This window comes from Lycium ferocissimum, chromosome 2, assembly GCF_029784015.1.
Source record: "Lycium ferocissimum isolate CSIRO_LF1 chromosome 2, AGI_CSIRO_Lferr_CH_V1, whole genome shotgun sequence".
Classification (NCBI taxonomy): domain Eukaryota; kingdom Viridiplantae; phylum Streptophyta; class Magnoliopsida; order Solanales; family Solanaceae; genus Lycium; species Lycium ferocissimum.
Genome location: NC_081343.1, coordinates 55,272,673 through 55,331,474, shown reverse-complemented (window position 1 = coordinate 55,331,474; position 58,802 = coordinate 55,272,673). Strand labels below are relative to the sequence as shown.

The following is a 58,802-nucleotide window of genomic DNA, read 5'->3' as shown; positions in this document are numbered from 1 at the left end:
GATCACCTTTAACATCACTGCATGTTAATACTGTTAAGTCTTACTCTGAAGATCAAAAGAAATCAAGAAAACCAGCCAGAAGTAAAACGATCGCGATACCATTATTTAACCTCAAAGTGGATGTTAGTTCTAGGAACGAGGGTTCCTTGAATGATGAGTTTCCATTTTCTGAACTATTGAGAAATTGAGTAATTAGGTCCTATGTTGAACGAAGAGGAAGAAGTGTTGGTTCTTTTAAAAATGGATTTGGGTTAATGGGTTGGATTGTGAATGAATTTGGGTCTAATTACATGTGAACCGACAAAAATAATGTCACATATTTAATTAAAACATTCATATATTCCACATCAACTTCTGTTAAAATGAGGGCCAATTTTAAACTTAAATTATGTTAACGGCATTTTTGACCAAATAGGTGGAAGGAGGGCATTTTTTACCCTTTTCCGATTTACTTTAACAAAAACCAAGGCAAAGAATATCTAGTGTCAGAATAAAGAGTTACAGACTGTTTGTAAACATTAAAAAGACTTAAGTCTTCTGCCGCTACCTAAACTTGTCCGCAAAATTCACTTAGACACCTTAACTTAGGCTTGCTTCGATTGAACACCTACACCCACTAAAATTTGTACCAATTAAACGTTTTTTTGATAATCAACAAAAATATAAAGTGTTGCGTGATGCACTCGCGATGATGTGGCAAAATGACTAATTAAAAGAACGACATGTGGCATTGGGGTCCCAAAATAATTATTAAAATATAATTATAAGTAAAAAAAAAAAATTATACCTAAACCCTAAACATTTTGCCGCCACCGTCGTGCCAATTCATCTTCATTGGCACTTCTTGTTCTTTCAAACCAAAATCTCCTTACATTTTCTTCCTTTTTTTCTTGTTTTTGGATCTGTTTTGGCTTTAGGCATAGATTTGATACTAATTTTTGGCAGAAGAGAAGGAGGGAGGGAGAGAGAGACGGGTATATATGTTGATGGTGGAAACTCCATTTTTTTCGGGCGAACGAGCTAAGGTGGCAGATCTGGAGGAGATGAATGGCTCGAGAAAGAAGGGAAGGAGAAGGGTGAATGGTGGTGGTATCGTCGGTGGAGGAAAATCTGGAGGAAAAATGAGGTGGTGGGGAGAGGTGAATGGCTGGAGAAAGAAGGGGAAAGACAAATATGGTCGGGGTCGGCGGTTGCAATGGCGGAAAGGAGATTACCTAAAGAAGAAGAGATATAAAAAAAATATATACATATATAAAAAAAAATAAAAAAAAGGAAAAATAGGTTAAATAATGACTTTCACGCGCGTGTCTTGTGTGTATTACACACGCTTTGCCATGTCAGCAAAAAGTGTTTAATATGTACAAATTTTAAGAGTGTATGTGTTCAATCGGAATAAGCCTAAGTTAAGGTGTCTTAAGTGAATTATGCGAACAAGTTTAGGTGGCCCCGCGCGCGGATAACTTAAGCCCATTAAAAAAATAGTGCAATTATGAAGTACTCATAAGAGATCATACAAAGAGCAATAGAAAAAAGAGGTTTCACAACCAGGCGGGGCCAGTTAGTATTAATGCTAATCGGCGAACAATTATACTGTTTAGACATGATTAAAATTATTTTGTATGTATATATAATAGATGTTGAACCCCCTTTTATTTCTTTGTGTGTTTACTTCTTCATATTCTGAACGCTCAGGGAATATCTTGGCTCCAACACTATTCACAACCACTAATTAATTAGCAGTAGCACCAAAATCTTGGCATCTGTAGAATTCAAAAATAATGCAGGTGTTTTATGATACTTGTGATTTGTGATATTCATAGAGCACAATATGTTTCATTAGTATGTTCCCATAAGAACATACAACTGACGACCGAATGTAAGGGTTTAGGTTAAAAGAAATGAGTTAGGATTATTAAGGGCGGCTTGGATTAATTTGAGAAATGCATGGGAGAGTTTAATTTTTTAATTAAGTAATACATGTTGTATATCATGATAGGCCACATGGCTATTTTAATTTAATTGGAAAATGTCATCAGGTTTTGGCCGTTAATTTAAGGGGTATTCTTGAGCCATAAACATATGTTGGGATATTTGTGAGTCATTTTTCTACCCTTTTCCGCCGTGTATATTAGTGAATCTTGCAAAGAAATACCAAAATGATAACGTAAAACTATTCTAAAAGAGCTGAGTTCTTAGCCAACCAAGACATAGCAGCAGGCAGCAACTTATACCAAATTGTCAATTCTAAAGGTTGAGTTCAAAAAACCATATCTTGAACAGCACTTCCATTACGACCAATTCTTATTATGATTGCTACTATAGAGTTCTATATAATATATGTTTGATGGAAAGACGAAAAGCATTCTTTCATGTTTAGTCAACAACATGATGTACGAACTAGTAAAATAATCAAAGTTCATCTTCTTCCATCTTGTTTATCTTAAATTTAAACACTACTATAAATGGATAAATGACAGAAATGCGATCACGAAAGTTTGGTAATGATATTGACTACCATATAATTGTTTTATTAATTCAAAATTACTATACAATTGTTTATATGTTTTTCATTTTTTAACTAATCAAAGTAACAGATGCTGTCATTGATGATGCCAGCTTACCTATTCGAGTTTTTAAGTATTCAAAGTATTCGATTTTACACATAATGCTTATATTATCTTCAAAAAAGGATATGCTCATATTTCCTCTAAATATATTGATGTGATTAGGTCTTAAATATATTCTCCATGTTACATTATTTAAATATTACTAGCTTTTTTTGTTAAATGGACAAAATATTATAAATAATAATACATCATAACAAAATACAAGGTCACTATACGGACCGATGAAGTGTTCGGACGAATTCTATCAAAAAAAAAAAGTCGTCAACTACAGAAGGGATTAATTATCAAAAATATTTCCTTAACTAGCATGTCCGCCACCCTATAGCTTTGGCTCTGATCCTTGAAGTTATACGGATAAGAGCTGCTTAACCCTTCGTTACTCCTAGGAGATTTTCAGCCAAAGAATGAACTCCTAAGTGCGTTCTTAATTGCTAATTAAAATGAATGCATTAACTCAACAATTAAAACACCACTAATCGTGCATATTTAGTGATCAAGCAACTTGATATTGTCTAAAATTGAGAGATCATATAGAATTAGTTGTCAAAATTAAAGTAGACGTAATTATTTTGAAGATGAAGACTCATTAACTAATTCTTGTTAGTGCGTGAAGCAGACCTGTAGATATGAACAATCATCTTATATATAATCTTCCATGAATTAATCATGAATTTTTTTGGCTTAATGAGTATTGCGTTTTCCCGTCTCTTCATTGACTTTAGTAACCACTTGATTGAATTTTACGAGACGACAATTTGTCCAAATAGACCTGGACGAGTCGATTTCTAGGTTCTAAATATTAGATGGTTATAAAAATATTATACTACCATATATTAAAGAACCTATTTAGTTAATTAGTTTGTGTGGTATATTCAGTGGTATGCATGGGTATCATTAATATATCATACACTAATTATATACCCTGAACTTAGTAAAAATAAAATCCAAATATAATGTTTTTTTCTTTTTCTTTCTTTTTTTGGTTAAACTACCTCGTCCCAACTTCCCACGTCTGTCAAGCTCTAGGATTATGCTTTATATAAACTTGCAGGTTATACATGACAGAGGGAGAACCAAACCAAACCAAACCTTGTCAAAATAAAAGCAATACGTAACAATTGAAAGTAAATCTTTAGAAATTAGAACTCGAATATTAGTGGTACTTTCTTCTTATCCATAAATAATGGAATCTAGAACATGTTTGCTCGAACTGTTGAAATTAATTGTAAGAAATATTTTTTATTTAAAGTGTTTTGTAAAAGTAACAGTTTATGTTTGGCTGAAGTATTTGAGAAGTAATTGTTAGTAATTTATATTTTTTACCAATATTTTCAAAAGATACTTGTAAATATCAAATTACGAAAGAATATACATCAAAGTTATCACATATTTATCAATTAACAATGTGGCTCACAAAAATCCTACTTCCAACAACGCCAGTAACCTTATATTATTCTTAAATAATTCCCACTTCGATCTTCTCTCACTTACCGTTAGTTTACATAGATAATGTAACAATGAAAATTTAATAGATAACTTTGAAAATTAGAATGTTACTACGGTAAATATGATTTTTAATATGTTCACCTTTTATTTCTAAAAAAATCCAAAAGCACTCATTTTTTAGAGAACCTATTGTTTCAATTTCGGCTTAAATGCTGAAAAATAATTTCTACTACCACTCAAAAATATTTATTTCTTTAATAAAAACTTGATCTAACACCTTCATTCCTGAAAATAAATACGTTTTTTTAAAAATAAACGATTTTTCATAAACTTGCCAAACATGCTATTAATCATATGTTAGGTAATAAATACCCTTCTTTTTTCTAATCTGCCTTTTCCCTTTTTCTTTTCTCCGACTTTTATCTTCTTTTACCCACAATCAGTTGAAATGGTCATATGTACACGTTGGCGTTGCAACAATTCTTAACTGAAGAAAAAAAAATTGTTGGTTTTGGAAAAAAATAACATCTGAGTTGAAACTGAAAAAAATATATTCGAAAGATAATATTGTGTTTCAACATGAACTTAATAATTTGGAAAAAGAATATTGACTACTAGGGAAAATTATTGTTTCACTTAAATACTCCTCAAACAAGTTTTTCAATATTTCAAATATTGAAGTTCAATATTTGCAAATACCAATGGCCAAACTAGTACTCGCAAATACTAAACTTCAATACTTTCAAATATTAAATTCTTTTTATAGCCAATGGGGCCTAAATAGTGGCGGAGCCAGGATTTTAAATAAGGGGGTTTAAACAAATAAAGAAGTTGACAAACGAAGAAGCCAAGGAGGTTCAACATCTACTAGATATACAACTTTTCAACTTGTATATACAGTGTAATTTTTCTTGAAAAATTTCGGATGAACACCCTTGGCCCTTACTAGCTCCGCCCCTGGGCCTAAAACATCGTGTCTTAAAATCATTCAACCCTCAAATGTGTTGTATGTACTCGTATATACATTGTATACTAACAATTTTATTTTACAGCAAATCGATAAGGTATCTGTTTGCTATATTTACTAGTTTCACCGCACCGTATGTGGCGCCAGTATATCAAAGATGGAATTAAGCTGCCAATCGCTTAGCAGCAATAAGTGCAACTTGTTGTAGGAGCAACAATGAATACTTAAGAGATTTATGATTCCCCCTACTTTTGCTATGAACGCATTTGTAAATTATGACTTGAAATAAATGTGTTCAGTAGAACAACCCGAGATGTAGACAACAACGGAATTTAAAAGAATACAAATTGGATACTGTATTATGTGTTATCAAAGACTTAAAATTGTAATGTAATTCTATGACTTTGGTTAGGATGGTAAAGAAGTAATGGAAGATTCCGCGCATGGTCAAGTGTGCAGAAATAGGACTTATCGAGGCCCAAATTAATGGACTTTATCATTAGCTACTGGTCAAGGGTCATTCGCAAATTCTGGGTTCAAACCCCAGCATAGGAAGAAAAAAAAAAAATCGCAAGGCAAGATTCATAGAAACTATGCCTATTCGGGTAAAGTTATGCCTTAAACATAGTTCTGTAGTATGCCTTTTCCGACATAGTTTTATAGGATAACTTAATTTCTACAGAACTATGCCGGAAATTAAGTTATCCTACAAAACTATGCCTTAAGGCGTAACTTTGCCCCGAATAGGCATAGTTTCTATGAAAACCTTGCCTTACAAAATTTTTTTTTTTTTTTTTTTTTTTTACTCTACTGGGTTCGAATCCAAAATCTTGGGTTTCATAGACCAGCGAATTAGGGTACTTTGACCCATAAATTTTCACTAATAAGAAGTAGGGACAAAAATTAAAGACCAACGAATAAGGGTACTTGGAACCTTTGGGCAAGTATGGAGAAAATATTCATTTTTTTTGTGCGTATTTCCCTTCTTTTGGGGTGGTCTTTAATTTTTGCCCCTGGTCTTTAATTTTTTCCCTTCGCTTAAAAAGGTGACCGAAAATATCCTGAGATTTCGGTTTCGAACTCCCGCTCAGTCAAAAAAAATAATCTCGCAAGGAAAGGCTTTGCAAAAAGTCTCTCGCATGCGGCAGACTTTGCCTTAAGATATAACTAAAAGTCTACCGGCTTTGCCTTATAAAAATGAGACTTTAATTTTCTCCGTATTATGCTACATATACTAATTGTCAATATAGCAAACAGATCCCTTATCGATTTGCTGTAAAAAAAAATTGTTAGTATACAATATATATACGAGTATATACAACACATTTGAGGGTTGAAGGATTTAAGACACGATGTTTTAGGCCCCATTGGCTATAAAAAGAATTTAGTATTTGAAAGTATTGAAGTTTAGTATTTGCGAATACTAGTTTGGCCATTGGTATTTGCAAATATTGAACTTCAATATTTGAAATATTGAAAAACTTGTTTGAGGAGTATTTAAGTGAAACAATAATTTTCCCTAGTAGTCAATATTCTTTTTCCAAATTATTAAATTCATGTTGAAACACAATATTATCTTTCGAATATTTTTTTTTCAGTTTCAACTCAGATGTTACTTTTTTCTTCAACCAAGAATTGTTGCAACGCCAACGTGTGCATATGACCTTCTCAACTGATTGTGGGTAAAAGAAGATAAAAGTCGGAGAAAAGAAAAAGGGCAAAGGTGGATTAAAAAAAGACGGGTAGTTGGTTTACTTAGCATGTAATAAGGGTATTCCTTGGTATGTCTTCCTCCCACGTTTCTAGAGCTGTTTAAAAAAATGCTACATTCATTTATTGGTAATGGATGTTGGTTTAACTAGTAAAATATCGGCGCTTCAATTAATATGGTTTTCCTTGTCATTTTGTGTGTGGCATAGTGTTAGTATTTCTTTCTCCAAATACCTTCTCTTTCTTTTATTTTCTTTTTATTTCTTAATTAATTACTTGTATATAGAATCAACGGAAAAGGGTTAGATTTGCCCCTGTACTCTCAGGGAAAAGTTATATTTGCCCTTCGTTATATTTTTTTAATATATTCGCCCTTACCATCCGACTTTGGGCTCATATTTACCCTTACACCATTAATTCCCCTTGTCCCCCATCTTTATTTCCTACGTGGCGCCTACGTAGATATTATTTTCTCCCAATTTAAATCTAGTCAAATTAAACTCGATCCATCCATTAAACCGACTCAATATGCAAAATGAATAGCTTTACAGGATGTCAAAACCTTGATTTTTATAAGGTGGTTGCATCCCCCTCCCTGTTGTGTTTTTATTAAAAATATATATGTTAAATCCTAAATGTCAAAATCTGATTTAGAATGATACACCATAAATATATACAACGGTAAGCACATCCCAATTGATAATCAAAGAGATAATATCATATTCGCATTGATAAACCACTAGATATATACTTTCAATGTTGGTTATGCATAAGTATAAACTAGCTACCCATTGTCAGTTGTTCCTTCTGAAATATACTAAAGGAAATCTCTTCATTAAAATCACCGAACAAAGCGGCAGGGACTACATAAAAAGAATTAATTTCTAATGACAGTGAGTTATGCCCTAAGGTCAGAATATCAAGGAACTATTAGTAAAAATTATTTCGTATAAAGAGTTACTAAATGAAGAAGAAAATGTAAATTAGAAAAAGTGATAGTCAAATTTTGTATAGTGATGGACAGCCCGGTGCACTAAGCTTCTGCTACGTGCGGGGTCCGAAGAAGGACTGGACCATAGGGTCTATCTGTGACCTTTTCTGTGCATTTACGCAAAGTTTTATAGTATCGTTTTGTATTTCATATACTCCAGAGTACAACTTTCTTTTTCACTAATGCACTAAATTAAAAGTCAACATGCAAACAAAGGACTAATTGTGTGTTATCTTAAGTGCATTTCTAATGACAGTGAGTTATGCCCTAAGGTCAGAATATCAAGGAACTATTAGCAAAAATTATTTCTTATAAAGAGTTACGAAATGAAGAAGAAAATGTAAATTAGAAAAAGTGATAGTCAAATTTTGTATAGTGATGGACAGCCCGGTGCACTAAGCTTCTACTATGTGCGAGGTCCGAAGAAGGACCGGGCCATAGGGTCTATACGCAGTCTTACGCTGCATTTCTGCCAGGAGTTGTATAGTATTGTTCTATATTTCATATACTCCAAAGTACAACTTTCTTTTTTGCTAATGCGTGATGTTATCTTAAGTGCAATGATAATGAATTGTGTGATCACTTTTGCTCCTCTCTCAAGCTCCTCTCTCAAAATTAACTTGTAAGTAGGAATTAGTGCTATAGGTTAAACGTCATAACCAAGGCTTTAGAAAATGACATTAAAATAAAAACACACAAAAAGACACCCAAAAGATTCAAAATCTGAAAATTTAACTTATAAGATTTTAACTAAGTTTGTAAATTTGTTTATTCATTAAGGAACTCCAGCAGATTAAATGTTCGTGTGTATTGTTTGTTAGATTAAGAAAATTGATTGTTCATAGCGTCCAATTTAGTTTAGAAGTCTTTAGCGTTTAAATTGTGAAGAGAATAGCGTGTAGAGATAGCATAATTTTTTTTTAATTATTTTTTGAGATTTATATTTATACTTATATTTAGGGGAAATTTCAATAATATACAATCTAACATACAAAATTACATTTGCGTAGTCATATTTTTAATTACACCCGCATAGCCACTTTTTCACGGTATACAACATTATACAATAATATACAACTTTATACACCTGGAGTAGATAATTTATCAACCTTGTATGAGTGTATAATAATGTATAAGAGGTGCTTGTACACACTTTTACACTGGGTATACAAGATTATACAAATTTGTACAAGAGGTGTAAAACACTTTTACACTAGTATACAATATTATACAAACTTATATAAGAGGTGTTTATACACAAGAGGGGTTTATACATAACGTATAAGAGGTGTCTATACACACTTCTACATCGTATAAAAGTGTATAATATTGTATAAGAGGTGTTTATACACATTTTCACCCCCCCCCCCCCCCCACCTTCCTTTTTTTTGGCAACCACTAAGAAACTTAGTGGGATATTTATTAATAATAAACAAAAGCGAAAAACATAAGTTCAAAACAAATAAAGGAACAAAAAAGTTCAACAGTGCCGACACAACCAAGAAATCAGGTGAAAGCCTAAATTAGGAAAGTAAAGACACTAGTGCTCATCGGCTAAAGCGCGTAAAAAATAAAAAGGGGGCTAAACCGGGTAATTATTTTACCCTAATTGTCATACAGTGTTATTTTTCCTTATGTTTACCTTCATGAATTTCTTAATTTAATTTTTTTAATAATGATTATGCCTGAGTCCGTTTGCGCATATCTCGATCTTTAATTTAATTTTATCATACTTGTGACATGATAAGCATTTGCATAGATAACATTTTAAAATAAAGATTGTTATATTAATTATGTAATAATATTCCCCCTCGAACTTTTTGTTTCTGCTTAAATAAGTTTTTATTTACTAGAAGGGTGCAATTCCCCTGTTGTGCCTACTGTTTATTAGACTAAGAATTTTGATCATAGTGTTCAATTCAATTTAAAACTTTTGGCATTTAAATTATGATGAGAATATCCGTATAGAGATAGCATATTTTTCTTAATTTTATTTTTGAGACTTCTGTTTTTCTACTCTCACAAATACCTTAGTAAAAATGGTGCTCGAGTCGGTTTGTGCGAACCTCAACCTTTTGGTTAATTTTATCATGATCACGAAATAATAAGTATTTGCATAAATAACATTTTCAAGTTAGAAGGGCGTGATACCCATATTGAAAATGTTGATTTTACTTTGAATTGTTAACAGTAGACTGTAGAGGCATGATTCACCATCACAATTTCATTTTTGCTCGTAAAGTGAGATTTTGCTATTAGAAGTGCTATTCTTGTTTATTTTGGTAGTAAAATATATGAGATTACTTCTTGAAGATGCATTTTTGTTTGTCCTGCTGATTAAATGTGAAATTTTTGTTTGTTATTATACTATGTACTAAGGGGTTGTTTGGTTGGAAACAAGTTATCGCAGGATTACTAATCCCGTGGATTAGTTATCCCATGATTAATTATTACCCTCCCCCCCCCCCCCCCAAAGGGATAAAATAACACTACAATCCTGGGATTAGTTATACCGTGATTTTATCCCAACCAAACGTGGGATAAAGTCATCTCAAATTTAATCTCGGGATAATTTATCCCTTATCCCTCATACCAAATGAGACCTAAGTGTTAGCTAAACGTTACGTAGCTTGATTAAAAAATTTGCCACATCTATGCATAAAACTATTCATTTCTTGTAAGTTTGAACACCCCAAAATAATTCCTGGCTACGCCACTGACCATGTTAAATCATTTTATATAGCATTACATTCAGTTGCAGAGCCAGAAATTTTATCAAGGATATTCAAAATTTGAAGAAATAAATAACAAATTTTTTCAGTGAGCAAGTTCACTATCATCTTGTTCAACCTAGCGATTTTGCCATGAAAGATCCCAACATCTATTTCTATCAAATACAATTTATCGAGAACCTTCATTTTTGTTCCGATTGTGTTGCTTTTATTAATAAAAATATACGGACTACTGTATAAAGTGAAATATTAGTTGTATGACCAGTGGATCTAGATTTGTAAACATAGATCACACGATCAAAAAGAAAGAAAGAAAAACACTGATTTATCAATTTTGTCTTTGGGTTTGATGTTATGGTTTTTTAATTTAAAAAATGAAATTTGACGGATAATTGTGACCGATTGTTTTACCCTTCAAAGTGCATTTTGTGTTGGTAAAATTATAGATACAATTTATTGTCTATATAACAGCACGTTTTAGAAAAATAATTTATTCATATAAATAACTCTATATTGATTGAAATCATAATATTAAAGAGCTTGACAAATATTTAAGAATATTAGACAAATTAAAACTAATTAACTATTCAAGTTTATTTTAGTAAGATTGTTATCACCCAAAATATTGATTAGCTCTCCAAGTAATTGTAGGATTTTGATATGATGAGAGGATTTTGATATTTGTACTTCATAAAGTGTGTGAAAAATAATTTATTCATATAAATAACTCTATATTGATTGAAATCATAATGTGGTTTAAAAAAATTGTCAAAATTAAAAATTCTAATGCTCTCCAAGAGGAGATATGATAGAGCCTAGTGTTTGAAAAAATTGTCAAAATTAAAGTGCAATGGATCATTGCAGTTTTGAACTCAGATCATTCATGTTTGAACACCCTTGCCATCGCGCCAAACAATTTGCTTGTGAGAAGAGTGTTCAACATTAAGCTTATAACCATATATAATAGAATTTGACCTATCCATACAATGTAATTTTCCAAATGACCACCCTTGGATGGCTCTAGCTCCCCCCGTGTAATTATCCGTATACAACTTGTTTCTCTTCATTTGCGAAAGAAAAAAAATCGTTTCTTCAAAGACTAAGTTGCTGCCAATTCCAAATCAACATTTAAATAAGTTGTTTCACTAAGAGAAAATATTGCAAGTCATAAAATACAATTTCCTGCATTTAGATATTAAATAAAAAAGAATTGAAAATCACTTTGCCAATTGCCATAAAGTATCAAAGGTCCAGATTAATTAGTTTTCTTACCAAAATGTAAAATTTAAATAACGTCTCTTGTTTTAATCATGGTTATTTAGTATACTTCTTTGGTTAAGAAAATCAGTTAACCTAGACCTGAGCCGTGATTGGACTTCCAAAGTCCAAATCGTGGACATGAGCCGTGAGCGAGAAAAATGGAGAGAAGAAAATCGAATTACTTGCCAAATTTAATTTTGGAAGATGAAAATATTTTTACAAAATTATCATTTAATTTGCTATAATATGGAAGTATAATATGCTTTATATGGAAGTATAATGTACGTGCAATCCAGACACATATTGAACTCTGGGCGAAAAATTAGGAGGATTGTGTATGGTGATGATATTGGGCATTATAAATAATTTTTTAAAAAATTGTCACATACCAATATTCCGCCGCAGAGTTCTAGTTACACCTCAACATAATCGTGTAAGCCAATATGTATAATTAATATATCTACTGACAAAGAAAATTTATATTTGTCGAACATGTCAAAGTAGTTGAAAATTCTATATTTGTCTCCGCTACTAAAGTAGTTGCAATGTACAACAAGCATCTTCCTATGACTGTATTCTTCGTTTTCCATTTTTTTACCTAACCCACAATTAGTAGCATGCGCAATTATATATCTTATACATGTATGCACTCATTATATTCCCTTATATCTTATGATCGGACATATTTTAACTAAAGAAATATAATTTGTGGCCCTCCAAATACAACAACAATCATAAACAGCCGAGAGATTATTGTTGTTGATAAAAGCAAAATTTTCATTCATTTTAGATTATATGCCCTTATTTTCCTTTGGAAATATATAATTCAAATCCTTACGATAGATGCTTATAACTTATGTATTATATTCCCCGTTATTTAGTTCTAAAAAACAATTTATACATAGTTAATGAGGACTTTTAAGATAAATACAAACTAAAATGGGAAAGGATGAAGAGTTCCTTGTAATCCTCTGGAATTAGGAATATCTTCTTATCAAACGGTATGCACATATTAAAAAAATATTTTACTTACGTATTTTTATTTAACACAACATTACGCATACATTGTGCCCTTAAGTTTATCGCGATACTAGATTCAACTCGACAATACACATAAATCGTGAAACCCACGGGCGTTGGTTCTCATTCTTTGAAAAGTTTTCAAACTTTTACTTTTAAACAAAAACAAAAAACATATTGAATATTTATTTGGTGTCACAGATAGGACAAAAGTAAAAAAACAGTTTTTAAAAAATTATGCAAATTAACTTCTATGCGTCATCAATGTCTCTAGCGGTAACTCACCGCAAAAGATTATCCGTTTAAAAACAAACAAAAAAAATTTCACTTATCTAAATAAAATTTATTCATAAAAGTAATATAATGAAAATCTTCCTTCAAAATTTGGGTTTTAATGTTGAGGCAAAAGTTTATTCCCTCAAATATATAATAAAATTTGTGTGCCTAGATGTTCATGCAAACAAAAAGAACGCAAACAAGAAAAATTTGAATGCACTCTTCCAATCGTAATCAACAATACAAATTAGTGCTTCTTCACTTTTCTTTTCAAAGACATCAAATTTTCTCCACAAAATATAAGAAAATATAAATGGTGGCCATCGTTCCCAAGTCTCATGCAAAGCCACAGAAGGTGATCAAAATCAAAGCCCCACCATTCATGCTGGTCCTTCAAGCAATAAGGTGGATAGAAGACATATATTTGAAACAACTTTGGTCAAGGTTGCTGCTATTTATATGTAGTATTATACTTCATATATGTTTTCGCGGCTCCTGTGAATGGAAATCATCCATAACTAAATAGTTTTACCATGCAAAACACTATCTATATAAGCGTTCACATCAGGTTCATGCTTGTTACATATTTTATTAAATCTAAGAAATGATCGTCCCACATCGATAAAAACTTTTGAACATTAACCATGTTCATAAGATATTGTCGGATTGAGAACTTTCATTTAATTTGAATTTTAAAGTTAAACAAACATGTTTGTTCATGAAATAAGATAATTATGTTGAATAGATTTCTTTCAACTCTATAAATTTTAGGCTTTCTATGAAAGTCATGACTGAGTTAATTTGACTATTTTGGCTTCGTTGTATCCTCAAAAGCACTTATATATGTTTTTTCACAATAATATACGGCAATTTGAAAGAAAGTTTTTTGACATGGATTGTGAGATAGAATATAAGTTAGATTTTATCTTTCTATTATTTTAATTGCGGAAGTGTCGTCACCCGGTCAATTATTGTGACTTTTGCTTACTGGAAAAGAGATGTTTTTGGAATCATGTTTGTACAACTTTGCTCGGTAGGGAGGCCTGATCATTGGGAACTAAGGAGGAGGAAGTAACGAAGATGATATGCAGATTATTCAGCTTTTTTTTGGTAGCTTCAACGTTGCACATTCACACGTAAGTAGATATGCAGCCTTCTGTGCATTTCACTGTTAATCCAATTTTACTCTGTCCCTTCCGAAGACATTGGTTTAGAAAATATGTCATCTTGAATTTTTTTGGTGTTGTTGGGTGTATTGGATATGATAAAGTCTCTGTCAAAGTGAGTAACCTGGGAAAATGCTTACTCTGATACAATGTAGTAACTGGAGGTGGTACTATATAACTTTTTGGGAAAAAAGAGTTTCTTTTTAAAGTGAACTATCTATACACTGAATAAAGTTTTTAGTAATCTTAGTTCAAAGTCTATTGTGAAATAATTTAAGCTTGGAGAGTCGAATGGATGAATGCTTGAGTATATGTTTTAATTTTAAACTAATAACAATACATGTTTTCTTGTGGTCTAGAGATCTATTTAGTTTTCTGCTCTAAGATTCTCCTTATACTAAGTGTGGTAGATGCAAGGGTGATCTGCTAATAGCTTTACTACAAATTTCCTATTATGTGCAACTTATCTTCCTGTTGTGAGGTGGTTTCTTACTTTCACCATTTCCAGTTCAATTTTTAATTTGGCTGGGGATACCTTGAAATTTTATTAAAATCTTCATCATCTTAAACAAGATCAGTTTACAAGACTAAATGTTGGTTATTTTCTAATTTCAGCCCGTGTTGGTTTGTTATTTGAACGTATTCTCTTATTCAATTTTCTGATTGTTAGTATTGCTATTTCATGGCTGGTGAATTTTATGTGTTCATACGAAGTTGAACATCTTATTTTTGAAAACATTATGCATTCCACTCACTTTCAACTTCCTTAGTCGATGATTGGTGTTTTACCTTTTTTTCCAGGTACTTCAAAATACCTCCCCTTATCTGGTTTTTGCAATAGCAGAGGTTGGCTACTAAGATTAGGGGATTGTAGTTCCTGCTCATATGAAATGATAAATGTAAATGTACTTGAAGATGTTATTTCAATATAGTTATGCTAAACAATGTACTTATCTTATCTTATGATATCCAATTTTCATATATAACAAATCATGGCTTCCTGCTAATGTCCATTGCATCAGTCGATGAATATTGAATTATCCCCTGTAATGTAAAAATCTTACATTTTATGTTGAGAGAATTGTTAGATGTAATTAAACTGTTGTAGTGTAATGGCTTGTGGTATTAGGCGAAAGCGACAAAAATTAAATACCACAAATTTAAGGGTATTTAATTATATTAGTGTTGAGCACGGGCCATGCCCGTCTAGCATATAAATATTTAAAACTTGATCTCTCACAATTCTTTTTCTTTGTTTTATTCAAAAAATAAAAAAACAAAAGAGCATTTAATGACTCAAAAGACTCCAAAGTGAGATCATGAGAGATATAAGTTTCTTTGGCCACACCTGTTGTCACAATCAGGAGATATAAAATTACCTTTAAAATTGAACTTTTAAAATAAAGAATGGAATATGAAGGTACAGTTGAAATTAAACAATATGGAAAGGAATAAGACAAAAAATGACTTCTCAGCGAACCAATACGAGAGGCCAGGTGCTTCTGCGTATGGTGTCGAGCAGGGAATATTTGCCCCCACATCATTAATATTTAACAGTAAATAAATAAATTACTCCTATTAATCACAAACTTTCTACAGTCACCACAAATTTATAGCCATTTGATAAAAAATTTTAAGTTATGACCTTATAATAAATTGTTGTTAAATGAGATGTTCATACGTACAATGAGGTTTATTACACTGGAACATGTCCGTAATTTATAAACTGCTCATCAATTTGAATTCCAAATTTTTACAAGTTTCTCTTCTCTTGGGTCCCACCACAACCCCAACTTCAAAATACACCGCTCAACCACAACAAATCAAGCTTAACACCCCCACGCGCCCACTATTATACTCGTTTGAATTTGAATCAAAATACTTCCCTTTAAATTGTTGACTGAATGTAATTAAATAGTACTAGTACTATTGTTTATTTAATTGTTAAATTTGAATTTGACCATATACATTCATTTAGTTTAGATTATGACACAACATTTAATTTATTTAACTAAACATTTCAAACAATTATATAATAATATCCTAACCTCTTTTATCATATAGACTATTTCAATGAAATTGAACTAAAAAATATAATTGATTTAAAATGCATTCACTTAATTAAAAATAAATATTTTTGAAACTTCAACAAACTCAAGAAGGAAAAACTCAATCTTTTTTTGGATGAAATTTCTTTGAAACAAACTAATTTGGAACATGATTGAATTTCAATCAATAATGATTGTGGTGGAGTGATAAATATCCATTCATCCTTAATTAAAAGATTTCGAGTGCGAGATTTAGAATATGAATTCGCCTTTTTCAGAACACTTTACCATACATTTTCCAGCGCAAATACAAATTTAGTCAGGATCCAATAGAGGTATCGATGCCTCAAAAGAAAAAGTTTGCAAAAGATTATTATTTGAATGTTATAAGTACAATTCAGTATTCAATTTAACATAATAATAATAATAATATGAGATAGCTGAAAAATATTAGTATTGCTCACTACATTCACGCTCCTTCCTCCGAGGGTGGTTCTTTTTCCCATTGAAGCGTAAAACATAAATTAGTCCTCTCCTCTCTCTTCTCTCTGTGTGTTTTTTGAAACGAGAAAGATAAAAGGTATTATTATCGCACTCGATTTTCCCAAACAAACTCGCCGGCACTCGGCACAGACCAAAACGACAATCAAAGAAGCAAAAACGGCCGCTTCCCCTTTTTCCGGGTGCGTTTCCGATCGGTCTTTATATCAACAAATTCATATACATTTTCAAACGTATCTATACAATATATAGGTTATTATTACAATGTCGGAAGATGAGAAGTTGTTGAAAGAGGCAAAGAAATTGCCATGGGATGAGCGATTAACTCACAAAAACTGGAAAGTACGAAATGACGCTAACATTGACCTTGCCGCTGTGTGCGATTCCATTACTGATCCCAAAGACCCTCGCATACGTGAATTTGGTGAGTCTTAGGGTTTTGATTCCGCTAGATCTGGATTACTAACCGTACGATCTCCTTTTTTAGCGATCTGTATGTAATGTGATTGTATTTGTGATAGATTTGAATGTTTTTGGATTTTTTTTTTAGGTCCGTTTTTTAGGAAGGCTGTAGCGGATGCAAATGCGCCAGCACAGGATAAGGCACTTGATGCTTTGATTTGTTATTTGAAAGCTGCTGATGCTGATGCTGGGAGGTAATAAGGGTTTACTTTAATTACTTACTTTTTATTTAGTTTTGTTTAATTTGTTGTTTGTGTTGGTTAATTTTAATTGATGTGTAGATATGCGAAAGAAGTATGTGATGCAATAGTGGCTAAATGCTTAACGGGAAGGCCGAAGACAGTGGAGAAGGCGCAGATGATATTTTTGCTTTGGATAGAGTTGGAAGCTGTTGAGGCATTTTTGGTATGTCTTAAAATTAATTCAACAATGCTATGCATTTTCCAAATGCTTACTGTGTACTTGGTAGAACTTTTAGGCGTAATTGAGTTGAAGTTAGTGGAAGTAAAATAGCAAACAATATGGAAGTAAAGGTTTTGGACTTAAAATATTCTTTCAGATAGCTACTGTTTTTTCTTTAAATTTTTGTTAATGCTTTTGTTTTATATACGATTGGAGCTTATTTGACTTATTAAATTTCGTGCCAGACATTACGTAGCTGGAAATGTTATTGGCAATGTATATGCCTCTTTGTCTGAGAGTTCAGTGGCGTCTTATTTGTACTTTCTGCTATTTATTGTTAGAAAACTAAAATGTGTAGTCATTATGAAGTGTTAAAAGTGGATTGAGCTGCTAAAGGGCTGTTAGTGTTGACTCAAGGTTGTGTGACTGTGGCATATTTGGTGGTTAAAGAATAGAGTTAGAACGCTTCCATGGAAATACTTTATATTTAATGTCTTCCTGAATGCTGTGAACAATATTATTAAGTAAATAGAGGTTATCACGGTGAAATATCCAAGCAATGGAAACAAGAAGCAGGTACACATTCAGGGGTTGGTTGGTAGGATGTATTTGAGAAAATAATACATGTATTAGCTTTAGTATTATTAATTCATTGTTTAGTAGTGTTTTTTTAACCTATGTTACTAATACCTGTATTAGTTATGCACCCTATTCAGTATTATTTTTATATACATAGCAAAGCTTCATCAAAAATACCAGTTCTATTCCTATTCTAATACACCTATTCAGTACTATTCCTATTCTAATACACCATTTTCATTTAATACAGCAAACCAAACAGTCGATAAAAAATAATGCTAGCATATCTAATCCCAACATTACTAATACACCATATTCAATACTATTCTTATATGCCGTACCAAACGACTGCTCAGTTGTTGTTAAGCACTTATTCTTAGGCAGTTGAATAGTTAGTGCGTATGAAAACTTTAGGCAAAACTGAGTATAGTTACTTTATAATTGCTAATTCGTTAGGGGATATTTCCTGAGGTAGTGAATCTAGCTCTGAACACATTGTTTTGTGCCTTTTCTCTTTCAAGACTGGTAATAGGGCTGATGTCAGCTGTTCTTTTAGTATTTTCGTCACCAGGTGACTTCTGAAACCCTCACTGTATAACTAGAAGACTTTCTTGTGGACTTTTCGTTAAAAAAGACGAACTGTTTTTGCTATAGACTGTTGACTCTTATCGTTTTGTATAAAATCCATTTATTTTCTTTCTTTTAGATCATGCGCTTTAGAGTTGCACTTGGAGGGTAAAAAGATGATTGATACTAGGAATTGGAGGCCAAAACTTAACTAGTATGGAGTTATGTGCTTCAAATTTGCCACATATGTTACCCGCAAGGGTGGCTCAGTTGGTTGAGCATGAGGCTTTCATAATGGAGGTCTCAAGTTCGAAACCCCCTGCCTACGACAGCAGGGGATTTGCCTTCTGGGTCGAGCTCGTCGCACCGGGCTTGCCTAGTGCGGGTTACCTCTCTTGTGTGGTTTGCGAGCTATTGCACAGGAGCTGGGTTTACTCCGTGCGCACCCGAGGGGTAACGGCTGCGGGTTCCCATGTCATCAAAAAAATTAAAAAAAATTGCCACATATGTTAGGGACTAAAATCTATGATTCTGTAGGCAGAAAGTCGCGATTGAATTATGAATAAAAGTCATGATATAATTAAGAAGGCATGGTAATTTGAAATAATGAATTTTATATGTATTAAGAGTCTATCCAACTCCTAAACGCTGAGATTCACTGAACCAACTGCTTCTAGTTTGGATCATTTTACGTTTGAAACACGCTTCTCTGAAGTGCATGGCTTCATGAAGCAATAGTGAAGCGCATGGCTTCATGGCTTGGTTTTATCTTCTCTCCACTTGAATAATAGTCGTGTTTTGCGTTCTTTTTGTGCATTTCTTGATTTTTGTTCCAGGCTTCCTCTGCTATACATTTTATTAGTTGCCTTTCTCACAAATACAGTTCATATTTTAGGATGCTATGGAGAAAGCAATTAAAAATAAAGTTGCCAAAGCTGTGGTTCCTGCGATTGATGTCATGTTTCAGGCTTTGAGGTTTGTGAATATCTATCTTAACATGTTAGCTTATTCTTCTTAGTTCGTAATTAGATCATGACACTTTACCAATATGAATAGTGAATTTGGGATAAAGATTATTCCACCAAAAAGAATCTTGAAGATGCTCCCTGAATTGTTTGACCATCAAGATCAGAATGTTCGTGCTTCATCTAAGGGGCTGACACTGGAGCTCTGCCGCTGGATTGGAAAAGATCCTGTGAAATCAATATTGTTTGATAAAATGCGTGATACAATGGTATACTGCTACCTAGGAAACTTCTGGTGCTTTTATGGTGTGGTTTTGGATTATTCTTCACCTTACCTTTTTCTCTTTCTTTTTTCTTCTTAAGAAAAAAGAATTGGAAGCTGAGCTTGTCAATGTTACGGGGACGGCTAAGCCAACACGCAAAATAAGGTATTTTTTCTGATAGGACAAATTTTGTTTGTTTTTCTTTTTTCTCATTCTATAGATGTTTATCCAAATTTTAGCTGGAAAGGTGTGTTATTTATGCTAAAGTCATAGTTATTTGTTTCATTTCTCTGATTGTGTGGTGATGGAGTCTTGACTTGGTCATCTTTTTGAGGACAAAGATCAATCATTGAGGTGACAGGTGCTTGATAAAGAGACAGATTGCACCTCACTATGTCCTTGCAAAGATATTAAGACCTTGAAGGATCTGTTTGCTCAAGTCCCCCGAGTACGTTCTTTTACCCTAGCAGGTGCATTGGAAGAAACACGGTCTAGGAAATCCACCTTGAATCATCTAGGAATGACCTCTTTAGTAGGGCTGCATGGCACAGAAACGAGAAAGAACTGTGTAAGCTTATTAAGAGCACGCAATAGAACTTAACATACACATACTCATTCTAATTGAGGCGCAATTTTTGAAGACAAAGGTAAATTAATTAGGTGACAGACACTCGATAAAGAGGGAGATTGCACCTAACTATAAGATAAAAGACCATGAAGGAGCAGCTCTCTCAAGTCTCCTCGTCGCATTTATAGTAGCAAGTGAATTGGAAGATGCTTTCTAGGAATTCCACCTTGGCTTATCCAGGAATGACGCCTTATGGCGGGGCTGCCTAATGCAACAACTAGAAAGAAAGCCGTGAAAGCTCAATTAAGAGTATGCAAATTGAACTTAAGCTATACGAGCTCTCATTTTATTGTTAAAAAGAATACAGTTATGAAAAAAAATACAGCTACGTAAAAATTAGTTACGGATAAATGCTTGAAATTAGATTACCTGATTCCAACAGTCAATGGGTTGATATCATGATCCTTCTCTGACATTTACTTAGTTCATAACATTGGTGTAGAAATTACCGCATAGCTGATCAAAAGCTTAAATTTGTCAATGTTATAGTTAAGCTTTCTTTTGCTGGTTGTTAGCTGACAAAAAGCTCTATCAAGAGCACAAACAAATAAAACTTAAGTTACATAAGCTCTCATTCTATTGGTTGTCTTTTTCTGAAGACAATATAAATCCATTAGGTGCAGGCACTTCATACAAGACCGATTGCACTTGACTATATGATTTGTAACCATAAAGACCTCGAAGAAGCTACTAGCTCAAGTCTCCGCACCATAGCGGGTGGTTTGGAAGAAAATGTCTAAGAATCCCATCTTGAATTATGTAGCAGTGACCCCCTATAGCAGGCCATGAAAGCTCTAATCAAGAGCACAGAGCTAGATTTTAAGTTGCATAAGCTCCCATTTTATTGTCCCTTAAGATGCATGCATGTAAGAATTAGAGCCTGTTTGGATGGGCTTATGGCTTTTGACTTATAAGCTAAAAACCATAAGTTAGAAATTCTAGCTTATGGCGTTTGGCTTATTTTTTGTCCTTTTGGCTTAAAAACAAGTGCTTAAAAGCACCTTTTTATTTTATCCAAACACTACAAAAGTGCTTAAAAGCTATTTTGGCTTAAAAGCAGCTAAAACAAGCCAATCCAAACAGGCCCTTAGTTAGTAACAAATGCTTCAAAATAGATTCCCAAATTTCAACAGTCAATAGGTGGATATCCATGATGATCCCTCTTCAACATTTTATTATTTTATACTATTAGTATAAAAATGAATACATAGCTGATGGATCCTCAATAGCTAAAATTTGTCAACGCTTTAATTTGATTCTTTTGCTGGTTGTTTGCTGGCAAGTTGGAGCCACATTAGGGGGATTCCTTGTGACCTATTATACTTTGGTGGTTGTTTATTTCAGTGTGATGTTTGTTGTGTTTAGTGGGAGCTTGATGTCTCTGGTGGATTCTCTGATATGTTGGTGTCTGGTTGCAAGTTGTGTTGGAAGTTGACTTCACTAAAGTTTAAATGATTTATTCTTCTTTAAATGAGGCCCGAATAGTAGCTACTACATGCTGCGGAATATTTGAAAAATGTGGTAGGTTATTATCATGGAAGGTTGGGAAGGCATTGCAGATGGAGATAATAGAAATGAGATTCTGAGAAATGGAGAAATGCCTGTGGACTGTGGACTTAGATGAAAGAGACGTGAAGATTTAGGTTGAGGAAATGGAGTCTTTACTATTCATTTCAAAAAAGGTTGAGAAAATGGAGTCTTTGCTATCTTTGAGGATTATTTGGATAACTGCAGATTCCAAATTCCAAATTCCTTCTTAGGGTTCTAAGAAGAGATGATCAGGGTTTCGTTTTCCATGTAGATGTTTTGAGTACAGTGCTTTAGGAATTATATAGATGTGTATATCTTATTCTTTGCTTCACATTTGCTGTCTATGTGATGATGTTATTTAGTACTACTAGAAATTGGTGGTACTGTACTCACAGTGAGTCAGTAACTATCTGTATCCAACTTGTAAGCTTGCTGCTCGCTTGTACAATATTTTCTGTACTTGTGTAGGCTGTGGATTGTGAAAGGACACATGCAGTATTGATAAGTGGAATGTATGATCTTTGTTGACCGAAGAATGTAAACATTTGTGTCAGAACGTATCCAGACTTGACAGTCTCTTGCAAGTTTCTTTGTATTCTTGCTAAACATGTACCTGCTAATAAACATTCTAGTTAAACATGCTTGCTTTTACCGTGTTAGGTTTGATGTTGATTGAATATTTTCTATTCTAAAGATTTGGGCTGCCATGTGGGGGATCACCTAATGATTTTTAGTCAGGACCATTCTTTTCATGCATATTTGTGTCTGCATGCCTGATGAACATCACAATGATTAGCAATATTGTTTGTAAACTTTCGTTTTTTATTTTTTATCAGATCCGAGCAGGACAAAGAGCCAGAGCAGGAAGCAGTTTCAGAGGCAGTTGCCTCTGGCCCTTCAGAAGAATCTGCTGCAGACAGTATGTTACTTAACTGAAGATTCCTTGTCCGTTTGAATCAGTGTTTTCTAGATAAGTCAAAAGTCTTTTAGCACACCAAGATAGTGTCAAATATATGGACAATTTAGATGGGGTTGGGGGGGGGGGGGGGTTGACTGTGGCTGAACCACAATAACATATCAAGTCAGTGCAGCTTTCTACGCAAAGGGGTATTCTCTATTTACACTTGTAAAAAAAGATCTTGTTAATAATCACTCTCAGTATTGTGGAACATTCTCATATTTCTTTCATGACAAAATAAGATAAATTGATTGGTATTCTTCTCTATGCCAATCTTCTGCAATCTCCAACTTGACTTTTGCTTCATCTACTAGCGTTGGCGATTTTTTTTGGTTTGTTGAGAAAAAGACCAATGTATTGTAAACATTGAGAATGAATGGTCATATATGTGACATGACATTAGTTGCATGGATAGTTATGGGGGCCAGTCCTTTTTGTAATTGTCTATCGGAAACAGCCTCCCTACCCTCACAAGGTAGGGTAAGGTCTGTGTACACTCTACCCTCCCCAGACTCCACCTTGTGATTTTATACTGGGTTTGTTGTTGTTTGGGTTCTATGGAGGAAAAGACATTAGAGAACTTTTAATGGGATAGGGAATCAAATTTTTGAGATTTGAAACTTCTCTTTATTTCTTTTGTATTTTTGGTGCAAAATGGAAATCCTACTTGTGTAGACAGTGGGGGGTCTTAGTAGCTCAGTTGTTGGCTGGCTACCTGGACTTTCACCCTGTTGGTGAGGGTTCGATTCCCCACCTTGTAATCATCTCCCCCATTTCTCGTTCCCCTACCCCCTATGTAATTAAAAAAATGTTATTAAAAAGAACTTGTGTATACAGTTGACTAGATTCTTGGGAGGCACCTAATGTATTTCCAAGCATCACCCTTGTAAATATCATACCATCTTCATGATTCAGTGAAATGACTATTCACCAGCACAAGCGCTGTGTAACTTTGCCTTTAAAGCTTAGGCAGATGGAGAAATCACCTAAAAATACTTTATATATGTATATTGTAAAGAAAACCATTAAATCACAACAACATTTGATGATTTTCCCAATAGTCAGGCTGCTCTTCTTTAAAGTAACCCATTTCACTATTTTTTTTTTGGCTTAGTTGCTGTTTTGCTCCTTGATTAAGCACTAGAAGATGCTATTTTTGTCAATGGAAACAAAGTGTATACTACAATTTATTGCAACCAGGGAATTGCAACTAATTGCACCAATTTAATGTTAGAATTATTTATTCTCAATGTCAAAATTTTCTTTGCACTTTGAATTATCCCGCCTGACAACACCCTCTTCTTTCAGTTCCGCAGGAGGTAGATGAGTATGACCTTGTGGATCCTGTTGACATTTTGACCCCTCTGGAGAAGACAGGATTTTGGGATGGAGTGGTCAGTGTTTCCTCTTATTCTTTTAGGCTTCCTGTTCATTTTATTGGATTAAACTGTTAGGATTTTTTAGGTTTGAAGTTCTGTGGCATTCTGTTACAGATTTGACGAATTTATTTTACTAGTGTCACACACATATTCATTCATTGGTTTGTTTTTCAATTGGTTTCTGTAGAAAGCAGCCAAGTGGTCAGAGCGTAAAGAGGCTGTTGCAGAATTAACTAAGCTTGCATCTACAAAGAAAATCGCACCTGGTGATTTCGCAGAAATTTGCAGGACCCTTAAGAAGGTTTCTAATTTTATTGTCCTTGGTTAAAGAAGTTGATATTTTAGCCGTTGCAGAGTTTGTGATTGCTAAAGTCTAGCTGTCAGTGGTTCTTTGTTTTGATTGTTGATCAGTAGTTATTTCTTGTTGATTGGGAAGTACATAATGATAAGTTTGATAGGTTTAAAGAAGAAAAGCATTGCTGAGTGCTACCTTATACTTATGTGGCTCTCTGTTCATTATGATGTCATCATAATCTCAAGAAAAAATCGATTCAAAGAGGATAACAGATAGCATTCACTGGAGGTGAAATCAGCCAGTGGTGCCTGTTGAGTGTCGCACATAGGTGGAAGAAATGGGTTGTTGTCTCCTTATATTGTCTTGCGCCATCCTCACCTCATGAGCTAGCTTTGGGTTGAGTTAGTTCCAAGGTCCATTCTTTAACAGCCTAACCATGAGATGGATCTACTGGGTGGTAATCAAGCTTAGATGGAGGGCCTGTACTTTATTTCTGATGTACATATCTCATCTCTTCGCACATTAAAAGGTTCTAGCTGAGTTTGTATGAGCATGGGCTATGTACATGCCTTATAAATTCATGGATGTCTGCTTTTTGCATCAATGAGGTGAATTGAGGCTTATGCTGGAACTTGGTGAAACAGTGTTTTGTTTGCTAAGTGTCGCTTCACCTACAGTTCTGAGATGTTATTGTTGATTGCGGGTTCACCAACTGTTTCAATTTTTTTTCTTTGGGAACCGATGAAGGGTTTTTCTCTTCTAATTTTATATTCTTACCTTTTAGGTTCGGCGGTACTACTCACTTTGTGTATTTTTGTGTTTGTGGCGTTTTGACCACATCGTTGTAATCTAGCTCAAGTTTCTAGTTCATTTCTGATTTCATAATTTCTTGTTGTAAGAATAGTATGCATGTGGCATTATATTGATGGGTAATTATCTATTTATTTATTTTATATTGCGCATTTGGTCATGCTGTCTTTCACTGCAAATTTACTGTTGTCTTGTGACTTTGCAGCTCATTACAGATGTAAATATTGCCGTTGCAGTTGAAGCCATCCAGGCAATCGGAAATCTTGCAAGGGGACTGAGAACACATTTTTCAGGAAGCTCTCGCTTCTTGTTGCCGGCATTACTGGTAAGCATTTGACTTTAAGACGATTATCTTTCTCTGAAGTTACCAGTTTAAAAAAAAAAAGACGATTATCTGTTAGTTACTTGGCACATGTATATCTCTTTTTGTGTCAGTAGGTTCTTTTATTTGTCTTTGAGAACTTGCTATTTCGTGGACCTTAAGTTAGTTCCCATGTTTGGAAATTGAGTTCTGCGTCCGTCCCTTGCTGGGCTTGCAAATGGAAGACAGGTCTCTGAGGATGGTCAGCCTCCATTCACCACCTTCACCGTTGTTGATCTGGAGGTGTTTGCCGCATTAACGCGCATTAATGCTTAATATTTTGTTTCAAGCTCCTATTATGCGTCTCCTTTATTGGTTTTCTTCTGCTGTAATTTAATTTGAATGCCAAGTGCGGAGGTAGAACAAAAACACTCTACATGGACCTTATTCGAGAAGCCCATAGTTATAGTACATTGCATTTATCAGTAAATCATGTATGTAACCATTCTCTGTAGTATGTTCTTAGAATTTGTTTTTCGTCATTATTATATTTCTCTTTTCCTTGCTCTTTTCTTTATAGGAAAAACTGAAAGAGAAAAAACCAACTTCGATGGATGCACTTACTCAAACACTCCAGGCCATGCACAAATCAGGGTGCTTAAGTCTTGCCGATATTGTTGAAGGCAGGTTCCATTTTCAATTCTAAGTTTTTCAGATACTGCAACTGCTAATATAAATTCAACTTGTCGAAAATTTTAAGCAGTCATGTGTTGCTTCTCAATGTCCATAGTGATGATTTAATCCCTTTATCTATGTGATTCCTAGACATTCTTGCTTAAAAGAATTTTATTGAATTTATACTAGATGACTTCATGTCTTGCATTGTGAAGATGACAAACATCCAAGCATGCATCTGGTTTGTCTTACTGACTTTGTGCGAGATTTACAATAATAGCACCTTTGACACATGTTCAAGTTATTGGTAGCTTATACTTTTGTCCACAATTTGACTGAATAAGATTTGGATACCTGGTGGTTGCTACATGAGCCAAGAAACAACATCAATGATGCAACAGTATAGCTGCATCTATTGTCTAACACTACCCTGATGCTTACAGGAAGCACTTTGGTTACTGCTCACTTCTCTCTCTCTCTCTCTCTCTTTTTTTTTTTTTTTTGAGATGGTAACAGTTAGCCTATATATCCACAGGTTTACTGCATCCAAAAGTGTAGTCCCCTCCAAAAGTGTTACAACTTACATTGCCCTGACTATTACATTATATCATAACCAATCTAAAGCTGTATAAATATCTACTGTCTGATCTATCATTTCCTGCTTACACCAAAAGTAGTAAAATCCTAGGCAATTTGACTTCAATCTCTGCATGCTACTCTGTTTGTCTTCAAAGCATCTCTGATTTCTCTCCTTCCAAACTGTCCACCATATACTTGCTGGGTCAATCTTCCATCTCTCCTCCTCCTTTGCTGCATTTCCATCTCTGTTCCAACATTTCATCACCTCTTTTATGTTACCTGGTTTCACCCATTCAATTTTCCTCATCTTGACAAAGATCTGCCAAAGCTGGTCTGTCCACTTGCAATGTAAAAAAAGATGGTTGACTGTGTCTGCTTGTTCTCCACATAGGTAACACCTAGTAGTTGGAAGCCTCGCTTGTTCAAATTCTCATGAGTCAGAACTGCCTCCTTTGCTAATAGCCATGAGAAATACTTTACCTTGTAAGGTACTTTTGTTCTCCAAATCATCCTCCAAGGCCACCCTTCCACCTGATTATTTGTTGAGTTCAAGTCTCTGTATGCAGATTTGACAGTGAAGCACCCTTTGCTGTCAAGTTTCCATACCAAAGTATCACTCTACTCTGTTAAGTTGTTAAAGTGAACAATTGTGTTGTAGAAGTCTGCTATCCTTGGCATTTCCCAGTCATTCAAGTATCTTCTAAATTGTAAATTCCAACCCTGACCTGTCCACATTACAGCCACTGTAGCCTGTTGAGCTTGGCTTAAGATGTAGAGTTCTGGATATAGGTGCTTCAGAGATTCTTGACCACACCACCTGTCATTCCAAAAGGACACCTTCAGTCCATTCCCAATTTTAAAGTTTGATCCGGTCAAAACCAGTGGCCAGAGATTTCTAATGGATCTCCATATACTGCATCCATATGGAGTATTCACCATCTCTGTCATCCATTTATCTTCCATCCCATGCAATGATCACCTCCTTCCACAGTAAGTTTTCATTTGTTGCATAGCCATTTCATCAATAGGCTCTTGTTCTGCTTTGCCAAATCTCTGATGCCCACCCCTCCTTCTTTCTTACTGATTGTCATTTCTTCCCAGTTGACTAGGTGGAATTTCTTCTTGTCCTCATTTCCTTGCCTGAAAAAGTCCCTTCTCAATCTATCTATCTTTTTGATCACATTCACAGGAACTGGAAACACAGACATCATATAGGATGGCAGTGCATCTAGTACACTGTTCACCATGGTCAGTCTCCCCCTCAAAGAAAGATACTGACTTTTCCAGTTTGTCAGTTTCTTTTTCACACTTCTCAATCACCCCATTCCATATTTCCTTAGATTTGCTTTTTGCCCCCAGGGGCATACCCAAATAAATTGTGGGTAATTCCCTCACTTTTCCTCCCAACTTCCCTGCCAAAACTTCCACCTCTGCTACTTCATTGATTGGATTTATAAAGCTCTTTTAGTTTATTAAATTGCCTTGGGATTTTCCAGAAGGGCTTATAGTAATATGGAGCTATTTGTTTCTTTTTCAGGTTTATTGCTCTTCCCATCCCAGATCACTTGATCACTTTCTTTAAGCAGATACTTTTCTGTGTACATCAATTCAACCAGTAAAAACTACTATTATATATCATTTGAAAGTTTTTAGGGCATCTTCTAACCACACTGTTTTAAATCTTACGCTATTATTTGAAAGGTGTCCTTCCAAAAATTTTACTTTTATATATCTGTATTGGTTGAAATACTTCATGTTTTTGTGATGGAGGTTTCTTACACGTTGTCCTTTGCCTTGTAAATTGATTTCACTGAAGTGAAATATTGTATTAGAAAAAATAGTTAATTTATTTATATTCTTTTGCAGATGTCAAGACTGCCACGAAAAATAAAGTTCCCCTAGTGCGATCTCTGACTTTAAATTGGTTGACGTTTTGTATTGAGACAAGCAACAAGGCTGTTATTCTAAAAGCGCATAAGGAATATGTTCCCATTTGTATGGAGGTTAGTTCGATGGATGTCATGTCCTTTGTTTCTGATAGTGGTCCTTTTTCTTTTGATATTTTATCTTCTGTATAATGAATGCTCAAAATCAACTATTCCTTCCATCCCAATTTATGTGATACTTTTTCCTTTTTATTCTACCCAAAATAGAAGGATACATTTCTATATTTAGAATCAATTTAACTTTAAGCTTTTCATTTTGCCACTTAGTGAGTGTGATGAGTTATAGCCACACCCACACTAATATCTATGGCTTGTTTCAGACCACAAGTTTTAAAAGCTTTAGTCTTTCTTAAACTCCGTGCCCAGTCAAACAACATCACATAAGTTGGGACGCAGCGTATTAAACTTTGTTTTGGGAGTACAATAGTATTTGCTGATATTCTTTTGGTGTTTTTCAAATCGCCTTATTCTAAACCATGGTAGAAAAGATTGTGGTTTGCTGCAAATTTTTATGAAGAGCAAAACATTTAGTGATTTTGATGAAATTTAGCTATACATTGTTTTCCTTGGTACAGAATTCTCTGATTATTATCTTTTTGTAGATAGAATCATAGAATGACCTAGGATGATTTCGGTATGCCATGAAAATTTGAGCGCTTGTTTAGCTCGGTACAATAAACCCAATGTGGTCTAGCTTTTCTTAGGACCCCATGCAGAGCAGGAACTTAGTGTACTGGGTTTCCAGCTTGGTCAAATATGTTATAAACTGCAGTTGAAATGTATGAAATTAAAGTTAATGTGTACAAATGAGCATCTTTAATGCCCAAAATACATGAATTAGTCAATTTCTGCTAATTGCAAAATTTCAGAACAGGTAACCTAGCCATTTAGAGGAAATGGTCAGATTTAGTTCGATAGAGGAATATGTTTCTATTTCTTTCCTCCTTTTTTTTTTTTTTTTTTTTTTTTAAAAAGAAAAAGATGTTTTATTTTCAACTGCAATTTCGCTTGTGGCTTAGTTGAAGTCTATGTTTGGATAGTTACTGTTACAAGGACATTGTTCCTTTCCATTATCTGATAGCATGTGTCTTAGATGGTTTCATCAGGTCTTCCCTATATCCTCTTCCTTTGGTTGGAAGTGTTATTCACTTGGGCTTTTTTAGTTGCTTATTTGAATGGTGGACCTACACATGTTGAACTGCATTAGCTCTTTTTCATCTCCTGATAGCGGCTTACACTCTCTTATATTATTTAGCACTTGCCTATATTTGCTTCTTTTGCATGGAGGCCAAGTTTATGATACTGGTATATTATTATTTCTTACAGAGCTTGAATGATGGAACACCAGATGTTAGAGATGCTGCTTTTTCAGCCTTGGCAGCTGTGGCCAAGGTACTTATGTCTGGGATTTTTCTCTCTAATTGTAGAGCTTCTCACCTAATGTCCAATTGACAACTGTTGCTATATTTTTCCTTCTGCGTCAGTCGGTTGGCATGAGACCTCTGGAAAAGTCGTTGGAGAAATTAGATGATGTTAGACGGAAGAAGTTATCTGAAATGATTGGGGGCTCTGACGGTGGTCCGCCTGCCGCACTCACCTCTGGTTTGAATTTCTTTTGCTTTTACAAGTTTTCCATTGATATGCTGTGTTGTCTATTTATTACTTACATGTTCTGTCTTAACATGCACAATTGTTAAAAACTGCCAGGTGCAGTCTCATCATCAGGAGGAATTGTGTCTTCCACTCAGGTGACTATCTTTTTATATACTGATCAATTCTATCTAAAGTAATGTCGTGTAGGTCTATTTCAGTTAATTTGGACTTTACTATGCTAATGAATATATTTTCCTAAGTTAATTTGACTTCTTGTTTCTAGCTACAGCTTGATGTAACTGCATATGGAACATTCATTGGTACAATAAATTTTTGTTCCTAGCTACTTGGAGCAGTTTAGAACTATTTTTGCTGTAGTCTAGCTGATCCAACACTCCTTTGTTTTAAAAATCTTAGGGTAATCCAATATTTTTAAATGATCTGTCCATGTCAGTCTTAGGTGGATTTTTTTCTGCATGTCTTACAATGGCTGACATTATTTGTTTTGTTTTCTTTTAAAGATTTTAGGGTAATTGAATATTCTTAAATGATCTGACCATGTCAGTGTTAGGTTGATTTTTTATTGATATGTTTTCCCAGTTACTTCTCAGTTCACTTCGAGTCTGTTTCTTTAGTTCTTATCGTATTAAAGTTGCTCATCTGTAATCTCGGACTGTGATAGCTACCACAATGCAAACAATAGCAGCACTCCATTTTGTAATGATGCGTATTATTTTACAAAATATTTCCTTTTGAACCAAAAAGATTTCTTGCTCATCGTTCGTGTAGGGTGGATCACTTGTTAAGAGGTCTGCGGCGAGCATGCTGAGTGGAAAGAAACCTGTCCAAGCCGCTGTAAGTTTTGCATGCTTTTCCTCACTACAGTTATCTTTCTTCTTCCTCATTTGTCCCATATGATTCTCAGCCTCCTAGTAAGAAAGGGACATCTGCAAAATCTGGTACAAGTAAGAAGGGTGATGGAACTATGCAGTTAAAAGCATCTAAGCCTGTTGTAGTTGAAGAAGTTGAGGTGATGACTGTTATTTTCTTTTAACTTTTGTCTTGGCATCCTTTCATCATTCTTGATACTGTAAAAAAGCACACATGATTAATAAGTCAATTTTGATATATGAACAGCCTGCAGAGATGAGTCTTGAAGAGATTGAAAGTAAATTAGGGTCCCTTATACAGACGGAGACGATTACTCAGTTGAAGAGTGCAGAGTGGAAAGAGAGGCTTGAAGGTTCTTTTTTGGTCTTTTCAGATCCTTCTGTGCTTATCTAAATTCTAAGATGAAACCCTGCATGCTTAAGTTAACTCCTTCTCCCAACCCCCCTCCCCCCCCCCCCCCCCCCCCCCAAAAAAAAAAAAAAAAAAAAGATATACAATGGTGAATGGCCTAAATCCTACTTCCTCTTTACCTGAGAGTGATATACTGTATGTGGACTTGAAGCATACAACTAACATAGTATTCAGCTGAGAGTATCTACTATAATTTGTGGTTTTGATTCTCTTTGTTTTGCTATCTGTTTTTGCACTATGAACCTTGATAATGTTGTGGTCACTGCTTGTTTTGTGTCCTCTTGCTGTGTCAATTCTTTGAAACAAGGTGAAGGCCGTGCCACTTTTCTTTATTTAACCCTTACAAAGTTAGTGACATTTGATCCCCTTCCTATAAACCTTCTACCAGAATTTGTACTAAAAAAAGTATGTATGTACCATCCCCATAGCAGTTAGCATGCGTCCACGTAAGATGTGGATCCTCTTCAGTGAACTTTCGATTTGTCGAATGTTGCCGCATCTTAGTTATTTTTAATAGCATTTCTTTTTGTTTATATAACTTGCTAGTTTTCTCGATTAGTCCCTGCGGTTTTTCTTGCTTTTAGACCTGATGTGGAAACATCTTAAGTATGTAATATACTTTTCGATGCATTCCTTACACCTCCGTTCGTTCCTTTTGGTTTGACAGTTGATAATATTTCTCAACTATCTTATGCAGCTATTAATTCATTCAAAGAACAGGTAGAAGCATTACAACAGCTTGACCCTTCAGTCGAGATTTTGGTCCGTCTGCTCTGTGCTCTTCCTGGTTGGAGTGAAAAGAATGTCAAGGTTTTTCTCTTTTACCTGAATTGAACTTAGTGAAGTTGATTGATCTGGAAAGTCACATCCTTTCTTGGTTCTTGACAATGTATATCAAAGTGCAGGTCCAGCAGCAGGTTATTGAAGTAATTACCCACATTGCTTCAACTGCATCAAAATACCCAAAGAAATGTGTTGTCCTTTGCATTCAAGGTCTCTTCATCTTTTTCTTTTTCTTTTGAATGATGAGTTTTTTGTGTTAATATAAAATTACCTTTACCTCAAAAAAAAAAAAAAAAAAAGATATCTACCATGCAGTTTTTTGGCTGATTTTAAGTTGAAATTCATTTGTCAGGTGTAAGTGAAAGAGTTGCTGACATTAAGACTCGTGCTCAGGCCATGAAATGTCTAACTACATTTTGTGAAGCTGTGGGCCCAGGGTTTATTTTTGAGAGAGTAAGGAACATTTGTTCTTGTACTGTTTTTTATTGTTATTTTTATTTTTTTAAAACTTCATGTTATGAAATACTGTTATTTGGATTATGTTGTTGAAGTACGACTTATCTATACTTGTGTGTTACTCAGCTATTTTTGTATCTGCTTTGTTTTAGCTTTATAAAATTATGAAGGAGCACAAGAACCCTAAGGTTCTTAGTGAAGGCATATTGTGGATGGTTACGGCGGTCGATGACTTTGGTGTTTCACTTCTTAAACTGAAGGTATTCTGAGCTTATAAAAATCTGAATCCACTCAACATTGATTCACAATTTTAGGGTGGCTTAATCTAAACGGGCATTATTTCTATAGGATTTAATTGATTTCTGCAAAGATACCGGCTTACAATCCAGTGCCGCTGCCACAAGGAATGCAACCATTAAACTTATTGGTACTTTACACAAGTTTGTCGGTCCAGGTGAGCTGTCTTCTTGGAGTTTTTTTTTTTTTTTTTTGACGAGTTAAAAAGTATCGTTTATTCGTTAAAAAAGATATCCAACTTGTTTATTCTCAACCATGGGAGCGCCAAGGTCCTGTAGCTGTCTTCTTAGAAATTCTTACATGTCGTTTAGATTATTGCTGGGGCTGAAATGTACTTATTGTATTTACAGATATCAAAGGGTTCTTGTCAGATGTAAAACCCGCTCTGATTAGTGCCCTTGATGCAGAATACGAAAAAAATCCATTTGAGGTATAATTGATTTCCTTCAACATTGCTAATCCTTGTTACTTGTGGATTTAACTTCATCTCCATGTATGTAGGGTGCATCTGTAGTCCCAAAAAAAACTGTGAAGTCATCAGATACCCCTTCCTTGTCTAGCGGTGGGCTAGATAGTCTTCCACGCGAAGACATTAGTGGAAAGATAACTCCTGGTTTGCTCAAGGGGTTGGAAAGTTCTGACTGGAAGGTACTCCAAATGTTATTGATGTTATCAGCAATTGGTGTCTTAGTAGTACTGCTGTAATTCTTGTTTCGAATTTCAGGCTCGCTTAGAATCTATTGAAACTGTAAATAAGATTTTGGAAGAAGCTAATAAGCGCATTCAACCTACTGGAACTGGTACGGTGTTCATACTGTGCTGTGGGTAATTATCTTGCAATGGTACTGTGTGCATTGAAATGTCACTTCATTTCCCCCCCTTAACTGTGCAGGAGAGTTGTTTGGTGCTCTTAGGGGTCGTCTATATGACAGCAACAAGAATTTAATCATGGCAACTTTGTCAACTTTTGGTGGTGTCGCTTCTGCTATGGGACCGGCAGTTGAGAAGTCAAGCAAGGTTCAAGTTGTTCAGAACCTAGATTTTGTTGTTTCAGTCCTTTTTCTTGTTTATTGATTATCCAATTATATTTTTCATTGCAGGGTATTCTGCTGGACATATTGAAATGTCTTGGTGACAATAAAAAGCACATGAGAGAGTGCACTTTGAATACATTAGATTCTTGGCTTGCTGCTGTTCATCTTGATAAAATGGTTTCCATCTCTCCAGTTCTGTGCTATGTTTTAGTTTTGGTTTGAACTGTTCACCCCATTGACAACCATGTTATTTTAGGTGCCTTACATTACTACTGCGCTAACTGATGCCAAACTTGGTGCGGAGGGCCGCAAAGACCTCTTCGATTGGTTGTCCAAACAACTAACTGGAATGAAAGAATTTCCTGATGCTGTACATCTTCTAAAGCCTGTAGCCTCTGCTATGACGGTAAATTGATGGCTCTTGCACTAATCGTTTAGTGTCTGTTGTATAATCTTCGCCTCCTTTTACTGGACCTTATTGTCTATATCGTGCACTAAAGCGATTGCATTCTTTATATTAGGACAAATCAGCCGATGTTCGGAAAGCGGCAGAAGCATGCTTTGGAGAACTTGTTAGAGTGTGCGGGCAGGAGACGGTATATGAGCTTTAAATAGTTTTTAGTTCTTTCTTCTTATCAACCAATTAGTTGCTTGACATCTCTTTCATTTCTATTGCGTTACTCTCTGATGTAGGTGAGTAAGAACTTGAAAGATATTCAAGGACCTGCTTTAGCTATTGTTGTTGAACGATTGAGACCATATGGGGTACTTCAAGGTATACTATAAGCTATGTTCTAACTTTTCGTTTTCTTTGTCATTCAATTGTGATCGTATCTCTTGCCAAAATCTATCATTTCATCTTTGGTTTACGTGATTGCAATAATTATCATTGTTTATCAGAAACCTTTGATCTGGGAAGAACAACTTCCACTGGAACAACATCAAAGATGGGGTCAAAGATAGGAAAATCCACTGGTCCTGCGGATCGTACTTCTAGGCATGGAAACAGAGCTGGAGCTTCGGTATGTTTCTATATGGTTGAACAGCTGAAGGCAGGGAACAACTGGAGTAGTGATTTTTTTTCCTTTAATTTGTTTCTCTAGAGAGTTAATCCCGCAAGGAGCTCAAGGCAAGAGACCCTAATGTCTGTTCAGGACATTAGTATCCAGTCACAAGCTTTGATAAATGTCAAGGACTCAAACAAGGTATATCTATATTTCAGGAAATATTATATGTGTGATAGCTATTCCTTTTTGTTCGGTGGTGATATGACCACATACACTTACAGGGTGACAGAGAGAGAATAGTTGTTCGCAGATTTAAGTTTGAAGAGCCACGGTTGGAACAGATACAAGATCTTGAGGTTTCTGGAAGATTCATTTTAGGAAATTATAATAATTCTAGTTCTCATTTGATTGGTGAATCTCATTAATCTTTAATGGCAGACTGACCTGATGAAGTACTTCAGAGAGGATTTGCATCGGAGGCTTCTCAGTACAGACTTCAAGAAACAAGTTGATGGAATAGAGATGCTGCAAAAGGTGCTTTTTTATTATTAAATAGACGTTATTTGGGAATTGGCTATCATCAACCATATTCTTATTTCACATTTCAGGCGCTCCCATCAATTGGGAAGGAACTAATTGAAGTTCTTGATATAGTCCTGAGATGGTTTGTCCTGAGGTTCTGCGAATCAAACACTTCCTGCCTGTTAAAGGTTTCTTTCCTTGTTCTGCTTTAGTCCTTCCCTAATGCTTTCGTGTTTTTTTTGGCTCTGTTGCTTTCTCCCCTGCAGTGATTCCAGTACTTTACCGTTATAATTTTCTCAGGTTCTGGAATTTCTGCCTGAGCTTTTTGAGATGTTAAGGAACGAGGGATACATGATGACTGAAGCTGAAGCTGCCATTTTCCTTCCTTGCTTGGTCGAGAAGGTACTTGTCCAACGATCCCCTTAAAATTGTTGTGATGTTCTTTATGCTTGTTCTTTGAAGCTAATAGGTCTGTATGGGCTCTCTTTTGCTAGCTCCATAATTTTGTACAATTTGTTTGTGATTTCTTGCAGCATTTCCAATTCTGGCTGTTTGTATTATATTTAGTCTTAGTTGTGTGTATATATAAACATATAAGCCTGTAAATTGGGCAAACTGCGCTGTGTTAGATTTTTGGTTTTTATTGTAGTCTGGCATTGTTTAACTCTTATTGATACTATATTCTCATACTCACACACATGGATATTTAGATGTGTTGCTGATGCTTTATACATGTAACATCTCCTTTTTTAATAGACGCACTGCTTCTATTTTGTTCATATTAACACTGACCTGTCTGAAATATCTCCTTTCCATCTTTTCGCAGTCGGGCCATAACATTGAAAAAGTGCGTGAAAAAATGCGAGAGCTAACTAAGCAAATCATCCAATCATATTCTGCTGCGAAGACTTTTCCTTATATTTTGGAAGGCTTACGATCAAGGAGCAATCGAACTCGTATAGAATGTGCTGACCTTGTTGGCTACTTACTGGATAATCATGAAGCTGAGGTAAATATCTTAGTTATTGATCTTCTCATCTCTAGAGGTTGCTTAATCTCTTCTGTCCTTCCTGCTGATAGATTGGTGGACAATTAAAATCCTTGCAAGTTGTTGCAAGTTTAACAGCAGAACGAGATGGTGAAACTAGGAAGGCTGCTTTGAATACTTTGGCTACTGGCTATAAGATTCTTGGTGAGTGTTTGTGTTCTGTGAGGTTCTTTAGTTATGAATACTGGTATAAGGTTGAGTTTATCTGGCTTCGGGTGTTAGATTCCATGAGCCCTTGGTATGCGTGGTTTGCCGTCTGAAATATGCTTTTTCATTGAACTGGATGAATGGCAGAATAGTTTGGATGTAGGTTTAAGGTTCTAATTAAATGTCTTCCAGGTGATGACATTTGGAAATATCTTGGAAAGCTGACAGATGCGCAGAGAAGCATGTTAGATGATAGATTCAAGTGGAAGGTTGCGACGCGTTTCTGCTGTGTTTTTGCTTCATTGTTTTTTGTATCATCTTCCCTTACCATTCTCACAGCATTGCTTACTAATTTCTTCCAGGCAAGAGAGATGGACAAAAGAAGAGAGGGCAAACCTGGGGAAGCTAGGGCTGCTTTAAGGCGTTCAGTGAGGGATAGCGGGTATCTATTTCTTTGCCAGTATTGGGATCTTCTTGTTTATTGATACACTCACCCGTACGTCCAATTTATACAGTTTCAACTAGACAAGAAACATCTTTTGGAGGGTACTTTCGATGTTTAACGTTTTACTAGACAAGAAACATCCTTTGGAGGGTATTGAATAACCTCTTTTCCCAGGATTGCAAATCTAACATTTATGATAATCAACTGTCCAGGACCTGTAGGCTTATAGCACACTTTGACTGTGTAACTTACATTGAGAGTCTTCGTTTAAGTTATTTGTTTTATGTTTTTGTTTCTATGAATAAAATTATTTGTTATAAAATTTCATAGGCAGAATAACCACGTCTATTTGTGCTTTCGTTCTGTGTTTTGAACACAGGTTGAGCTCAAATTTCTTGTTACTTTCTTCTTTGACATTAGAAATTTTGATATTCTGTTCTTTAGGACTGATCTGGCAGAGCCAAGCGGTGAAGTTTCGCGGTCGATAGCTGGCCCAATCTTAAATAGGTGATCAAGAGATCCTTGCATCTTATTTCTCTTACAAATCTGAATTTAGATTTGCTAATTTTTTTCTTTGTATGTTTGTTTTATGTCTGTTTTTCCAGGGATATTTATAACAATACAGAGCTTCCAATGGAAAGAAATGTGAACTTACGGCCAGTTTCTGGTACAATTGGTCCCTCAGACTGGAACGAAGCTCTGGATATTATATCATATGATTCTCCTGAGCAGGTAGTTTCCCCTTTTTATTTTCATGGATTACGATTGACTATTTTATCCTAAACCCTTGTCATACCCCGTGTTTAAAGCAGTGTACGATTATATAAGCTTAAAAACTCCATACGCTGACCAACAACTGAATGGAAATAACCATTCGCGAAACAAGACTGTTAAGGATGTTTTTGACAGGAGATGTTTTCCAATTTTTCCATGTTTGGTTGGTCAATGTTGGAAAATATTTCCTCTAGGAAAACAAGTTCCTTGAAAATGAGGAAAATGACTTTCCTCTAACCCACCAGGGTAGGGGTAAGGTCTGCCGTCTGCGTACATCCCACCCTCCCTAGACCCCACTTGTGGGATCACACTGGGTATGTTGTTGACTTCCCTGGGGAAGTAGGTAATACAAGTTCCATAAGTGGCAGTCCACTCCTTCATATCCTTTCCAGCACACATCATAGCTTCCATCTCCACCCCCACCCCCACCCGTAACGTTCCTAGATTATTTATAAATGTTTTGAAATAATATTTTCCGCTTATTTACCTAACACCAGAAAATAAGTAACATATTCATTTATTTTCGAAGAAAATTTTTTCAGGGTGATGTTCTCCATATCCTAAATCATATCGGGTGATCCAAATGGATGCAAAAAGTTAACATGATCCTCAATGGGTGTGTTTTTGCTTTAGAATATGAATGGTATTTGTTGCCATTGAAATATAGAAATCTGGATCCCGAATTTAGATTGCTGGAGTATTATGTCTTTTGATGCTGTCGAATTGTTGTTTTTGGTTTTGGTATAAATTGCTGTTGCTAAACTTGTTATGAGTTTATCAAAAAATGCGTAAGTTATTTACAATCCAAGCACAACTTATGTTGCACTTTTCATTACAGCTGGTTATGCTTTCATCTTCTTGTTTGTTTGTGAGTCTGTCCTGGTTTTTCTGCTTTTATGGATTCATCACTAAAGAGGATTGAGCGTAACTGTCAAGTATTCACTGATGCGAGCAATCCTTTACCTTGTTGCAGTCTGTTGAAGGAATGAAAGTTGTGTGCCATTTGTTGGCCGTAGCAACCAACGATCCTGAAGGCAGCGCCATGGACGAAATTGTCAAAGATGCAGATAGGCTTGTTTCCTGCTTAGCTAATAAGGCACGATATTATTCATTCTTTTTGTAACTAATTCGTTGTTGTCTGTGTATGCTTCGAATTACTCATGTTCTAGATTGACTGCAGGTAGCAAAAACTTTTGACTTTAGTCTGATGGGTGCATCGTCGAGATCTTGCAAATATGTTCTTAATACACTCATGCAGGCATGTGGCTATCCAATTTCTATTAATTTTGCACCAACGCTGATTTTTCCTTGTATATATGATTATCAAGTATTAGAACACTTGTTGGACTAACACGTATTGGGACTTATCTCAATTTCTGATTGTTTCCTTGTTTGCAGACATTTCAGAATAAAACACTTTCTCATGCCGTAAAGGAGAGTACCCTAGATATCCTCATTACTGAACTCTTGCTTTGGCTCCTTGATGAGAGAGTACCACGCATGGATGATGGCAGTCAGCTCTTGAAAGCACTGAACGTTCTGATGCTAAAAATTTTGGTATTTCTGATTTTGAAATTCCATAAAAAGAATGCAGTTCACTATTACATTTGTTTTAGCTGAATTGTCCTGATTATTTTCTATCTATTTTTGGTCACTAAAATAGGACAATGCTGATCGAACATCATCCTTCGTTGTGCTGATTAATCTATTACGTCCTTTGGACCCATCAAGGTGGCCATCTCCAGCAACGAATGAATCTCTTGTTGTAAGAAATCAGAAGTTCTCTGATTTGGTTGTCAAATGTCTCATAAAACTTACAAAGGTAATTTTTCTTGCTTTTTGTTACAACAGTCCTGGGTTTTTTAGATTGTAATGACTAGGAATTCTTTAGCAGTATCTACATCTTTATGCAAATATGTTTGTGTGCCTCCTTTCTCCCTTTGTTCGATGTAGTGTGGTAAGTTTCTGAATGCAAAATCTATACAAGATCTCCCATGTTGCAGTAGTAGTAGACATGTTTCTTTCTTGAAGGTTGATATTGTGTCTATTAATTCCTTGGTTTCACATTTTATAGGTTCTTCAAAGCACCATATATGATGTTGACCTTGATCGCATCCTTCAGAGTATTCACATTTACCTGCAAGAACTAGGAATGGAAGAGATCAGGAGGAGGTATCTTTTAACTAGATTTCAGATTTTGCTTTTTGTTACGCGCTTTGATATGGACTAATTAAGTATTTTCTTTCCTAATCCTTGTCGTATAAAAAATTGAAAGAGCGGGAGCCGATGATAAACCTTTACGAATGGTGAAAACTGTGCTCCATGAACTTGTCAAGCTTCGTGGTACTGCCATAAAGGGTCATCTATCCATGGTGCCGATAGACATGCAACCACCACCCATTATTCTTGCCTACATTGATCTTAACCTTCAGGTCATGCACTTTTTAGCAGCCATATGCCTTTTCTGCGCTAGTACTTCATGTGGAGTTTCCAACTGATGTTAACAATCTTTCAGACCTTGGCAGCTGCAAGGATGTTGACTCCGTCTGTACCTGGCCAAACTCACTGGGGTGATTCTGCAGCAAATAATCCAGCACCAGCAACGCATAATGCAGATTCTCAGTTGAAGGTATAATGTGTTTGGCATCTTTTCTCTAGCTTGTTTTATCTTTCGAACTCCCCCTTTTTTTTTATTTTTTACTTTGCAATATAATTTTGTTGCATTGTACTGGTATAATAAAAAAGTTGTGTTGTGTGTTTTACAGCAAGAACTTGCTGCCATATTTAAGAAGATTGGTGACAAGCAAACCTGCACAATTGGTCTTTATGAGTTATATCGAATCACACAACTTTATCCCAAGGCATGATGCTCCATCCTTTTAAGTGTCAACTTAATTCCTTGCCTTTAAAGCTAAACTTCTCAGAATAAAATTTTATCCAATCTTTTTTAGGTTGATATATTTGCTCAGCTGCAAAATGCCAGTGAGGCATTCCGGACGTATATTAGAGATGGTCTAGCCCAGGTGTGCATTGGATCTCTTTGTTCTACACATTTATAGATTCATAGTTATCAGTCATGAAATAATTCTTGCGTCACGAAATTGCAGATGGAAAAGAATGCTGCTGCTGGAAGGACGCCCTCTAGTGTACCCATGTCAACTCCTCCCCCATCTTCACTAAACCTGTCTTCTCCCAAATTTGGCCCTTTATCTCCCGTAAATGCAAACCCATTGAATGAGGCAAAATCTGTAAACAATAAAGTTGAACCATCACACTTTAGTTTGCCACCGTCGTATGGCGAAGATGACAGACTTGGTAACACCCTCCTCTCAAGAGGGCTGTCATCTGAACATATGGAGTTACAGCAACAATTGGGCGAACAGAGAAATGATAGATTGCCTTCTGGAGGTACGCATGTGCTAAGCTATTTCTATTCTCGACTTTGTGTTTTCCTTTTTTTTTTTCTTTTTCATTTTGATATTTTAACTGTTCACCACAAATGTCGGTTACAAAGTAGTTTTTTGTTGCAGTTACTAGTGGAACGCTAGAAGCTATCCGCGAAAGAATGAAAAGCATTTCATTAGCTACAACCGTGGATAACACAGACCCAAGTAATAGACCACTAATGTCCATGAATGGTAACATCAGTCACGTGGTGTCAAGTCAAGCTCCTGGCACTGAACATTCTAGCGTTGAAAATACCCTTCAGAGTGGGGTTCTTCCCATGGATGAGAAGGCACTTTCAGGGCTCCAGGCACGAATGCAGAGGCTGAAGAGTGGATCTATGGAATTCTAGGTGACACAGCTGGATGATATTTTTTGGTCAAGTGTGATTCTTTGGGCATTCCCAGTGAACTTGCATCAGAAGATGCTTTATGTTCGCCGAGAAACACCTTGAACGCCTATATTGCAGTTGTCAGCTCATGCTGATTATAAGTGGAAAGCCTGCTCAAGCGTTGCCATCTGAATTTTATGGGACATAGATTGTGTTCTTGAGATCTCGGAGATAAAGTAATGCTTCAAGGTGTACCATAATGGTTCTTTCCGGCAGGGTTAGCTGTATATTTTTGTAGAGGTATCTACTGATTTGATTTGGTCTAATTTAATTGAGAGGCTCTTGTGTGTTTCAGAAAATCTTGATCTAGTATATCATGCCCCGATTGTAGCTAGGTTCCGGAAAGGTATCTGAGAGTGTTGTAAGCTATATGATGGCACCTAAATGTTGAAATCTTCCGATTTTTTCGTTTGTTTGCGGCTTTTTAGTGGGACACTCTAGAAAGGATAGTATTCTTGCTGCACCAGAAATAGCTTTTCTATTGAGACTAAGCCATCCATACTCAAGTGCGTTAAGGTGTGCAAGTCTACTCACTTTGGAACTACTTTAGACTAGTGGTGACTAAAAGTTTGGCTACCCATATGTATGAAGTTGAGTCATTTTTGTGCAAACTTCATTCACGTACCTGTAGTTAGATGTGTAAAATAAATTTAACAACAGAACGTTGGGATGTTAGAACAAAATATTTTAGGTAGGCCAGGCTGCACGGTCCTACCTCATTATGTTGCTCGATATGCGACGATCGAGTATTTTCTGAAACAGCCATTTCCAATTTCACTAAAAAGTTGGTCAACATTTCCTCATGGTGAAAACTAGTGGAGAACCAGAGGTGGAAGGAATCTAATGAGGAAGCTGAGAGATTTTTCTATTAAGTTCACCTAATTTGTTTTAACGTGATAACTTGGACCAATGGACGCTTTATTTCTCCTAGTGGAACACACGTGACCACTTTAATTTTCCTTTACTGGACACGTGACCACTTTATTTAAAGAGGAAAACTGTAGCTTTCTACAATTATAACTTATAAACAAGTACTCTTTCGTCCCAATTTGTTTGTCACTTTTCATTTTTTGAACGCCAAATTAATTGTTCTTTGATCATAATTTTTTCACATGTCTTTAAAATATTTTAAATTATTGACTATGGTGACTTATAATACTTTTTACGTAATTTTTAAATATGTAAATTTATTTCAAAAAATTTAAGAGGAAGTGACATAAATACAAGTAAATGAGTGAAACATTTCATAATCTACAACTATTAACTAAATAACACGATCTACAATATATACTCTATATTTAGGGTATATGTATAATTTTATACCATAAATAAAAAAAAATTATTAAGAATAAAAGGCTAATAATAAGGAGTTTCCTATATTAGTGTTAAACAAATTAAATACATATCAAAACACATTAATTACTTTTCTAAACATCCCAATATACTCAGCTAGTATTAATCCATAAATAGTATACTACTGTTTATATGATATATATTATACAATTCCTTGAACAAGTATATATATTCTTGTACTTATATGTACGTATATTTCACTATTATATACTATATATAATATATAAATAATTTCTTTTGTATATTAGACAAAAAGTATTATGTATCTATATATATATATATTTATATATATATATTAGGCATATATTGTTTATTAGATTAAATATATACAAATATAAATTTAATTGATTTAATTTTTCTATTTTCATGGAAGAGAGAGAAAAAAATTGAATAGAAAATATGTGATGGCATAAAGGAAGCCAAGTTTAATGGGATGGGGTGTCAATTATTAATTAAGATTTAATTTTAGTGGTAATGCATAAGTATTTATATTATTCTATCTATATGTTGTATATTGTATACTTTATATGTTATTGTAGAGTACAATTGGTTGGCACATAGAGTAATATATTCATATATTAGGTATATCGTAATATTATATACTATATAAACAAATAGTATTATTATATTATGTACTATATATAATATACAAACTTAAATATACTAATTTCTACTATTATATTCATAAACATTTTGTATCATCTTTTCAGTTTAATATACCAATTTGAATATACCTTATACTTTCTAAGGTATATTTTCATATATCATATCTTTTCATGTACTTTTCTTAATATTAATATATTCAAATAATTTCTTTTAGTCACAAAAAAATATTTGAATCATCATCAAGTGAAATTAAAAAAGGAAGAATAAAAAGAAGGAAACGAAAGAAAAAAAAAGTCTTTTTAAAACAATAGATAGAATAAGATATTTGAAGTTGATTTTGTTATGTTTATTTGAAAAATTACATTCTAATGATTTTGAAAGAAAGAGAATGTAAAAAGTGGATATGCATTAATGGTAATAACTCCTAAAATTAAGTATTATTGATATTTAAAAAGTTGTATTTTTGTAATTAAAAAGTTAAAATTTTGAATAAGTTGTATTTATGTAATTTTTTTTAAAGTAGTTGTAATCTTTTTAATTACCATTTGAAAAAGTTGTATTTGTGTGACTTTCCATACAGTCAAAATTAAGAAGTTTGACTCTCGAAAAGCGAAAAGTGTCAAACAAATTAGGACAAAGGAAGTGGTATTATTTATGTTTTTTTTTTTGGTTTTTTTATGTTTTATAACTTCTTACACTAGAACTCTTTACGTAAGTCGATTATTTACGTAGTAAAAATTAAAAAAATTGTACTCTGATAAAAATAGTAACTAATTTGATATCATAAGTTAAATTATATGATAGGGGTCGTTTTGTTCAATTGCCTGTGATGCGGAAAATTATAATGCATGAATTGTTTATGCACTGTGATTCCTGCTCCAGAGGAAGGTACTGGTTCGAAATAATATAACTTTTCAAAATTTTAATAGCCTGTTTGGCCAAACTTATAAAAACAGTTTATTTTAAAAAGTACTTTTCAAAAAATTACTTTTGGCTAAAAGCAGTTTGTGTTTGGCCAATTAATTTAAAAAGTACTTTTGAGCAAAGAATAGTGTTTAATTGCTTTTAAAAGTCGCTTCTAAATGTATTTTTTCTCAAAAGTACTTTTAAAAAAGTTTTTAAAACTATTTTTTTTTATTTTTGAGAAACTTCTTTTTCTAAAAAAACACTTATTTTCTCTCAAAAATTCTAAATTAAACACCTCACTTTTTTAAAAATAAATATTTTTGGGGGAAAAATAAGCTTGGCCAAACAGGCTATAAATCAGATGTCAAGTTTGGAGCTCAAATCCGGAATCTAATTTTCAGAATTGAAGCGCTTGGCATGTAGACTTGAAAATGCAGGTTGTCAAGTAATGTTATTTAAATTTATGTATACACATTTCCATATTATTTATGTTAAAAGTATTGTATAATTTATTTATGATATTTTTCTTATACAGCTAAATAAATACTACTGTATATTTATCTCTTGCAAGATTTTATGTTTAGATTAATTGAGCCAAACCACCTCTTAGAGTATGTTACTTGGTGTAAAAACGTATTTTTATATTTTCATACATTGACAGCTGGTTTAGCATAGGAAGGAATATTGTCACAACGCTCTATACTTAAACGTAATTTGGACATCTTCTCAGAAGACTCTTTCCATATGTTTGCACCTTTTGCTTCCTCACCAAGTACCCCTAATATTCAAATACTATATGCTTTTGTCTGTGTTTAATTTCTAACTTACGTATACGCATCTTACCTTTTTTTTTTAAAAAAAATAAATAAATAAATAACTTTATAAGTATATTTTCTTTGGGTTGCAGAGAGCAAAAAAATAAAATTGGTATAGGAAAGATGGCTTCAACAGTGTTACTAGTAGTTGTTTTTGTGTTTGATCTGATTGCTTTTGGACTTGCTGTTGCTGCTGAGCAGCGGAGAGCTACTGTTAGTTCTTTTTCTTCTTCTTTTTTGCTCTTTCTTGTATGCCTTTCTTATTCTTTTGTTATTTTTCGTTCAGCTTTCAGTATCATATTATATACAGTACGGTCTTTTGTTTTGGGTTGGTATGTTGAAAAATTGAATAGCTATTTTTAGGGGGTAAATCCTCAACCCTTTGTACACTATGAATAGTAAATATGAAAAACTACAAGAAAGCTTAAAGGAAGTCTAAGATGATTGGATCAAGTGCTACATAGTTACTAGCTTGTTAAATGGATGTTCAATGAAAGACCAATAAGTTGATCTAATAAAATTTTGTAACAAAAGGGAAAGTGTTGAAGGGGTTCTTTTGAATCTTGAACAAGTAGGGTCATGCCCCTCTTGAGACAATTATTGGCCTAGTACATGTGTCTGCTTGTTCTTGTCTACCAAATTATAGTCTTTTTTCATTCAGAAGGCTTGTAAATAAGAAATTTACTATTTTGCAATCCAAACTTCTTGGGTTTGGGGATATCAGTCCTCTATGTATTCTGCTATATAAATGATCTCTTTAAGGCAAATTAGAGCTTCTCTACAAAGTTTTTCTAAGTTTTACACTTACCGCTACCCGGATTTATCTAAGTGTAACAAGTATGCTTCCATTATGTTTTATTGTTCGCAAAGTCCGCATTGATTCCTAGAAATTGTAGGTCTTTTGAGACAAATTCCTTGCATCTGATTGTTGATCTACCTCATTCCCTTTTAGTACCATCAATTGCCAGAGTGTCACATCTATAGATTAGTCTGCATAGGCCGAGGCTTGTCATGATATCAATTATCAGGTCAATATTGTAACCTGAATGAAGGACTTGGTGACTTAGATGCCTTTGGCTATGTTGATCAAATATTTGAAGCTAGAAGCATTATGTAGCACAGTCACATCGTTATATAAGCACGTGAACAGAATTTCAAGTGTGACCAGAGATAATTTCCTATCCAACTTGTGGGGTGTAGGTTTATCCTAAATCAGAAGGAGTATTAGTTATATCCTTAACTCAGCTGATCTAAAAAGGTTGTTTCAATGACTCTTTTAGATTGTACCTTGATGCTTTTTTTGAGATTTGGAAAATGAAATAGGAAAAGTAACTTGTTCAGTCACTCGAAGCAAAAAAGTATCTTGTTCAGTCATGTCGTCATGTAAATAGGTGACTGGCTTAGTAAGTGTGACCAGAGATATTTTCCTCTAAGTACATTTCACCTTGATGTAAAAGATACTATGCATCAAACTTTTTGCAGATTATATAATTGAAATCTGTTCAATTAGTACCTTCATTGTAATATTACGTCTTGCTTAGTGTGTGTGTTGGGAGTTGGAGTTTCTCAAGTACAGGCGATCACAATCTTCTGTTATTAAATCTGTAATCAACCCCAATATTTAAGTCGCTTATGCTCTAGTAGACTTAACCTGTGTTGATTTCCTTGCTCAAATGCTAATGGAGTGGAAGTTGTCTGAACTTGTTAGGAGTTACATGATCTGAGTGTGGTCAAATTTATCGTTAACTTTTCAAGGTTAGAACGGATAGGAACTAATCATGACAGTGTAGTTCTGCAAAGTATGACGACATTATCAAGTGACATGTACTGCAGTAGCTCAGACTTTTATTTGTAGAACTTTGATCGGCATATTCACAATGGAGATGGATTGTAGGGTTCATGCAAGGACAGTCAATAATCATCGTAACAGCCAACTTAGATGGTGGCCTAAGAGGAAAGTTTAGGAGATCTCGGAGCAGTGAGAATAAGTAACAGATAGAAATCTAGATGTGTGCTAAACTGCTAATTGATCAGGTTTAGTTTAATATGAAGGCATTTCTGACTTAGCTCTTTAGGGTATAAGGTCAATGGTTCTATACTTGAAAATAGTTAGTCTTTATAGTATACATTTTCAGTAAATTTAATTTTTGGGTTCTTTATTTCAGGCAACTATCAACAAAGATGCAGAGTATAATTACTGTGTGTATGAATCAGATGTTGCAACTGGCTTGGGTGTGGGTTCATTCTTGTTCCTTTTGGCTAGTCAGCTCCTCATAATGTTTGCAAGTCGATGTTTATGCTGTGGGAGGGCACTCCGACCTGGAAAGTCAAGAAAATGGGCTATTCTCTTATTTATCACCTGCTGGTACGTTTCTCCTTAAACATATGGTTCATGAGCTGCATTTTGTTTCTTGCTAGCCAGAGTAGGGAAATAATGATTTCCGCTGATGGATCTAAGAATCTTATTTGAGTAACAAGTTTACTTTTCTGAACCTTTCAGGGTCACATTCTTTATTGCTGAAGTGTGCTTACTGGCAGCTTCCGTTAGGAATGCCTACCACACGAAGTATAGGACTTACTTGACACAACATCCTCCGTCCTGTGAGGTGTTGAGAAAGGGAGTCTTTGGTGCTGGCGCTGCTTTCATTGTTTTCACTGGCATTGTCTCCGAGCTTTTCTATGTCAGCTACTCCAAGGCCGATGAAGGATCCATTCCTCCTAGAATGGATGGTGGTATAAGGATGAATGCTTTCAGGTGAACCCTTTGAGGAGGAGACTTTGGTTGTACACTCACTAAACTTTGCATTGACCTTGAGAATGTGATTTTTTTTAGAATGTGATATTGGTTATGTGGTATACTAAACCCTATTGGGTTGGTGATTTGACTTCAACAGAATTAGAGATTCTGATTATATGTTGTGACTGATGTGCATCCTTCATCATTGTCCAATATTGCTGAGTAAGGGATATAGATATAGATAGGTATCCTGCTACTTGTAAGTTCTGTTATACAATTTTGTTGAACAGAGTGTTTTTTGGGCCTGATCTACTGTTCCTGTTGTCATTTCCCGTTCTGTACTAGCATATTCATTTTTCTTGACAACCGAGAAATCTAGAGAACTACTTGCACACCGGTTGATAATGGGCTCGCCTCTCTATCCTTCTTTGTCTTCGAAAGGGTTGGACGTGCGCTTGACTCACACATCACACACTGCATTCTTACCACTACACCAAAGCCCTCGCTGCCTGTACTAGCATATTCATTATAAACTAGCTTTCTTGGACTAAACTGGGTTCCCTTGTTTCTGGTTAGGTTTTTCTGTAGGAACAACAGAATAGCAAGCTATTTCTTTGATTTCCCTTTATCTTCTTTTTTGTTTTCTGGTGGATTTCAATCACTTATTTTATGTCCTTTTCTCATTGGGCAGCTTTCTGTTCTTATTTTTTTGCCCAGAATAGGGCCTTCTTGTCAAGGCAAAGTCACCACTCACCAACTTCACCATTAGCAAGTTGGACTTGATATTAGAGGTCATCTTCTTGAAGGGTCTACTAAATTATTTTCCATTATTAACATAATTTGTACGTACATATTTATTTCTAAATTGTTTTTTTAAATAGGGTTGAATTTACTTCCTCTGATATTTATCTCCTAAACAAATAAGAAAATGTCATTGCCCACATATACTTTCTTCTTTATCACTCAAATGAGAAGAGAATACCTGTTGTTATGAGATTGTAGTTGGCCATAGGCTTTATTATGATCAGTCTCAATACCACACGTTAGTCCATGTGCTCTCTTATAAAAGCATTAGACCAACTTTATGTAATATGCCACAAAGGGACCCGTGAACACAGAGTTATATATGTGGATTGTGGCTTCATTAAGCAGGCGTTTGGACGTGCAATTTTATTTCATGATTTCATGTAATGAAATGAAATTCTAAATTATTCAAAAAGGCATGATTTGGGATTCAAATCATGATTTTAAAATTTTTAAATGTAAAACTTGGCCCATAAGTTTATATTTATAAAAAAGACCCATAAATTGGTAGATATTTTTAACAATTACTCCCACCAACCATTTACCAACTTCATTAACTTCTACTAAATTTTATTTATGTTCTAACTGCTACCTAGTCATTGTTACATTACTATTCATGTTAAAGCACTTAAGTTTGATTAATTTATGTTGTATTTTTTAAAAAGACATTCTAGTAGCGTATTAATTTTGTTAAAAACTATGACTTGCTCATTTGGTAAAATTGTATAAGAAATGGGAAAGTTTCGATAGTTTTCATAACTTATGGGGTTTTTATGTCTTTAGGAAAAATACAACCTAAGAAATTGTCCAAACATGATTCATCTCATGGTTTCAAAATCATGTCCAAACTAGCTTTAAATGTACTTTTTTTTTGTGGGGGGACGTGATTGGACTCAAGTTTAAATTCTAGATTCGCACGTTTTAAGCACAACACCCCTTATAGTGCGTTGTGCCATATTCGTTGAAATGTTACACTCTTTTCGTGATATTATTAAGTTGTTTGTTCTAAGGTTGAAGGTATATATAGGACCTTGAAAAAATTCAAGTGTGCAATGTGTTTTCTGAAAGTGGTAATTCATTTTTGTAAGGGATAATTAATCAACACAAAATGTTTTGAAACAAAAGCTACCTAAATAATTTGGGAGAAAACTTGTTAATTCGATATGTGTACCTGTTTGCAGTCTTGTCCTTCTGTCCTTTCACTTATATTCCCTTCACGCAAATGTAGGTAAGTTGTTCCCCCATTTACGTCGGTGTTTATATCAATCATGATATATTTACGTAGGTGTTTATATAATTATATCAATCATGATATATGACGTGTTACAGATATTTTTGTTACTAAATTATATTTAATTAATGTGTATGTTCATCTCAATCTACTACTTTAATAATAATAAAATAGTATAATTAGTAACAAAATCGGATGTAGGTACATATATGGCGATTATGCAAGAGATAATTCAGAGCCCATTTCTCAGGTTCGACTAATCGGAAAGCACAAATTGTTATTCAACCCCCATCAAGTATTTTGGTGGAATTGAATGGATATAATCCTTCCATTTTTTTATCAGGAATCTCAAATTCAAACTTTTAAAATGAAAAAATTTCTTATAGAGAGCGTTTTCTCTTTTAATAAACTTTATGCAAGGCCAAAGCCACTAAGGCAATGGCCTTGGGCTCCCATTTTTATTAAGTTTTATAGTTAATTTGTTCCAAAAATTATTGTGACTTATACTACTTTTATGTAGTTTTAAATATGTAAATTGTTTGTCAAAAACTTAAAGATTGTACGTACGAATTCACGATAAAAATAAGGAAGTTTGACTCTCGAAATCCAAATTGTCTCACATAAATTGAGACAGAGGGAGTACACAATTTTTATATAAAAATGCGAATAACTTTCTTTTAGTCACGTGATTGATTAGCTATATTGTCAGTTGATTTTTCTTAGAATAAATTGATTTGAAAAAATTGTTAACAACTTTGCATGTTCTTGATGATTATAAAACATTAATTAATGATTTCGCATCAAAAAAGCTAGAAAAGTAGACTTTAAATAAAAATATATATCACGGTCTTTCCTTTAAAAAAAAAAAAAAGAATTAGGGTCTCCCTTTGAAGTATGGCTTTAGGCCCTCAATCTTATTGCCGAGACGTACCGGCTTTTACGTAACGCGAATTAGTTGGGACCTCAAATACTGAATGGAAAAAACTGTTAATCAACAACAAAAACAAAATGATTACAAGTAGTAGGGAGCAGGAGGGAGTGACTCCCCAAGCAATTAGACAGATATAGGGAGCAAAAGAAATTTTGGCAAAAATTATTGAAGATATCCATCCAAACAGATTAGACATATTAAGTCCACAAGAAAGAATCTTCCATCACATCTAAATCATCCCACCACTAGCTGGAATAAGACCCCATCAATCTCTTCTATTCTATGTGTACCTCTCAAAATTGACACCCTTCCCTATCGAGAATCCACGGAGGAGTTAATAAACCTACAATACCTGCTTGTTTTCTCATTGACAGTGAAAAGAGAAATGGAAATTGAACATTATAGCATGAAGTTGATTAGAAAAAAGTTTATTTTTAATGTACTGTCAAGTTATCTAAAAGATAACTACAAGTAATCATTCCAAACATGTGAAACATAAGTGTTGAGGGTACCTTGACTTGAGCTAATCCCAACTTTCCCACAGAGGCTGCAAAAGTTAAGATACTAACCCTTAGATCAGTAGGCTAAGATTATTAAGCTCAAAAATAAGCCACGTTTCATGTTACAATTGATTAAAATACACTAATGGTGTCAAGAGATGATATGGCATATACATTTTTGAGGGGAAAAAGGCTAATGGTAACATTAATACTAATTAACAAGACTTGAACAATAGCAAGCATGAAATCTACATAAAACAAAACCTTGAACAGATCAATAATATAGACAAACTCTTCTAATAAGATGGTCATTTCTCATGATCCTCTTATGGTTTGATCTCTAAATCATCCCATTGTATATTGAGATCAGCTGCAGTGCTCAACGTGTCGAATTCGTTCCAATTCCAATAATTACTTGACATATTTTCGTTAACAAGATCATTGCTTGTTTCTGGAATTTTCCATGGCTGATGAGAAAGGACATCATTGCTGCTTGTAATTGGCATGGCTGTAGTTATTGTTGACTCCTCCATTGTACTATCAACTTTCCCCAAATAATACTCATTATAAATATTTGAAGATAATTGAGTAGTACTAAAATTTGGAATTAAAGAACATGGAACACTATCATAAGAGAAAGAAAAATGTGTGCTTCCATCTTGAGGAATTGATAATTTTAAACTTGAAAATATGTCATATGGTAGTGATGATGATGAAGGAAGATTTAGTGTTTCATAGAAAATACCATCATTTTCTTTTTTGATCTCTTCATCCATAGTAGTACTAATAATAGTACTATTTCCTCTTATGTTGACATTTGGCATGGAACTCGTAGTCGTGCTGATTAGAGGACACCTCTGATTGTTTACTTCTAATCTCGTAGTCGTGCTGATTAGAGGACACCTCTGATTGTTTACTTCTAACCTAATATGTTTTCTTTCAGTTATATGATCAACAGGATCAGTCCTCAGCCGCTTATTTTTTCGGCCACCACCTACCGGAACATTACGAAGGGTACCACCTTCAGTCCAATGCCTTTTACAACCTTTACAATAATGGCGAGGCTGTGATTTGTTGTAATTGTTGTAGTAACAAAATTTGGTATTGATTGAGTCACACCTTGGACACTTCAATGGCTCCAGTTTCGGTGGCGGCTGCTGCCTTATCGACGGTGGTTCCGGTAGAGAATTCTGGCTGCTGGAGGTCCAATTATCTAGCCCATGATCATCAATTGAAACCAACTTAGTACTCAACCCCATAATTGATAAACAAATGATTAAAAAAAATCAAGAATCTTGTATGTGATCAACTTAGTGTTGAAATAATTCTAAGTAGTTATTGGCTTTGGATCTTGATGCACTAAGAGATATGAAGATGAAGAGAATTATGGAGTATTATATGATGAATTTTCTATGAGAGAGAGAATATTTGTGAGGAAGGTGATGAGAAATGAGAATGTACTTATCTAAGATTCTCACTAGCAATTTTTTTTTTTTTTTAAATGTGCAAGTGTGTATATACTTGTGGAAGGGTGGTTTACGGCTATCAATCTATCTGTAAATTTAAAATACAATATATTAAGATCTATATATATCTGTAGGTGTATATCATATCACTTGAGAGCAATAGTTGTTTGGTCCCAGAGGAGGGTTTTGATTGATACTTGTGGCGTGTGGGGTGCAGGCTTTGGTGTTAACTATATTAAATTATGACTCTTGAGTTTCTTTTTAGCAGACAGTCTATAACATCCCTTCCATTATTTTGTTGTTTCATCTTACAATTATTTATTTCAAATGATCAAGATCAAGGCACGGATGTTTAAGAAATATTTACATAATTAAATTACAGAAAAGGCAATTAGAGGTAACTTTATTAATAAGCATTGATAAATAACCTAAAGTAAAAAATAAATAATATGTTATAATATGTTAAATTACACTTATAATATTTAAAAAATTATATACTATAAGTATGTAGAACTTAAATCCTTATCATAAAGTTACCTTACTAAATAGAAGGTTAAAGAAAACGGTAATTTGAATTTTTTTTCAAATTAAAAGATACTCTTATAATACACTCTTTCATCGCAATTACCCTCCTCCTTTTTTTCCTTCTAATTGTAACACTAAAAGAACCAATTCATTTATCGATATCCATATGTTTTCTCGTTCTATATAATTGTATTTAGTACACGTCTTCTGATCAAATTCACATACTATGTCTAAGATAAGTTAAAGACATGACTATTAATTGTATTCAATTCACAAGCTATTCAAATTCGTGCGTGATAATATTTCCATCACAATTATACTAGTGGGTGCCAAGTAAGAAATTTAACTAAATATGTTCAATAATTAATTTATACAAATATATATATATATATATATATATATATATATATATAAAATAACTTATATATATAATATAATTTTTCGAAGAAATGTGTCCAACAGATCAACTTCGCCTAAAGAAATTTTGCCCCAAGTGAGAAGCATGCAAGGTAATAAGACTGAATGATCAATCAATTCTCAAATACTTACCTCGTAAATAAGTTTAAATAGAGTATGTGGAAGAATATGTACCGTCGATAGTGCGTCCTTTTGGTCTGGTAAGAGAGAAGTTCCATTCCATATACTAAATTTGTATGTAAAAAAAAGACCCATGTGTGACATATGGATTATTCACTTGGTCATGTGGTCAATTAGCAATTAATAGAAAAAGTAAAGGGAAACCAACAAACATATATAGGGGAACAAGAAGATGCATACAAAATGATACCACCGTCCTAGGTCTCTCATATTCCCTTAAATTACACATACAGTGGTTTTTCCAGTCAATTTCGTATCATTATTTTAGTGAATGAAAGGGAATGGTCGGTTATGAATTGACTCACCTTGTGAAATTGTGATGCTATTAAGAGGTTGAGATTTAGATGTAGATTGTGGACATATATTAGTGTTTCTCTAGGCTTTTAGGTCGGCATACAATTGTAGAAAATGCGTATGGTAAAAAACTAATCACTAAGTATATAATTAAATATGAAAACCTTTCTGTCAGTTAATTAGATGGAAGAATTTTTGGAGAAAATCAGGTTTCAAATTCTCATAAACTGCATGATTATATAGCCAAAGGGAATAGGCTCGAGGCATTTTATCTACCCTTTCCCACCCTAAAAGCAAGAATACCTTACGTTCTTGAACCGATAACCATCTTTCGACTAACCTATCCTCTTCCGTCCCTCGGAAGCAATAAGGAGTAGTACAGGAATATGTGACATGTTGAATAATCTTTAGGTCGAATCATGCTCTTTCCATGGGGTCGTTTGGTTCACAAAACCAGTTATCCGGCCATTAGTTTGTTTATGAATAAATAATGAAAGAACTATTATGTTGCGATTAATACACACGTTCAATGCTCAACTATGGCTATTAATTTAAACATTAGCCGATTAAAAAAAAGTCAACCCGATATACAAAAGTATTCCGCGTTAACAGGGTCAGGACTGCATCCCAAAGAGTGCGATGTAGACAACCTACCCTAATGCAAGGATTAATGACTACTTCCAGGTCCGTGTTATACCGTCAACACTGTAATTTCTTATACATCAAACCAGTTTAATAACATCCATTATTTTCAACGGTATGATGATGAATGCATTGGCTGCAAACCTGCAACAATCCAATTGTAGAAAGTCAGCGGTAGTGTCAAATATGTCTCGCTCTGGTCATTTCTTGATACTAAGGTACATAAACGTATAGTAACATGGCTTCTCATATATAGCAAAGCAATATTCTAGGTTTCTACTTTAACTTCAAGAAGCATATGGCAAACCCATAGTCCTTTTTTTTGTGTGGAGCAAATCTATTCGTTTGTTCCTTTTCGAAGATATTCGATAAAATTGAGACGAAAGAGAACATTTAATTGATTGTATAGAACATGCATCCAAAAACGGGAGGTCATTGCTAGTATTTGTTTACCCATTTTAATTAGAACAAAATATTACTAACTTTATTGATTGTTCACACTGACGGACCGTTAGCTCGGTCCGAGAATATTGAATAAACGAGATATGCAAATCTATTTTTACTTTTATCTCATTTTGTGGCATTTTTCCTTTCTTTTTCTTCCACTTTGTATATTTACTTGCCTATTAAAATTCTGAGTATTAAAAACTTTACACCAGTTACAATATTGACAATAATCACTATAACTATTATATATACCAATAAAGACTTATTAATTTTCTGGAAAATAATTAACACTTAGTAACTGAAAGCGTAAGATAAGGCTTATAATTGGCACATCAAAATCTTTATTGCTATTATTAATTTGCTTCTACATTAATTACAAATTATAATCATTATACCTATAAATTACCATGCAGAAAACTTCTCTTCCTTTACTGTTGTCTCTTCTCATATTCACATCTCACAAACTTAAAATTTTGCAAAACTTTTTTAGTTTACGCGTGCGGCCTCGAAGTTTCTATCATCGTGTTGCCTCCTTACATGAAGTTTCTATCATCGTGTTGCCTCCTTACATGCAATATATCCTTATATATATATAATAAAGATACTAAAAGTCATAAAAAAAGTTGTAGTATCCTATATTGACAAAATCAAGCAATATATATATATATAAAAAAGTTGAATATATGTTATTTGAATTACGTATCTTGCAGCTTGTGTTGTAGATTAAAAGAAAAAAAAAAGAAAAAAAAAGAGCAAGGCCAAGCAGTGATTGGGAGATACTCAAATAATTAATAAGGTAAATTAGTGAAATTCTAATTCTAATTGACGTTTCCTTAAAAAACATCAAAAAAGTAAAATGAGTTAAACAAAAAATATTTACTAAAAAATAAAAAATAGAAATTCTTCATTTAAATAGAAAATCAAATTTCTACTTCGTTTTATCTTAAACATATAAAATTTTTTTTTACTATTACTAATGGAAGAGCCAAATTTAAGAGTAAAAAAAATCCTTTATATTACCAACTCTTCTAAAAGTAGATAAAAAGATTATGTTTACTAAAATAAATATACTTATATATATATATATTAAAAAATAACATTAATTTTTTCAGATATCAAATGAAGATCAAATAATGAATAAGATAAATTAGTCAAATTATAATTCTAATTCGCGTTTAAAAAACCATGCAAAAGACAAACATGAAAAGTAAAATGAGTTAAACTATTTACAAAAAATTAAAAAAATAGATCAAATAAAAAATTAATTTCTATAATTAGAATTATCCTATTTAATTAAGTATTTTTACACTTTTAAATTAATCGAATTAAAATTGAAAGTATCCGTCGATGCTTAAATATTGCTATTATTTTATCTCAAAGAGAAGAAAATAGTTTTCTTTTAAACAAATTTAGTCAAATTACCTATTTTTATTAATCGTAGAACGAGCTATATATATATATATATACTACATAGATTTTCTGTTGGGAAGATATGCATCTTATATGATACTAAAAGTTGTGTTGAATATATGTTATTTGAATTACGTTTGTGTTGTAGATTTAAAAAAAAAAAAAAAAAAAAAAGAGCAAGAGAGAGCAAGGACGAAGCAGTGATTGGGAGATCGCAGGAGGAAGTAGGATTTAAGAAGAAAAAATTACACGAAAGACTCTAGCAGTCTATGAAAATGGTCGTGTAATAAATCCTTGCGATCAAGAGTTGTGTAATAAATCCTTGGCTGTTATGCTAAGCTACTGGCTATTGACTAATCGTCTTACTGTTTATCGTCTATTTAGATAAGAAGTTACTGTAATTGATTACTTTTACTATGAATGGCACTTTCTAGCTAAATTTAAACACAGGAGGAGTTATTGTCAGTCTCCTACTCATATACATCAATCATGCATTTATCAATTAAATACCATGCCCGCATCTGTTATGAAAGTCTCACGTATTTTTCTGCATAACTTTCATAACTATTCATGTCATCTCTCTCTGCCATTCTTTTTATGAAGCTGCGAGTCGAATTTCAAAAGAAATGAGCAAATATTTTGGGTTTTCACTAAAGCTTTTAGTATAACTATGATAATTTTGAGGATGTAAATTATGAAATCATTGAAGTTTAACTATCTAATGAAAAGAAAAGAAAAGTTACGCACTTATACACGTATAATAAATGTACAAAGGAAAAACCATGTTATTTAATTTGTAAAACACGGAATTATAATCTTGCCTTTCTTGACATTCAATTTTGAGAAAAAATAAAAAATTATAGTTTCACCTTGTACAAAAATCAACTAATTCTAGAAGACTAAATATCTTAAGTGATGAAAGAATAGAAAAGTATATAAATTAAGTGTTAATAATAAAATTAATGGATTAAAACTTAATCTATTTGGATTTTGAAGACTAGAAAGAATATTTAACATATTTCAGTTTATATTATTTAGAATAGAACAGGATTAATAAATTTAATGATCATTTTATCACCGGGCGAAACACGGACAAGTTCACTAGTATTGAATAAACGAGATATTTTTTGATGATACTCAATGGCTAGCAAGATCAATTTGAAGTCAATTATTGCATTCCTTATAAATTGAATTTCATATGTACGTCAACTA

General features: G+C 34.0%; 3 protein-coding genes across 3 annotated transcripts; 2 read left to right on the top strand and 1 right to left on the bottom strand.

Annotated features, from left to right (window-relative positions):
- The first annotated feature begins 16,767 nt into the window (after positions 1-16,767).
- LOC132045654 (protein MOR1) lies at positions 16,768-42,817 on the top strand. Its single transcript, XM_059436233.1, has 54 exons — positions 16,768-17,168; positions 17,295-17,400; positions 17,488-17,611; positions 19,650-19,729; positions 19,811-19,988; positions 20,083-20,147; positions 22,977-23,059; positions 24,407-24,492; positions 24,665-24,778; positions 25,788-25,907; positions 26,464-26,566; positions 29,004-29,140; positions 30,410-30,475; positions 30,568-30,685; positions 30,791-30,831; positions 31,466-31,531; positions 31,602-31,706; positions 31,814-31,919; positions 32,676-32,788; positions 32,884-32,971; positions 33,114-33,214; positions 33,370-33,477; positions 33,566-33,671; positions 33,865-33,944; positions 34,016-34,162; positions 34,239-34,314; positions 34,407-34,531; positions 34,615-34,725; positions 34,805-34,954; positions 35,070-35,144; positions 35,242-35,323; positions 35,449-35,570; positions 35,652-35,753; positions 35,837-35,911; positions 35,994-36,089; positions 36,164-36,265; positions 36,378-36,479; positions 36,904-37,086; positions 37,158-37,269; positions 37,465-37,541; positions 37,635-37,714; positions 38,162-38,224; positions 38,323-38,449; positions 39,465-39,587; positions 39,672-39,749; positions 39,890-40,048; positions 40,155-40,313; positions 40,566-40,663; positions 40,767-40,923; positions 41,007-41,120; positions 41,257-41,352; positions 41,443-41,514; positions 41,599-41,899; positions 42,022-42,817. The coding sequence occupies exons 1-54, from the start codon at positions 17,009-17,011 to the stop codon at positions 42,285-42,287; spliced, it is 6,084 nt and encodes a 2,027-aa protein (XP_059292216.1). The 5' UTR covers positions 16,768-17,008; the 3' UTR covers positions 42,288-42,817.
- Positions 42,818-45,938: 3,121 nt separating this feature from the next.
- Positions 45,939-49,072, top strand: LOC132045647 (uncharacterized). Its single transcript, XM_059436228.1, has 3 exons — positions 45,939-46,219; positions 48,172-48,371; positions 48,507-49,072. The coding sequence occupies exons 1-3, from the start codon at positions 46,130-46,132 to the stop codon at positions 48,763-48,765; spliced, it is 549 nt and encodes a 182-aa protein (XP_059292211.1). The 5' UTR covers positions 45,939-46,129; the 3' UTR covers positions 48,766-49,072.
- A 3,238-nt stretch (positions 49,073-52,310) lies between these two features.
- On the bottom strand, positions 52,311-53,736 carry LOC132048213 (dof zinc finger protein DOF4.7-like). The gene is made up of 2 exons (XM_059439122.1): positions 53,113-53,736; positions 52,311-53,064 (listed from the first exon to the last, which is right to left on the bottom strand). The coding sequence occupies exons 1-2, from the start codon at positions 53,466-53,468 to the stop codon at positions 52,536-52,538; spliced, it is 885 nt and encodes a 294-aa protein (XP_059295105.1). The 5' UTR covers positions 53,469-53,736; the 3' UTR covers positions 52,311-52,535.
- Between the last annotated feature and the right edge of the window lie 5,066 nt (positions 53,737-58,802).

What these genes read in the sequence shown, in the direction of transcription:
- LOC132045654 (XM_059436233.1), top strand. Translation starts at nt 17,009, where the DNA reads ATGTCGGAAGATGAGAAGTTGTTGAAAGAGGCAAAGAAATTGCCATGG. An exon ending in ATAAAATGCGTGATACAATG is followed by an intron (nt 19,989 to 20,082) that starts GTATACTGCTAC and finishes TTTCTTCTTAAG; the next exon opens with AAAAAAGAATTGGAAGCTGA. An exon ending in GTGGAAAGAGAGGCTTGAAG is followed by an intron (nt 31,920 to 32,675) that starts GTTCTTTTTTGG and finishes TATCTTATGCAG; the next exon opens with CTATTAATTCATTCAAAGAA.
- LOC132045647 (XM_059436228.1), top strand. Translation starts at nt 46,130, where the DNA reads ATGGCTTCAACAGTGTTACTAGTAGTTGTTTTTGTGTTTGATCTGATT. An exon ending in CTGAGCAGCGGAGAGCTACT is followed by an intron (nt 46,220 to 48,171) that starts GTTAGTTCTTTT and finishes TCTTTATTTCAG; the next exon opens with GCAACTATCAACAAAGATGC. An exon ending in CTCTTATTTATCACCTGCTG is followed by an intron (nt 48,372 to 48,506) that starts GTACGTTTCTCC and finishes TGAACCTTTCAG; the next exon opens with GGTCACATTCTTTATTGCTG.
- LOC132048213 (XM_059439122.1), bottom strand. Translation starts at nt 53,468, where the DNA reads ATGGGGTTGAGTACTAAGTTGGTTTCAATTGATGATCATGGGCTAGAT. An exon ending in TTAGAAGTAAACAATCAGAG is followed by an intron (nt 53,065 to 53,112) that starts GTGTCCTCTAAT and finishes AAACAATCAGAG; the next exon opens with GTGTCCTCTAATCAGCACGA.